The sequence below is a fragment of the Triturus cristatus genome, chromosome 2_2 (genome assembly GCF_964204655.1).
Source record: "Triturus cristatus chromosome 2_2, aTriCri1.1, whole genome shotgun sequence".
Lineage (NCBI taxonomy): Eukaryota > Metazoa > Chordata > Amphibia > Caudata > Salamandridae > Triturus > Triturus cristatus.
Window position 1 is genome coordinate 106,312,407 of NC_140582.1, and position 72,089 is coordinate 106,384,495.

Consider the following 72,089-nt stretch of genomic DNA (forward strand, 5'->3'; position numbering starts at 1 on the left):
TGACCTCCTCGGCGCTCCCAGGGAAACTCAGGTACAGGTACAGACACAGCCAGAGGGGGGGGGCCAGGATAAGGCTATGCAGTTGGGCCAGAATAAGACTATACAGGTGGTAATTGTGGAAAGTGAAAAGAATGATACTGGTCCACTCTCTGAGGTTGCAGAATTTGAGCCTGACCTCCAATCTGGGACAAAATTAGACATACAGCCCACTGCTATGGGAGATCCAGGTGATAGCCAATGTTCGGTTGAATTTCAGACTGAAACTGAAACTGTTCAAGCTATTACTAGCGGCAAGCTAATATTACAGCCCCTAAAAACAGGGCAGGGGGTAGCTATCCCAGGCTCGCCAACTGATGATTGTTTTTATTCAGTGGACGATGACGAGGAGGACCAGGCGGGTAAAAACAAGGGTAAGGGTAAGGACAAAGGCTCTTCCCATTTGGACTTTGCTACGGACTCAGCCTCGGGGTTAAGCAATAGATCTGATTCAGATTTGGACTCAGATTTGGATTCTGCCTCAGCTTTAGGGTCCTCCTCATTCTCATTATCTTCAGGACACCAGCCCAGAAAATCTGAGGTTGAAATCGAGACCTCAGAAGTAGAATCAAAAAGAACAATTGGGAGCAGAGACCTCAGAGGCCGTAGGTCGAAGAGCGTCAGAACGAGGTCATATGGAAAAGGACATGCCCTACCACAGAATCTAGAGAGCCCTACGCAGCAGGAGGTGGCTAAGAGGCTAGATTGGGATTATTCAGCTACATCACAGATTTATCAAGAGGGAACTGTACACCCTCAACCCCAGCAGCCCCAGCAATCTACTCAGCATGGTTACCCGGAGCATGCCACAGCTCAGAGCTCTAACTTTAATTTTGATTTACTACTTGGAACATTAAAACAAATGCAGAGTGAAGCAAGGGCAGAAGGCCGGAGAGCTAGACAGGCCAATAAAAAATAGAAGGATCCCTGCGCAAAGTAAATAAATTATATGCAGATATGGCTGGAAGAGTTACAGAGGTAGAGGAAAGGACTGGGAAGCTAGAGGATGTAGTCGCCAAGCTTCAGGAAGATAAATGTCTACAAGAGAAGACAGCGACTGATGTCCTCTGGAAGCTTGAGGAGTTTGAGAATAGACAAAGGCGGAATAATATAAGGCTTCTTGGTGTGGAAGAAGGTAAAGAGGGCCAGGATGTCCGGGCCTTTGTGGTGGACCTGTTTAAAGGGGCCTTTCCCGAAATCACTAAATGGAACTGGGATAATGAAATTCAGCGGGCCCACCGGTTCCCATTAAACCAGAGAAGAGGAGATACAGAGGGTAACCCAAGGGCGATCCTTGTCTATGTTGGAAACTTTTTGGCGAGAGAAGAGATTATGAGTAAGGCAAAGCCAGCGACAAAGAGGTCTTATAAAGATATACACTTCTTCGCTCGGCCAGACTTCTGCCACACTATCGTGGAAAGAAGATGGCGGATGAGACAATTAATAACTCCTTTTCAAAATGCTGGCTGCGAAGTGTACTTGATGTTCCCGTCTCGCTTAAAAGTGATAGCTAATGGGCAGCATAGGGTGTTCTCTTCTGAAATACTTGCTCAGGAATATCTGGTGGAATTGAAGGATAAAAGGGGTCAGAAGAGTTAATTAACTATTTCAGATATAATTTGATCAGTAAGAGGAATATGATGAATAACAGGAATTCTCATAATATAATTTCGGTGGCGAGTATAAGTACAAGAGGGGAGTACTGAGGGAATGAATCGGTAGTGTATGGGATAAAAGTAGAAAAGGATAATGTAGTAGTTGGGTGGGGGAGGGAGGAGATGGTCATCTCAGGGTTAAGGTAGCCATACATAGGTCAAGTTTGACCTATTTGCCAGTAAAGGGGGGTGGGGTTGCAGGGGGGACACTGGGTGGGGGGGGAGGTGGGGGGGGAGCTGGGGGGAGGGGGGACAGGGCACAACAAACTAAGAATCGCATAATTGAAGATAAGCGATTAATAGGAGGATTAGTATTAGTATTAGTATTGTTATGTATTTTAAATAAACAGGGAGAGCAGGTTGCACGAAAATCTGAAAATATTATTGGTAGCATGGTAGTGATACTTCAGAAGCAAAGTTCCCATGATTTCTGTTTTTCTTACTATTTTTTCTTTCAAGAATATTGTTTTCATTTGAGATACAATGGTGATTAGAATAGCGACGTGGAATGTTAGTGGTTTGAACGATCGCCAAAAAAGACAAAAAATTGCCATGTCACTAAAGCAAATGAATGCCGATTTTATATTTATCCAAGAAACGCATATTATGGTTTCACAGGTTTATCTTCTGGACCAGTTGGGTTTCCAAGTATTAGCATACTCAAAGCAAGGTTCTAAACATAGGGGGGTCGCAATACTATCAAAGTATAGAAACTTGAATATTAGAAGAAAATTGGAAGACCAATGGGGCAGGTGGGCACTAGTGGAATGTTTTATTGAGGGAGAGTGGTACACCCTCGGGGTCATCTATGGGTCAACGGAGGATGACCCAGAGAGCTTTAAATTCCTAGATGCAGAATTATCCTCTTGGTCACCTCAGATTATATTAGGAGGAGACTTTAACATAAATGGTGCAGATGGTTTAGGCGTAGAGACAGGCTCATACGGGAGGTATCAGGGAAGAAAGAAAAGAGTATATCGAGCGTTAGGAGAGCTTGTAAGGAATAATATGCTGTTTGATATTTGGGGGAAGTTAAGAAAAGGAGATAGCGGATTCACGTATTATTCTGCCCCTCACCAGATCTGTGTAAGGTTAGACTACTTTTTTGCTTCTAACACAATGCTGCCCTACACAAAGATAGAAAGACTCCCCCGCATATTTAGTGATCATAACCCTTTGATTATGAGTTTAAATATCCCTACTCGATCTAGGAAAGTCAGAACATGGACATTTGAGCGTGGGCTTCTCCAAGACCAGAATTATATCCAGCATATGACTCTTTGGATAAAAGAGTTTTTTGAAAATAATAGAGACAGCGCAGAGATAGGGATAGTCTGGGATGCCTTTAAGGCAGGGGTACGCGGGGAAACTCTTAGTTTTAATACTTTTAAACGCAAGCAGGAACAATCTAGAATGGGAGAGTTAACTGGGGCAGTCTTGGAGGCGGAGGAAGAATTGCAACACTGCGTTTTAGCAGGGGCTCCCCTAGACCAGTCCCTTGTAAAACTAACAAAGGCAAAGATGGATGCTGAAGAGGTTATTGCAAATAAGGCTGCTAAGATATATCTTACTAATAGAGAAAGGGCCCACGAATTTAGCGAAGCAGTTGGGAGGACATTAGCTATTCGCACAAGACAAAGGATCGCTTCAGGTGAGGTTAAAGAAATTATAGATTCAGAAGGTAATTTGTGCACGAGGCAAGATGGAATAAGAGAGGTATTTAGGAAATGTTATGCTTCCCTCTATGACGAGCAAAATGGGTGTGACCTGGATCAGATGGGGAAATATATGGAGGATATCCCAGTGGTGCGAATAGAAGAGGAAGTAGTAGAGGGGTTGGAAGATCCATTGAACCTACAAGAGATAAAGAACGCTATAGCGAATCTCCCTTCGGGTAAAGCATCAGGTCCTGATCAAATTCCAATCGAATTTTATAAGATATTTTGGGATGCTCTTTCACAAGACTTTTTTATAATGATACAGAAAGCACAATCTGGGGTCTCTGTACCAGAGTCATGGGGTGGTGCTGAAATAGTGGTAATTCTGAAGAAAGGAAAACCACCCACCATGCCATCATCATATAGGCCAATCACGCTCATGAATACTGACGCAAAAATTTTCTCTAAAATATTAGCTACAAGGTTTGCACAAATAATTGATTCGCTTGTGAGCACTAATCAACATGGATTTATCCCAGGGAGGGGTACGACTCACCACACTCGAAAGGTTATTACACTTTTTGATACCACGGAGGTTTCAGGAGACCCGATGGCCGTAATGTTATTAGATGCAGAAAAAGCATTTGATCGGGTCTCCTGGAACTATTTGTGGTATACCCTGAGAAGAGTAGGGCTCAAAGATGGTTATATAAAGGCAATTCAAATACTATACAGAGCCCCAAGTGCTGTGATCCGGATTAATTCAGGTTTAACTAAGTCTTTTCAAATTAAGAGAGGCACCAGGCAGGGCTGCCCTTGCTCTCCGCTTTTATTTGCGATGTATATTGACCCCCTGGTCCGAAGACTAGAGAGCTGTGATATGATTCGCCCAGTATGCACACCCATGGGATATAGTAAGGTCCTTGCATATGCAGATGACGTGGCAGTGATCACATCTAATCCCATAGAAGCTATAGCACAGGTTGAAACTGAGGCCACCAGATTTGGACAAATATCGGGTTACAAAATGAATGCCAATAAGACTCAGATAATTAAGAACAAGTACGTAGACTGCCCTGATCATCGGGTGGTGCAGGATGCGGTGTATTTGGGGGTAACTATTTCTTCTAATTTAGATACATTGGTAGAGAAAAATACAACTCCAGTTTTTCTTAAGGCAAAAAGGGATCTAGATAGGTTTGAGAATCTTCATCTTTCCCTTGTGGGGCGCACTAATATTATAAAGATGTTGATTTTACCAAAGTTTCTATATCTTTTTAGGGCAATACCATTATTATTCGAAACAAAATGGTTTAAGGAATGTGAACATATGATCAATAGATTTATCTGGGCAAAGGGAAAAACAAGGAGAGCACTTAGATTTATGGCACTGCCTCGCGATAGGGGAGGTTGGTCTCTTCCGGATTTAAAACTATATTATTGGGCAGCGGCCCTACAAAACATGTTGGGTCTGATAGGAGGGGCAGAGGTCGAAGGACAAGATAAGGCGGGTACATTGGCAATTTATGGCTTATGTTTGGGGGTTGAAGCTGAGAATATATTTTTAAAGCAAACCGATTTTTGTTACTTTAAAAGGACACGATTTAAGACGCTTCTAGCAGCTTATAATATTTGGAAAGCATTCTCAAAAAGTTTTGGCTTAGGCAAATATAATGCATACACTAGAATGAGTTTGAACCCTACTTTCCCAGTAGATATTTTTTCAGGTTGGGTTTTTGGAGAATGGGGAAGAAAGGGGATAAGGATGCTGGGAGACATCAGGACCGCACAAGGGGTCCTCCAATTTTCGGAGATACAATCAAACTATGGAATTGAGACGAGACATTTTTTTAAGTTTCTGCAAATAAGAAGTTATGTTGAAACAAAGCGGGGAGGCCCAGCTGGGTTTTCTAGGATTCCAATTATGGATTTAGCACAAGCAGGGTCAGACTGCACGATTCGGAGGTTTTACTCAGAATTGATAAAGGCCAAACAAGACGATAAAGATAGAATGGCGCAGAAATGGGGGAGGAAACTGGATATAATAGAAGAGTGTTTTCATGTGTCTTTAGAGTTGGGTCAGAATATTTTATGTTCGGCACCCCTACAGGCGCAACATTATAAAACTATTTATCATCTCTATCACACTCCAGCGAGAATTGCTCAGTGGGGAGGAATCTCGGGAATTAGATGCCCGAGATGTGGAAGCTTAGAGGCTGATTTGACTCACATGCTTGCAACATGTACCCATTTGCAGTCCATCCAAAAGAATATCGAGGAATTTTTATTTAGAGTATTAGCTGTAGAAATAACTTTATCTCCGTCGATAATTCTGCTTGGGGTTAATCATAATGATATACACATGAAGGGGGGATACTTCTTATTTGTTGCTATGGCAGTATTAAGACTATGCATAACTTCAGCCTGGCTAGATCCTATATCCCCATCGTATCATCAATGGTTTGCTCGATTATTGGCAATATATAATCTAGAGAATGCTATATATGCTAGAAAAGGGAAAAGAGGGAGAATATTAGGAAGGAAAATTTGGGACCCATTAAAGAAATGGAAAGAGGATCCTACCTGACTCCCTATTGAAGTTTTCAAGTAGTGAGAGTATTTTATAAAGATATTGTGTATTGCAATAATATTTTTTTTCTCCTGTGTATTGTTTTGTATATTATTTCATTTCAAATGTGTTGTGCCCTGTGTATAACTTCATAAACTTATAAATAAAATTTAAAAAAAAAAAAAAAAAGAAATCATAGTATAAATGACAGTGGCACACAGCCACCTTCCTTTCGCTAGTAAACTAATATTATTAGACTAGTAGAAGGTCTCTTAGGCTTGAATGGGGAACCCCATACCGTAAAGATCAGCTTTATGAGGATCACATCACAGGATCAGCTTTGCTCTGCGCCTGGAAATGTTCTTCTCCAGAATGTGTTTCAAACGCATGCAAACTGTAATATTAAAGGCTCTCGACATTCAGGTATTTGCAGCTGTGTGCATATTATGACTAGAGAGTGGGCCGATCAACCTGGATTCAAAAACATACATTGTCTGGCTGCTCAAAGTGTTTTGCACACAATGTTCAGACCAAGGTCGCAGTGCACGTCTAGGGAGGTGAACAACAGACAGTTCTTATGTGAAGCAAAGGCAAGCAAGCAGTTTCTCAAATAATAACATGTATCTGCAGTGTCACGTGCAAAAGCAGCAAAAGTGGCAAGATGGCTTTCTAAAAGCTAACGCGCTTATGTCAATGTATGTGGCTACCTTCACTACAGTACAATCTAAAACAAGCAGGCACACACAGCCCAGGGTTAGAAGGACACTCGGACCAGTACATACGAGTCTCCTTCCGGGTACCTCTTCGCCAACAGACTCTACATCTCCTAGTGGGAAAGTCTTTTGAGGGTGTGGGAGGAATGTGATCAGGAAAGTGATCTTTCAATCGAGCCACATCCTCTACCACTCCAACTCTAGGAACACTTGCCTGTTCCGCAACAGCAAGGCTGCCTATCACAGACTGCTGAAACTGAACAAAAGTCAACTTTAACGCAGGAGAACAATCCTTGAACACAACAAAAGCATTGAAAGGTGCTAAATTGAAGCGATGGATGGCCAACTTCTTATACCAAACGTAAGCCTTACGAATAGCAGTGTAAGGTTCCAACCTCTGATCTACTCTATCAACACCACCCATGTGCTTATTGTAGTCTAAAATGCACACAGGTCTCCGTACTTCAGCAATCTGACCCCAAACAGCCACAGGTGAAGTACTCTCATCATGGATGGTAGTCAGCATGTATACATCCCTCCTGTCTACACATTTCACAGCTAGTAGTTCATCACTAAGCAAGGAACTGCACTGTCCCCTCTGAAGTTTTTTGCAAACAAGTGCTTTTGGATAACCTTTACGGTTAGAGCGGATTGTGCCACAAGCAAAAGTGTCCACTTTGAACAATTCCTTAAACTATTGCACAGCAGTGTAGATGTTATCAAGGTACAAATGGTGGCTTCTGTTAAACAGTCCTCTAGCAAGATCCCACACAATTTTCTCTGAAACTCCAAAAGTGGTCCATAGTGGAATCCCTACCAGTGTACACACGGAACTAAAAAACATATCCTGTCCTACTCTCAGACATCATATACAGCTTAATTCCATAGCGTGCCCTCTTGCTAGGAATGTACTGCCTAAAAACCAAACGGCCCTTGAACAGAACCAAAGACTCATCAATAGATATTTCTTTCCCTGGAGTATAGATCTCTGAAAATCGATCTACAAAGTGATCAAGATCAGGCCCAATCTTAAAAAGACGGTCACAGTCAGGGTGATCTCGTGGCACGCCAAAACATTATCAACAAAATGCAGCATCCGAAGCAAAAGTAAATACCCATCACAAGTCATAACTGCAGGAAATATGGCCATTGCCATCAAGGGACTGGTAGACCAATATGAAGCCATGGACGGCTTCCTTATCAAACCCATCAATAAAGTCAAATCCAAAAACTTCTTCATCTCTTCCAGATTTGTGGGAGTCCACCGGGTAGCTCTAGAGTGGGGCCTAAGTCTGGCACTGTTGTCCCTCAAAAATTGTTCAGCATACAAATTAGTCTGCTCAACAATCTCACCCAAAAATACATCATCCATAAACAACTGAAAAAACTGTATAGGCAAAACATTTTCACAATCCACTCTACACCCTGCATCACCACTAAAGGCAGGCAACACCAGCTGCACCATGTTTGGATCAACCCAGAGTCCAGCACTTCCAGTAGGAAGCCTAACAGCCTCAGGATGCAATCCAGATGCCTCTTGCACCATCGGCAGAGCAGTATCCTCCTCTAAAACAGGCACTTCATCCGCACTTAGAGTAGCTTCATCCAAACCGAGAGTAGCTTCATCCGCACTGAGAGTACCTTCATCATCCGATGATTCCATGTGGAGAGAAAACTCACTGCCTGAATCCTCCCCACCCTCCTCTCCCTCAGATGCACTGTCAGTCTCATAATCATGGTCAGAGGAAGATTTAAGAAGCATACCAACCACCTGCTGAGCAGTCATTCTACGGCTAGCCAAAATTACTTACTACTAAAGGTAAGTTGTCAAACAAGTCAACAACAACAAACACTTTGTAAAATAAGTAATAAACAAAATGCGTCTTCTTTATCAGAAAGACCTATATACTCCAAAACGATACCACTCACTTGCCAGAAGCAGCTAGACTCACCACCACCTACTCTGCACAGACACAGTATGGATCAACAATATCCCACTAAAAAAGAAAGAGAAAAGAAAATTACACATAAGACAATGCAGAATACATCGCAAACAATTTCATGCTCAAAACACTAACTAAATATGATGCCATTATGACACCACTTACAAAAAAAATTCATTCATGCATGACAATAATACTCATTTGGAGCAAATACAACAAAAATGTTTTTCTTACCAAAAAAATGCAACTACACAAAACTGCAGAACAACCACTGCCGAAACCGCAAAGAGGAATCAAAAGATTTACACTAAAATAAAAAGGCGAAAAAACATTACAATCACATATGCAAATAGTGCACCAGTCCACACACAATCCACCAGCCAAGCTAAGGGGTAGGTGGGCCTAAGAGTATGAATAAAATATTCACCCCCGTAAAAGGGGAGCAGCCCTTGAGGCCACTCCCCAACACAAAAATTAAAAAAACCCTGGTGTCTAGTGGCTTCTGTCCCCCTTGGGGGCAGATGGGCCTAAAAACATACTGCTATTCTGCCACCCAAAGAGGGCAGAAATGGCCACAATCCTCCTCTCATAAAGAGGAGCGACCCTTGTCCAAGGGGCCGCTTCCCAACATAAAAACAAAAACCCTGGTGGCCTAGTGGCCCTAGAAAAAAACAAATCAGCCGATCTGCCCCTCGGGGTGGCAGAAACGGTCAAATTAATGCTCCCCAATGGGGAGCAACCCTTGCCCAAGGGGCCACTTCCCACAAACAAATCCCTGGTGGTCTAGTGGGCCCAATTTAAAAAAAACATTGCGAGATCTGCCCCCCCTATGGGGGCAGACAGCCACAAACAATGCCCAAAAGGGATGCGACCCTTGCCCAAGGGGCCACTCCCCACAAACAAATCTCTGGTGGTCTAGTGGGCCCAATTTTTTAAAAAAACATGGTGATCTGCCCCCCTGGGGGCAGACACAGCCACAAATATTGCCCCCAAAGGAGAGCGACCCTTGCCCAAGGGGTCACTCTCCACAAATAAATCCCTGGTGGTCTAGTGGGCACTATATCAACACAAAATGGTGAGATCTGTTCCCCCTATGGGGGCAGACAGCCACAAACAATGCCCAAAAGGGATGCGACCCTTGCCCAAGGGGCCACTCCCCACAAACAAATCTCTGGTGGTCTAGTGGGCCAAATTTTTTAAAAAAACATGGTGATCTGCCCCCCTGGGGGCAGACACAGCCACAAATATTGCCCCCAAAGGAGAGCGACCCTTGCCCAAGGGGTCACTCTCCACAAATAAATCCCTGGTGGTCTAGTGGGCACTATATCAACACAAAATGGTGAGATCTGTTCCCCCATGGGGGCAGATAGCCACAAACAATGCCCCCAAAGGGAGTGACCCTTGCCCAAGGGGCCACTCCCCACAAATTTCCCTGGTGTCCCAATGGGCCAATTATTTAAAATAAATGGCAAAATCTGCCCCCCAGGGGGGCAGGCCAAGCCATACAATATTGCCCCAAAAAGGGGAGCGACCCTTGCCTAAGGGGCCGCTCCCCCCAAACAGTAAAAACTTGGCCCTTTAAACAAAAACAAAAAAATCCCTGGCATCTAGTGGGCATTCCTGCTGCACGATTGCACGATCGTGCAGCAGGAATGCACAAAAGAGGCATCAGGGGAAAGGAAAACCCTTTCCTTTACCCCGATGCCTCTTTCGCTAAAATCCCCCCCTCCCCAGAGGTATAACTTACCTCTTTCTTACCAGACGCGCTGGAAGCAAATGGCTTCCTGCGCATCAGGAAAGAAAGGGAAACCTCCAATGATGTCAGAGCGCCTCGCACGCTGAAGTCATTGATGACGTGTATGGGGGGCGGGGGGAGGCAGGGGAAGGGCTTCCCCGATAAAAATACCAATATCGGCGTCCCACGGGGGGGTGCCAGCGCTTCTCCCGTGGGTGGGTGCCATGACGAGCTGGACTCGTCATGAGCACACGTCCACTGTGTGTCATGACGAGTCCAGCTCGTCATGAGCACCAAAGGGATTAACCTCTAATCTATTATAACAATACTTTCATATTGTTTGCTTTGTGGCTAAATCAAAGCGTTCTAGTGCAAATAGGTATGCACCAAAGTTCTGATACTCATCTCTGTTATCATTCTCAGTTTTAGAAAATACAACTGCATTATCAGTTTGGTGTTTGTAGTGCATGAGGCTATCTATTTTCCAAGTTTTCAATACTAATGTCTGTGTCCTGTTGCTCTAAACCTCCAGTCAATACATCCCCATTTTCCCTATACTCTTCATCAGGTCCAAAGAACCAGAACTGAATGTGTTTACAAACTTTCTCAACCTCTGCCACAGGACCATGTAATAAAGTTCTATTCATATCTCCTAAACATAAATCTGGAGTTTTTACATAATAAAGTCTCCTTACTAAATTTCGAGTTTTTGAATGAAGCACAGCTAACATTCTAAAGTGATGAAAAGTACTTTTACAGACTTTCTTTAAAAGACATGCCAGTGAATGACTTTGTAAGTTAGTGTATTTTCGAACTTTGCATGGATCAAATACTTGCAGCATTATACTTTTCTGTTTCACACTTCTCCATGAAAATTCTCTTAGTAAAGTTTTCAATTTATCAATTGATTCCTGACGGACACTGCAAATACTGCAACACTTCCACTTGTACATAGGAGCCTGTTTACGCCTTTCTTGTACATATTCAGCTATCGTTTGTTCTTCATTCCTAGGAACTATCTTTTCGTTTTCCATTGTAGTACCACATTTTACTTCATAGCAACTGCATGCACTAACGTATTCTCTTGCAAGTGCCTCTCTTCATTAAAAAACGGTTCTGTGCTAGATGTGTGAATCCATTCCCTTCCAAAGATTTGAAAAAAATTACTTTTGTTAATAACCCTTTTCCTTAATGTTCTTTTCCTTATGCATAGCACGATTTTGCCTAGTGTCTACATTGTGTTCAATATTAAGAGCAAACATTTTCTCTTCAGAACAAATGATTTGTCAATTATACCATCAATAAGCTGCTTTTGGTAAACTATAGCACTTCTCCTTTTTTACTTCTTCATACTCTTTTGTAAATTTTGTGTTACTCGAGTCCGAAATATTAAACTTATCTCCTTAAACTGTTTCTGCGTCCAGGTCAAATTCTGTCTTTCCTTATTACATTTTATACTTTTAGAAGCATATACAGCCTCATGCATCAACCCAAAATCCAGTCGGTAAAATACCGATTCGGTAATAGCTCCCGGTATTAAGTAAAAAATACCCAATCCCAATGCATCAACCCAAAAGCAGAAATCGCTATTTAAGGAATCCTTAAATAGCGATTCTTTAAATAGGGATTCCTTAAATACCGATTCCTTAAATAGCGATTGCATTTAAGGAATCCCAAAGTGAGATTCCTTAAATGCAATGCATCAAAGTTAAAAAATTAGCGATTTCGCTAATAGGGGGAGCAAATTACCATGAAGATGAACTGCATGGTAATTTGCAAAAACTTTGAAAAATGCACTTTTGTGCATTTTTCAAAGTTTCATGTTGCGCACACACATGCCCTTAGAGCATGTGTGTGTGCAACATATGTGCACATATCATTTTCAGGGGTGCAACAGGGTGTCCTTTTGACACCCTGGCACCCTTGAAAGTGCTCCCGCTATTAGCGATTCGGTAATACCGAATCGCTAATACAGACTGGCTTTACATTCATTCCTATGGGCCTCCAAGCCCATAGGAATGAATGGGTAGGTATTCCTTATTACCGATTCGGTATTACCGATTCGGTAATAAGGAATATTAAGGAATCGCTATTTGAATAGCGATTCCTACATGCATAGCCTTTTGCTATTCCTTATTAGCGATTCCTTATTTTTCGCTAATAAGGAATCGCAAATGGCATTGTTGATGCATAGGCCCCATAGTCCTTCCTGTTTATCATTTGATTTTAAACTCCTGTTTTTAGTTTGCAATTTTAGACATACTTTTTTTCAGAAACTTCTTAGGGGCATATTAGCAAGACCGGCGAGACAATTATCGCCGTTTTAGCGGCAGGAAACTGCCGCTAAAACGGCGATAATGGGCTTGCTAATATGCGTTATAGAATTCCAATAGAAGCCCAGGTTAGATGTGCAGGACATCTAACCTGGGCTTCTATTGGAATTCTCTAACGCATATTAGCAAGCCTATTATCGCCGTTTTAGCGGCAGTTTCCTGCCGCTAAAACGGCGATAATTGTATCGCCGGTCTTGCTAATATGCCCCTTAGTGCTCTTACCAGCTGTTCTTTTTTTCTTGCCCACATTCTCCACCTTTTCTGTCTTTTTACTGTCAGTTTGAATTATGTAGTATTATTTCCTCTGTGTCTTTCCTCTGTCTCTTTTCAGGCATTCTGATTCTTTTTCTCAATTCAAGTAGATAGCTAGAAATCAAATAAAAGAATACATTTACAGAAAATACTATTAATTACATTGTACAAACAAGTAGGTGTGTGAGTGTGTTCACTACCATAAATCATGGGTGTCACTGACTGCCTATGTGGCAGCTGAGTTATTATTTGTAGTTAACTAAAGTATAACATTTGGCAAACGCACTTTGAATAAGAAGCTGAGCTAGCAGTTAAACTGCATAATAAGGTTCTGTAGTAGTAGTCCTGACACATGTTTCAAGTAGTACTTCTGTACAGACATGAGTAGGCTGTGTCAGTATTTGACTACATAGCTGGCTAATTTTATCACAACCTCTATTAGTATCCCACTACATATTTAACTAAATATGTCGAGTGCACAGGTATGGAACTGAGGGGCTTATTATCAAGCACGGCGTTAACATTATCGCCGCTTTAGCGGCAGAAAACTGCCGCTAAAGCGGCGATAATGGGCTTGATAATATGCCACAGAGAATTCCCATAGAAGCCCATGTTGACACCAGAACATGGGCTTCTATGGGAATTCTCAAGGGCCTATTATCAAGCCCATTATCGCCGCTTTTGCGGCAGTTTTCTGCCTCTAAAGCGGCGATAATTTTAACGCCGTTTCTTGATAATATGCCCCTATGTGTCTAATTGCATCCAATACTGCTGAAATCATAACTGCTGTCTGGCTGGGTACATGAATATATAAACAACCCTCTCAGTGTCTCAGTGGGTGTGCTAATGACTCTTTCCATTTCTTAATAGCTATATGATTTACACTATGGACAGGACACTGCATAAATAAGTCAGCATAGCAGTCTGAAGTGCACGTGTAAGTGTGTCAGTCTATGAATAAGTGAGTTCAAGGGTGCCTCTGAGTATATATGAGTGAGTTTGTAAGTATGTTAGCAAATGAACCAGTATGTCCATGGGTGTATAAGTGTATGTGTCAAGGGGTGTTTCAGTTTATGCATGAGTAAATGACTGAGCGAGTCTGTCAATACATGAGTATGTGCATGGGTGTGTTAGTGTATCTAATGGTGTGTCCTGAGATGTCTGTGTATCTGCATGAGTGTGTACATGAGTGTGTCAGTGTATGCATCAGTCTCTCCTAGGGTGTGTCATAGTCTCCATGAGAGAGTGTGTGGATGTGAGACTGTATGGATTGGTATGTTTATTGGGTATGACAGCATATTTATCAGTGAGTCCATAGTGTCTCAGTGTGTGTATGAGTGAGTGGGTGAGTATGTGAGTGAATGCATCAGTGTGTTTGGGTATGTCAGTGTATGCTTTAATGAGTACTTTGTGTGTTGGTGTATGCATCAGAGTTTGCCTTGGTGTGTAAGTGTATACATTAGTGTGTGTCTGTGTATGCACCAGTTTTTTCCTGGGTATATCAGTGTACGTACCAGTGTGTACCTGGGTGTATCAGTGTATATATCGGTGTGTGCTTAGGTGTCTCACTGTGTGAATAAGCATGTCAGTATATGTATTAGTAAGTCTCTGAGTGTATCAGTGTGTATGAGTGAGTGGGTGCGTATGTGAATGAATGAATGCATCATTGTGCCCATGGGAGTGTCAGTGTATGCCTCAGTGTGTCCTGGGGGTTTCAAAGTGTGTATGAGTAAAGGTCATCTTTTAACTAGAAGCATCCTGCAGCCTTTCTAATGGCAACGTGGGCTAACACTAAAACTTCTCCATATTTACAAAGTGGTGTTGAGCCACTTATTTTGGCTTAACATTGCTTTGTAAATATGGTACCCTTTCACACAGGTATCTGCCTGAAAGGGACGTTCAATGGGTGTTGCTGTGGGCATTCCAATGCAACACCCATTGGTTTCTGAGGCTGCCCCAGATTGACAAGGATCTGGAAGTATGAGGCAGTGCCAAAAACTAACCCCATGCAAAAGCAAGCGTTAGTCTGGTGCAGCAAGGAGAAATATTTGTATTTCTCTTCATTTTAGCTTTTTCTATGTATGCTGCCTTCTGCAAAGAGCGAAATGCCATTAATTATTGTTTTTGTGCATGAAGGTGTCCCTTCATTCGCAAAATAATTCATTAAATAATGGTGATATTCTACTTCTATGTGTGCAGCAGATTGTTGATGTGCAGGAAAGGACACCTGCCTGCACATAAGCAATCATCCCCACAATGCAGGCAACCTTGAACTATGGCACAAGGGTATCTGTGTTGGCGCTAGGCAGCTATTTTTCACCCAAGCGCTATGGAAAACACAGGGGGTGCAGTATTCTTGTAAATGCGGTGCATCCTTTCATTTTGGAAATGGCGCAGCACTGCAAAATTGGCTGCACCATTTCCTTGTACATATGCCCCTAAGACTGTAGTAGTAGGTCTCAGCCATTTTTTAAAGTACTTCTGTAGATGGATACGTAGGTTGTCTCAGTCCTTGACTGCAATGCTGCCCCAACATACCAGGTCATCTATGAGTGTCCCAAAGCAAACACAAGAAGATGATGGACGGAGCACTGAAACTTTTCAGACACTCACCCCAATCACAGATTTGGGTTGAATCCATCATCATTCTTTAGCTCACTTCCGCATCTCAGTTCAGACCCAGCTATATGCAAATCAGTCTTGAACCTGTGCCTCATGGGAACAGCCCAGGCCAAACTGCGAAGCCAGGTGTTCCCTGAACTGGAAACAAGCATCCTGGGACTGGTTTCTGGGTAAACCCTTCATCAGCCAGGCTAGCTTGAATCCAGTGGCAAAGTGAGCAAGGGAGCCACGTCTGGCCATACCCTTCCAACTTAGGGAGAACAAAGCAAACACAAAGAGATGATGGAGGGAGCGCTAAAACTTTTCAGACTCTCACCCCTCGTCCCAGGTCTGGGTTGAATCAATTATCATTCTTTAGCTCACTTCGCCACCTCAGTTAAGATCCAGCTATATACAAATCAGTCTTGACCCTGTGCCTCATGGGAACAGTCCAGGCCGAACTGCCAAGTCAGGTCTTCCCTGAACCGCAAACAAGCATCCTGGGGAATGTTGATGGATTCAAACCAGATCTGTGACTGGGGGTGAGTGTCTGAAAAGTTTTAGTGCTCCGTCCTCCATCTTCTTGTGTTTGCTTTGGGACACTCATAGATGACCTGATATGTTGGGGCAGCATTGCAGTCAATGATTGAGACAACCTACTTATCCATCTACAGAAGTACTTTAAAAAATGGCTGAGACATCTCCTTGTGTTTTCTTCATCCATGAGTGTCCCACCAGATTCCTAAGTAAATACGGTGAGTACAGGGGTATGCAACTGTGTGTACAACTAGGTTAAATACTGCGGGAAACACAACTGCTGTCTGGGTGTGTGCATGAATGTATAAGCAACCCTCTCACTGTCTGACTGAATGTGTCATTAGCTCTATCCTTTAGTTAATACATATCTCACTTGCAGTATGGGTATATGTTTGAACTGAGGGTGTCTAGTTGGCAGAGGTAGGTACCTTTGACCAAATCGGGACACTTGCTTCTAGTCAGGGTAAGGGGGTACACTCCCAAAATAACCCCTGCTCACCCACTTGGTAGCTTGGCACGGGCAGACAGGCTAATCTCAGAGGCAGTTTGTAAAGCATTTGTGATCACATACAGTAACCCAGTGACAACACTATAGATGGACACCACACAAGTTGTAGTATAAAAATAAGTATTTTTATATAGACTTAACACAAGACCACAAACGACAAAAATCCACAATACTATACTTTAAAAATGGTAGAATTTGCTTAGTTGTATGTAAAATGCGACACTTTGAGTTCAATGTACCTTTGGATGCGTGACGCTATACAACAAAAGTGTTGCAGGTAAGGTGATGCGTCGGTTTCTTACATGCAAGAACGGTGATGAGTCGGTCCCTACTGATGCGTAGGGGATGCGTCGATTCTTCTCGACGTGGGGAGCTGATGCGTCAGTTTCTTACTGTGCTTCCGTGGTGATGCAGCCCGCAGCGCCGTGATGCGATGAAGATCCGGTGCAATGAAACAAAAATGGCATCTTCTCCTTGATGCGACACGATGCTTGCATGCCCGATGGCCGTGTGGCGACTCAACGATTCTTCTGAGCCGCGACAGGCCCTGCGACATGCTTCCCGGTGATGCGGCGGCGTCTGATGCGACATCGATCCTCTTCTCCGGCGATGCGAGGCTCTTCGGCAATGATGCGACAACTGCAGCAGCGACACGCTTTCCCAGCGATGCGACGACAGCGGCTGTGGAAGCAACATGCTTCTGTGATGATGCGGCGGCTTCTGGTGTGACGTCGATCCTCTTCTCCGGTGATGCGAGGCGCTTTCACGCTGTGAAGCGACAGCGGCAGTTCGGCGACACGCTTCTTCTTCGTGCGTCGTGCTTCCAGCTCCTTGCGACACGCAGTCCCTCAGAAAGCCCAACACATCTGCAGGCACTTCAAAATAACTCTTGGGGAGCTGGTGGGGGAAGTCCGTTGTCCCTGAGATGTCACTTCAGTAGGACGCAAGCTCTATCTCAAGCCCTTGGAGATACTTTACAAGTTGAATGAAAGTTGCACAAAGTTCTTTCTCCTCTCTTTGGCAGTCAGGCAACCACTGCAGGCCAATCCCTCACGCTTAGGGATAGTCTCTCCTCAGTCTCTCTGGTTCCTCTCCTCAGCAAAGGTTTCTTCTTGTTTCCCAGAAGTGATCTAAAGTTCTGGGGTCTGGGTCCCCCTTTTTCTACACAGTTTCTCTTTGTTCTCTGAAGCATTGTGGAGGGAAGGCACAGCCCTATTCAGGTCCTAGGTGCAACTACTCCCTCCCATTTGCATACAGATCTCTCAATTCAGCCAGGTTCTGACTCGCCATGTCTCCTGGAATCCCCCAGCCCCTGTCACTCAAACTCCAGACAAGGAATACACAACCTAGCAGAGGCAGGCTTTGGATAGTTAGGCAAGAAAATACCTACTTTCTAAAAGTGGTATTTTCAAACTCAGAATGTTAAAACCAACTTTACTAAAAGATGCATTTCATCATTCTGAGTTCAGGCATACTAAACTCAAATTTCTACCTAGTTTCCTGAGTCAGTTAGGATTATAAAACGCAATATTCAAACTGCCCATTCTGGCCTATGGGGAACAGGTAGCCTTGCAATAGTGAAAAACGAAAATGGCTGTAATTTACCATTAGGACATGCCACACACATCAGGGCTTGTTCTACCTTTTACCTACAATGCACCCTGCCCTTGGGTCTACCATAGGGGTGACTAATATGCAGCAAAGGGAAAGTTTAGGGACTGGCAAGTGGGTGCACTTGCCCAGTCAACATGACAGTACCAGACTGCACACAGGCCCTGCAATGGCAGGCCTGAGACACACTTTTACAGGCTGCTCCTGTGGGTGGCACAACCAGTGCTGCAAGCCCACCAGCAGCATTTGGTTTACAAGCCCTGGGCACATTCAGTACACTGTACTAGGGTCTGATAAGTAAACAAAACCAACGAATCACGGAATCACTAATCCATACATCAATTTACCATAGGGAGAGCATATGCACTTTAGCACTGATCAGCAGTGGAAAAGTGCCCAGAGTCATAAAACTAACAAAAAAAGGTCAGAGAAAATACAGGAGGAAGGCAAAAAGTTCAGGGATGACCCTGCAAAAAGGGCCAAGTCCAATACAACCCCCTTCCAGCCAAAACGCAAGGTAGACCAATCACTACCTTGATGGGCTTCCCTACTTTGGGCGATAGAACCTGGACCTGGCCTGCAGCAGCAGGGGCATATTCCAGTTCTACGCCAATCTGAACCCATTTCAATCCCTCTGTCCATACTCTCAGGGTCCACCAAACTAACCCATGTGGAACCCCTCTCCTCACCTGTGGACACCATCTGTGCAGCACCTAACCATAGCTTGCTCACAGGTGTGTCCCAACAGACAGACAGCAAGCCACAGTGGCCACTGACAGTGGTCAGGGATGAGACCCAGGCCTAATGCCTCTCTGGGCTCTCAAACCTCTGTGGCGTCAGAGAGCGAGGCCAGTAACCCCAGGTGCTTGGCACCCTTTGTCCATTCTCCCTCTTATCAGGTCAGGTATGACAAACTGGCTCTGACGCACCAGCCTCAGGCCTGTACAAGGCAGCTGGACAAGAGACTGGGGTGGGCTCCCCCACACCCGGTCCTCCTCTTAGGGGCTCTCTACCCTCCCACCTGGAGCAGTACCCCCTTTCAGAATTGTCAGGGTGGTTGTAGCATGTGTCCTGCACAATTCGTACATGTAAGAATGCATATATATGTGGGCATAAGTGTCTGCAAGTTCACACGTAACTCAGTTAAACTCGGAAGAACATATTTCATCTCTTAGTAACAAAGTTTCCTGCTCTAAGCCCTACCTATTGCCTACCTAAGGGTTAAGTTGTGTTTGCTGAAAGGGAACTCTAACCTTACTTTGCTGATTATTCTACTTTTCCTTATTGTAATCACATAGATATTATTTATATTCCTTTTAGTTGTTATAAACATGCTGCTGACTTTCATTCACCTTATATACAATGGGCCCGATTCACAGAATTAACTTAAGACTAAATCCTAAATTTACTGCTTTGTGGTATTCACAGAATGCACTTACTACTTTCGGTATTCACAGAATGGATTTACGACTACTAACTTTACGTCCGCACTCTTTACGGAAATTCCGGCCCGGAGGCGGAGCTTCCGGCCCAGAGGTGGGGCTTCTGGGCCGGAGGCGGGGCTTCTGGGGCGGAGGCAGAGCTTCCGGGCTGGAGGCGGAGCTTCCGGGCCAGAGGCGGAGCTTCCGGCCTGGAGGTGGAGATTTCGGCCATGGCTAAATCTCCGCCACCGGCCAGAATCCCCACCTCTGGGCCGGATGCTCCGCCTCCGGCCCGGAAGCCTGCCTCCGGGCCGGAAGCCCTGCCTCCGGGCCAGAATTTCCGGCCCGAGTGCGAACGTAAAGTTAGTAGTCGTAAATCCATTCTGTGAATACCAAAAGTAGTAAGTGCAGTCTGTGAATACCAAAAGTAGTAAGTGCATTCTGTGAATACCACAAAGTAGTAAGTTTAGGATTTAGTCTTAAGTTCATTCTGTGAATCGGGCCCAATGATCCCCATAACAATATTTTTTCAATTAAAGTACATTTTACGACACATACCTGGATGTTTATTGGTCTGTATATTTGTTTCACAGTATCAGTTAGAATTTCCTCTCACTGAAAATGCGCAAAGACCATGCACAAGAATGGTACACCACTCTCATACAAGGCAGCCATTAATGGCTACCTTTTCAACTTTACTTTCAAGGTTACTCTATCACAAAGCAAATCACAATCTCTCTTTCATATTTAACTTATGCTATACATTTTCTGACTGGTTCTTATACTTAACCCTTTTCAACACTCCTTAAAACATAGCCCAATTCCATATCAGCTTTTGCTGGATCCATGGATCCACCGTGGCACTCAGAATAGCACCCCGTGTAACTCCGCAGGCAGATCTGTGGATCCATGCAGGAGTAAGAAATTCATTTTTGCTATTTATTGTGGAACAATTCCATGTATACTCCTGTTTGAGTAAAAAAAGTCTTCACACCTAACCATATTTCCATTAAATTCGTCCACTAGATCTGCAACTGTAAAGTCACAGACTAGTCTTTTTTATTCCCTTTCCACTTCCCCCATGCTCCTGTAGCTCTGCTATCATGGCAATGTAATTTGCAACATTCTCCATGACCAGTAGGTCACAAGTTCATAATAGATTTTGGAAGCGCCATGCTCACTTGTAAAGCAAATATAGCAGGTGTGGTTGAACTTTTCTACTAATACACATATCCCAAACAGCAACACCTTTTCTCCTTTCTCAAAAGCCTATCAAAAATCTATTTACTTTTCTCACAAAATCACTACCTAGCTATTTGCGCCAACATATTGAGAAGAACCAATAGGTGTTCTTTAAAATTGTTCCTAGTACACTCCATTTTTAACTGCATTTCATTTCAAAGCTGCCTCATTCCACTGCAGCATTTTCCTCTGAGCTACTGATCCATCCTTCAAAATGGTTGGAGCATAGATAGTAGGTCTTAGCTTAGTGTTCTGGGCTGGCGATTGCTAGAAAGAGTAGCATTGACAGGGATTTGGGTGTGCCTAATGTGGATTGGCCAGAGAGGGTTAAAGTGGCAGTAATTGCTTACATTGGTTGAAAGCATTATGGATTACCAACATCCAGACCTTCTGATTGTGCACTATGGTTGCAATGACCTTGGCAAATTGACTGGGATAGGACTGGAAATCTTAATGAAGGATACGTTTGGACAATTAATGAAACTTTTCCCTCACATTGCCTTGGTGTTCTCTAGCATATGCCAGAGGCAGAAATGGAACTGGTCTTCTGAAATGTGTCCACACATAGACAAAGCCAGGAACAATATCAATAACACTGTTTAAGCATTCCCCAGAGACCCTAAGGGGGGCTCCATCTACAATAATAACCTGCACTACAACATGCATGGAATATATAGAAGAGTGTGTGTTCACTTCATGGACGAAGGCAACACAGTGTTTCTGAACATCTTAAAACTCTGCATCCACTTGTATACATGGTCATCATATAAACACAATAAACATAACAACTCTTCTCAGAGCCATCCGATTTCCCAAACACTTGTTAATTTCAAATGTAAATCATTCTTGAAAAAAAAAAATCAGATTTGCGGATTCACCGCAGATACGCAAACCAATGCAAAACAGTACATTTAATATTTCTAGTAGAGGGTTCCGAATGGCTTTCATACTGAGTATACGAGTGTCTCTATGGTTTTAATTTTACATGCGTAAGTGTATCTATGTATATCTGTGTGGGTGTAGGGGTGACTGTATGAGTATGTGAATAATTGTGAGAGTGTCTATATAGGCATGTGTGTGGTGTAAAAGTGACTGTATGGGTAGGTGAGTAGGTGTGAGAGTAGCTGTATATCTGTAAGTATGGGTGTCTTAGTCTCCGTATAGGTTTGCGAATGGTTATAACACTGTATGAGTTTGTGAATGGGTTTCACAGTGTCTCTATGGGTGCAAGAGTAGGTGTAAGAGAGTGGCTGGGTATCTAACTGAGTGTGAAAGTGTCTGTATTGATGTAAGTGTTGGTGTGAGAGTCTCTGAATGGGTTTGTGAATGGCTGTAACCATTTTTGTAGGGTACATAAATTGGTGTGACAGTGTCTGCATGGGTATGTGAGTGGGTGTGAGAGTATCTGTATAGGTATAACAGTGGGAGTGACAGTCTGTGTAGAGGCTTGTAAATGGGTGTGACAGTGTCTGTATGGGTCAATAAATGGATGTGACAGTGTCTGCATGGATGTAACAGAGGATGTGATAATGTCAGTGTAGATATGTGAGTGAGTGTGAAAGTATTTTGCCTAGGTATAAGTATGAGTGTTAGAGTCTCTGTATAGGTTTGTGAATGGTTATGACCATGTCTGTATGGGTTTGTAAATGGATGTGTCACTGTCTGTATTGGTGTACACTGAGTCTGGGAGGGTCTCCATGGGTTTGTGAGTGGATGTGAAAGTGTCTGTATGAGTGTAGGTAGGGGTGTGAAAGTCTCTGTATGGGTTCCTGAATAGGTGTAACAGTGTCTTTAGAGTATGTAAATGGGTGTAACAGTGCCTATATGAATATATGAGTGGGTGTGCGATTATGTCTATATGTGTAAGTTTAGGTGTGAGAATCTCTGTATAGGTTTGTGAACGGGTGTGATAGTGTCTGTATGGGATTGTGAATGTATGTGAGAGTGTCTGGATGGGTATGTCAGTGAGTATGAAAGTATCTGTATACGTATAAGTGGGGGAGTGAGAGACACTGTATATGTTTGTGAATGGGTGTGACAGTATCTGTATAGGTTTGTGAATGAGTATGACAGTGTTTGGGTGTAACAAGGGGTGTGTGAGGGTCAGTATGGGTTTGTGAATGGATGTAACAGTGTCTGTAAAGTTTTCAAATGGGTGTAACAAGGTCTGTATGCATATATGAGTGAGTGTGAGAGTATGTCTACACATGAGAGTCTCTGTATGGGTTTGTGAATGGGTGTGAGAGTTTCTGGATGGATTTTTGAATGAGTGTGAGTGTGTCTAGATGGATTTGTAAGTCAGTGGATGTCAGTGGATGTGCGATTGTCTGTGTAGGTTGTAAGTGTGAGTGTGAGAGTATCTGTATAGGTTTGAAAATGGGTGTGACAGTGTCTATATGGATTTGGGAATGGGTGTGACAGTGTCTGTAGGGGTGTGACAGTAGGAGTGAGATGTGTGCCTAGGTGCTAGTATAGGTGTGAGAGTGTAGGTGTGAGAGTGTGTGCCTGAGTGTAAAATTAAATGGGGGAGCATCTCTATGGATGTGGAAGTATCTGTCAAAGTCAGGGTGAGTGTGCCTGTCTGCATGTGACACTGGGTTTGATAGAGTGTCATTGGCTGTGACAGTGAATGTGAGGGTGTCTGACTGGCTGTGAGAATGGATGTAAGAGTGTTTCTCTAGCTTTGAGAGTGACTATGAAAGTGTTTGACTGCCTGTTTGAGTGGTTACTATATATTTATTTTTGTTGATGTTCACCGAACACCGCAGATCCACCCATGCATTTATACTGAGGGCGGTGCTGAGCCCCATGGATGACTCCACAAATCTCAGAAAATAACAGATAAAAAATGTACACACATTTTAACTTAACAATGTATGCTAAAAGCCCACTTATATCCCTCATGGGGTCAGGGAATCACTACCCGGCCCCCTTCATTAACATTACACCAAAATTCCAGCCCCAGAACTCTTTCCTGATAAACGAAAATGGTGGACACAACTTCTGTCAGGTTGAAGTCAGCCAATCAGATTCTCTCTTTGGCATGTGGATCCGCGGCTCGACCTGCTGTGGATCTGCGGCAGATCAGCGTTCCTATCTATGTATAATTTTTACCTTAAAATTTATCTAAAACTACTAAATGGATTTGCTCCAAATAACAAAAAGCACACTTTCAGGACCACCATCTAGCCTTCTGCCAAATTTGGTGTAATTCTGTTTAGCAGTTCGGGCTGAAGTCGTGTTCGAAATCCCCATGGGCAAACACATGGGGAAAACACATGTTGGCACCCCCTTTTTCTCAACCCCTGCTTGATGGATCAACTTTCAACACAGCAGCTGAGCTGACAAAATAATACGTTTTGAAATTTTCGTGAAGATTCATCAAGCGGTAACAAAATTATTGGAAAACCCTCATTCTCCCATACAGCCACTCCCACACTAACTCACTTTACTAAACACCCACTCAAATATGCACTCACTCACTCACTCACTCACCCATACAACCACTCATATACCCATTCACTCACCCATACAGCCATTCTGACATCTATTCACTCACCCATACAGTCACTGAAACACCCACTCACATTTACCTATGCAGCTACTCACACAGCCAATCAAATTTCCATATAGCCACTGACACACCCACTCACTCACCAATATAGCCACTCACACAGCCAATAAGTCACCCACATAGCTACTCAGAGACAAACTGATATAGCCATACAGCCATTGACACACCCACTCACACACCTGTATAGTCACTCAGACACCCATTCACACACAGATACACACACTCACATAAACTAAGTTGAAAAAGGAATCACTCAGCAGTACACAAAGTATACAAATTTAACTTTTGTGGTACCTTAGTATATACCTTTAACAGCAAAAACCTTTACAAAACACTTACATTAACTGGATGATGTCATCAGTGATTTCACTGACCGTGTCATGAGTGATATAATATGTAAGGTGCATTGTGGAGGTGTAAGTTATCGTTAGCTCAGGTATATAACTGCTGAATTTCACTGGTTTTGTACGAGTGAAGTCTGCGCCTAACTATAACATCCCTGTAACCTTTGGTTTTTACAGTAAAATACTTAGGAACTAGTTTCCATAAGAAAAGCATTTTTTGATTTGAAAATAACTTTGCCACCATTTGACGAATCTTCACAAAAGTTTAAAAACGAATGGCCCGCTCAGGTCAGCTGCTGTCTTTAAATGTTTTGGGGTGATTTGCCAAGCGGTGGCCGAGAAAAATGAGTGTCCCAAAACGTGTTTTTTCTCCATGTTAATTTCCATGGAAACTTTAGACACGGCTATACCCTGAACTGCTGAACGGAACTACACCAAATGTGGCACAAAGGTAGCTTTTGGTCCAGAAAGCACGCTTTTCTTTAAATGGTGTAAATCCGTTCAGTAGTTTTTGAGAAATTTAAAGATTTATAGATATCAATATTTGAGAATTGTGAGATCTGATTGGCTGAAAGCTCCTGATTAAAAGCTTGTTTCTGATTGGCTGCCAACACTTCAAACCAGGAAGTGTTGGTAGCCATCTTGTGATTCTGTACCAAGTCACAGGAAAAAAGGTGAAAAAAGCGATGAAAAACAAGAAAAGGGGGCAGAGTAAAAACACCCTGACCCCCTAGGCCTGGTAAGGGGGTTTCACGGGGACCCCAAGGGCCCCCAAAAACATTTTTTTATCATTTTTAGCCGGAGTTGCACTGGATGCGTGAATCCGGTAGAAATGTTTTTTTTTTAAACGAAGCGCAGTATCCCCCACGTTGTTTTTTTTAAGTCCCCGGATGGGCCAGATCCTGGGGGCAATCCCGATTTTATGTAGCAGTGGTTCACGGGAGCCCCCGCAGCCCCGGCGACCACCACCTCCCCAGGGCTTTGCTGATAATGTGCGGGGGCACGCAGCCCCCCTGAGCCCTGGGGACCGCCACCTCCCTGGGGCTTCTTTTAAAAATCTGCATGGGGCGCTCCTGGACCCCCACGCTGTCCTGAGGACCGCCACCTCCATGGGGCTTCAATTCAAATAAAAAGTGTGGGAGGGTCCTGCCCCTCCCCACACTGCCCTGGGGACCACCACCTCCCTGGGGCAATTTTAAATTAAGGGTGGGTGTCTGTTGCGGCATCCTGGCCCCGGGGACCACCACCTCCCCGGGGCTATGTTTACATTGGGAGGGGGCCATGCAGTGCTCCTACTCGAGCCCTCCATGTCCCTAAGGACTGCCAGCCCCCAGGGCCGGCTCCAGCAATGTCCCATGGTGTCCAACCCAGGGACATTGCAGTTTGGTATGCCAGGGTGATAGCACAGCTCCCGCTTCATCATAGCAAACTGTGCTTCACTTTATGGAAGCGAGAGCAGGAAAGCTGCTCTCGCTTCCATGAAGTGAAGCAGAATTGCTTTTTGGCAACGGAAGCTGCATGTCAGCAGCTCCCTTTGCCCAAAAGCAATGTAGACTCCCACAAGAGACGGGGAGTGGGCAGGGACCGTGGGGGTATTGGGGCCCCCCTCTCGAATAAATATATATATTTGTTTAAAACAAGGCCTGGCCCCAGTAGATGGGGTCCCCAGGGCCTAAAGTGGCCCAGGAAGGGAGGCCATGTGGCCCCCCCTCCTGTATAAATAAAAAAAATACACAAGGCCATACCCCGGGGGAAGGGGTCCCCGGGGATGAAATCGGCCTCGGAGGGGGCCCCCCTTCACATTTTTTAATTTATTTAAAAATTATTGAGTCAGGCCCTGGGGGATGGGGTCCCCAGGGCTCACAACATATGAAGAAAAGGGGGGACACACAGCCCCCTTCTAACAATAATTTAAAAAAGCAGAAGCCGGCATCTCGCTGGAGGCCCCGCCCCCTCCCTGCATCACTGTGCAAACAAACCTCTTGGTGCATTCTGGATTGGGCGATTAAGTTCCCTAGAATCTTAAGGGTCCTTAGGGGCCAACTAGTCTAAAAGGTAGCTCCAGTAAGCCCCACACAGTGGGATTGCTGGGAGGTGGTCCGAGGACACTCCCCTTCTTGGTGCATTGCTGGTGGGGCGATGAGGTCCTCTTGTGTCCTGAGGACCTCAAGAGTAAAGTGGACTTCATCCCATGAGCAGCAGTGTGCCAGGAGGCGTGTTTGCAGAGTGGTGTAAAAAGGGGGCATGGCCTTGGACAGTCACAGCAATCCAGCTGTGTGGGGCATACTGGAGGTACCTGGTGGGCTAGTTGGCACCCAGAGACCCTAAGGATTTGAGGGTACTTAATCCCCCAACCAAGAACGAGCAAGGAGGTGCCTTTGCAGAGTGGTGGAGAAAGGGGGCATGGCCTGTGTCTACCCGTCAGCAATCCCACTATCTGGTGCATACTGGAGGTATCAATTAGGCTAGTTGGCCCCTAAGGACCCCCAGCAGTGAAGGGGACTTTAATCCCCATCCAAGAGCGTGCCAGGGTTTGCAGAGTGGTGGAGAAAGGGGGCGTGGCCTGCTATGAGAACTTAGCAATCCTGCTGTGTGGAACTTACTGGAGGTAATAGGTGAGGTAGTTGGCCCCCAAGGTTGACCTTGGAGGCCAACTACCCCTCCTGTTACTCCAGTAGGTCCAATTCAGTGGGATTGCTAAGAGGTCTTTGGAGACCACGCTCACCTTTCTCCACCACTCTGAAAACGTGCCTTCTGGCACAGTACTGGTTGGGGGATGTAGTGCACTTTACTCTTGAGGGACTTTGGAGGCCAAGTAGCCCTCCTGGTGCCTTCTGTAAGTCCTACACAGTGGGATTCCTGAGCGCTGGTCGGAGGTCCAGGCTCCTTTCTGCACCACTCTGCAAACGTGGCTACTAAGTTTTTTTTTTTTTTTTTTTTTAAAAACCTTTATTGAGCATGAAGAAATCGTACACAGCTGTACGCCTACATCCTGAATGATCAGGCCGGCAGCGACAACATGCAGTGGGGGCATCGGTGAACATATTTTGAAAAGCAATCACTGGTTTACACAGCATGTCGCCTACAACCCAAACGGGCCGGCCGCGTAGCATAGGAACTAGAACTGTGTAGGCATGTAGTAGTGGACAATCAGAGCTGCATGAAGTGATCCAGCATGAGGAACATGAGGTTTCATTCAACTTTAATAACGGAACCAAACAAGTGCTACATAAACTGTGCCCTTCCAGCAGATATCCAGCACACCCAGCACAAGGCATTCATGGCAGTGTGGCGCCTGGCTGTGCGGGTCGCGTATCACGCTATGGTACGCAGGCATCAACCAGGGTGCCGACGTCCCGCGCCCCAAGGCACCGTCAAGTGAGCTGGGAGGGCAGGGCAATGGCCCTGGTAGAGAACATGACATGATGCTGCTTCCTGTAGTGTCGTGCATGCTATGCCGTAGTGGGGTGGGGGGGGGGGACAATAAGCTCGCAGCTCCCTCCACCCGCATAGCCTGTGAGTGTTAGGCGATTCCACGGGACGTGTGAAGCCCAGCCGAGTGTAGCGAGAGCGCTGGCGTAGCATGTATGGGGAACTAAAGTAGTGCGGGAGGGGAGGGGGCTAAATCAGTGTCAGATGGCAGTGGATTAGGTGCTGGAGCCGACGAGGTGGACCGACCCTCCACTGTCACATCCCCACTCGCGCCCGACGTGGGCTCGTCCGGGAACTGCATTTTTAGAAGATACGCAGTGAGAGGACCCCAAAGGTCCTTGGGGCGCGATTTGTGAGGTAAAAGGTCCGAATAGTTGTGCAGTTGTTCCTGCCAAGTTGTCATCGTATCCAGCCAAGTTTTGAATTTAGGCGCTCGTCCTCGCCCCCACCTGCATGCGACATGGTGCTTTGCCAACAGAAGGCCCATCGCGAAGAATTTCCGGTGCGCCTTAACAGCGGGGTTGGAGTGGCCCAGCAGGGCAATCTTAGGACAAGGAGCAATGCTTACCCCAATCATTTCAGTGAGAGCTGCAAACACCTCCCCCCAATAGGCGGCAACGGCCTGGCAGGACCACGCCAGATGCATGAAGTCCGCCCCTGGCCTTCTGCAGCGTAGGCAGCAATCGTTGTCCCGGAGTCCGAAGCGGTGTAGTTTAGCGGGTGTAAAGTAGAGGCGATGCAGAAATTTAAAATGAACCAGGCGAAGGCGGGCATTTCCCGTCACCGCGCTGGTATGGGAGCAACTCTCCTCCCACTGAGCGTCCGACAGTGGTTCCCCCAGATCGCAATCCCAGTCATTACGCGCTCGGAGAGGGGGGGGGACGGGGCTGCCTGCACGTGGGTATATAACATGGAGACCACATGTGTCAGAGTCCCCTTCTGCAGCAGGGCATGTAGGGGCGCCATGGTATCAGGCTCGCTCGGAAAGTCGGGGGTGACCGCCTTGATATTTTGCCGGAGCCGAATGTAGAGAAAGGTATCCGTAACGGAAGGAGTGGTATCCCTGAAGAAGTGTGTAGCCGTGCGGAAACTCCCCTGGTGGTACAGATCCCCCCAGGTGTGAACCGCAAGCTTTGCGAGCATTCTACGGCCAATTTCCTCACGGGCCACACTCACCCTTGGATCGTGGGCCAAGGCCATACGAGGGGAGTATAGGAATTTCACTTCCATGTGGTCCGCCAGTCGTTTCCAGGCACTGACAGTGCAGACAACCGTGGTGGGGTCTCTATGTTCGATTCGGGCTGACGTGTACAAATATCCGGAAGGTTGTTCCGGCCTCATATACCCATCTTCGACTGCCAAGTGAGCCATAAAGGGGGGGGGGGTGAAGCCAATAAGCGGCAAAGTGACCTTGTGCGCAATCATAGTATCGCTGGAAATTGGGGACATCAAACCCCCCTTGGTGGTAGGGTAGCATAAGGGTTCGCAGCCCGAGTCGGGCCTGCTTGCCTCCCCAGATAAGTCGAGATAGCTGGGAGTTGAGGGCGCGGAAGAAATATGCGCCAGGATTGTATGGTATGTTTGTAAAGAGATACAGCAGCTTGGGGAGGACCACCATTTTAATCAGTGAGATCCGACCCGCCATTGACAATGGGAGGCGAATCCATTGGGAAACTTTGTCCGTGATTTTATCCACAACAGTCCCGTAGTTGGCTCTAATCAGGGCTTCCCGATTTCTGGTCACCTGGATGCCCAGGTATTTGATCTCCTCTTGCTCCCACACCAGGGGATAATCCAGGGGGAACTGTGTAGTGTTGTCAGTCAAGGGGAACAAGGCAGACTTCGTCCAGTTTATCTGAATCCCCGAGATGGCACCGAATTTAGTGACTTCCCGCAGCAAAGGGTTCAAGTTTTCACGCGGCTTATGCACATAAAGAGTCATGTCATCCGCATATAGTGCAATGAGCAGTTGGCGCTCAGGGTAGATGAGAGATCGGTGATTATGATGCTGCCGAAGCTTGGCCGCTAAGGGCTCTATGGCAAGTGCGAACAGCACCGGGGAGAGGGGACAACCCTGTCGGGTCCCCCTGTGAATCGCGAAGGGGGGGGAGCGGGCACCATTAAGCAGCACCATTGCTTGAGGCCGGCAGTACAACAGTCGGATCCAGTCCAGGAAATTGAAGGGCATGCCCATCCGTTCCAGCAAGGCCAGGAGGTAATCCCACTCAAGGGAATCGAACGCCTTAGTGGCGTCGAGAAAGACCGCGGCTGCCTCGCTCTTCGGGTCAATATCCTGTATCACCGCCTGAAGAGTGCGCAAGTTATGAGAATTTGCACGGTTGGGAACAAACCCGGCCTGGTCTGGGAGCACGAGGCGCTCCATCAGGAGATTAAGGCGCGTAGCCAGGACCTTCGCTAATATTTTAACGTCTGTATTTAACAGCGAGAGGGGCCTGTAGGAGTCGCAATATTCCGGCGCCTTACCAGGTTTTAACAAAGACGTTATGAGGGCCTCTCGCATCGTGGCAGGCAGGGATCCCTCCTCTAATGAAGAGTAGTACACCTGCTGTAGAATGGGGGCTAGCACATGCTTGAAGGCTTTGTAGAAGTCGATCGGTAACCCGTCCGACCCTGGCGCCTTTCCCGACTTCATGGACATAATTGCATCCGTTATCTCATCTAGTTCCAGTGTATGGTGGAGGAACTGCTGCTGTGTGGGGCCCAGCCATGCAAGCGCGGTGTCATCAAGGTAATCATGCAACACAATCGGTGCGGTCCTGTGGGAGGTGTATAGCCTAGTGTAGTGATCCGTGAGGACCTTGAGTTGGTCAGCAAGATCCCGCTGCGGGGTGCCATGCTCATCCAGCAAGGTAGCAACGTAGTTACTATACATAGGGGAGCGAGTCGCGGTGGCTAATGCCCTGCCAGGTCTGTCGCCCTCACCATACACTCGGGAGACATAGGGTCTCCCCAGAAGCTTACTCTCCTTGGCTGCGGCTTCCGTGTACTCATTTAGCTTCTCTCGCATCTGCGCCGCTGTGCCAGGCTCTCGCCCATTTCGCTCCATTTCGTTCTCCAACTTACGGAGATCAGACTCGAGCCTGCATAAATCTCCGCGTAGGAACTTAAGGACCCCACCTCCCTTGGCTATGCACCAACCTCTCACGGTAACTTTGAACGCCTCCCAGACTGTAGTAAGGCTGGAAACGGAATCTATATTACGCTCAAAAAAGTCTTTTATGTCTTGCTCAAGTTCCGCTTGAAACACCGAGTCTGTGAGGTGTGCAGGATTCAGTCGCCAACTCAGGTATGGGGAGACCGTGAGGGGAATACGCAGGGACAGAAGGACCGGAGAGTGGTCAGAGAATGTGCGAGCCAGATGAAGCGCTCCACCCAACCAAGGGGAGAGGCCAGATGAAAGGAATACGTAGTCAATACGCGCCCAGGTGGAATGTACTGCGGAGTGGTGGGTGCCCTGCCGGAGCGTGGGGTGGAAGTGCCTCCAAGCATCAATTAAGCGGTGCTCGTCCACTATGTTCAAAACGCGCGCTGTGTGTGCGTGTAGTGCGACGCCTGCGTGTGTGACCTGTCCATCCCAGGTCTGAGTGCAGTGTTGAAGTCACCCCCCAGTATAATGTGGGAAATACCTAGGGACTGAATCTTACCCCACATAGTGAGGAGTGCAGAAGGGTCATCCGTGTTGGGGCCATAGTAACAGGCAAACAATATCGTATGCGGGTGTAGTGTCCCCCAAGCCATGCAGTACCGCCCCCCAGAGTCCACCTCAGTACCCGCCAGCGTAAACTCCATCCCCGTCTCACTAGAATGGTCACTCCTCTCGCGTAACTCGAGTATGACGAGAACACCCTGTTCGCAGCCCATCGTGACGCAAATGGGGGGGTCATCCCCGGTTGTAGGTGCGTTTCCTGGAGCATGGCAACGGACACTCCCTGCCGAGTCAGGTAGCTAAGGACTTGCCTCTTCTTCCTCGGGTTGTTTAACCCGCGCACATTCCATGAAAGCAACTGAAAGTTCTGCGCAGGGCGCTTATCAGTTAAGTCCCCCATTCCCCCGTGTAAAGGCATAAGTGGCATGTTATCACAGCTTGCAATTGCTCGTAGCACTCAGTAACTAACTCCATAACAAAACCCCATTGAACTACCCCCCCACCCGTCCTCCCGCATCTTGTACTGAGGAGACAGCTAACCCAGATGCGGAGCGAAGTATTCGACCACCCACGCCGGCTACCCCAACTGGCCGGGTACACATTACCCACCCATCCCCTCACCCTCCTATCAAACCCAACCCAACAAACAGAAAAAATACAGTAACTACTCCTGCCTTGATGAGGAAAGGGGTACTTTGGGGTGCGCCCATTGGGGGATTGTACTCTAGGGGCGCCAGACCTGCCAACCACCTCCCTACTTGCACCCACGGGGACCCAGAGTCACACTAGGCCCTCAAAGTGGGACGGAGGTGTGCGACCGGGCACAAAATATAACAACGACCAAGCCAAGTGATATTGACATGAAACAAAGAGAGGTACCTCACCAGGAGTGACGTTGATCCGTTCGGGCAAGTGCTGTCCCAACAGCAGCGTGAGTCAGAGGGGGGAACAGCCCCCCCGATATGTTCAGTCCTGCTGCTCCATCGGCGAGGGCGACCGAGAGGGCCGCGGCCCAGTAGCCCCCCCAGCCGAGTCTCCACGTTGCCGCCTGAGGAAGTCCTCCACCTGCTGCGGCTGCTGAAAAAACAATTGTTTGCCCTGATGTGAGACCTTCAGTTTAGCAGGGTATAGCATTGCATACGGAATCTCCCGGGCCTGCAGTTTCTTTTTTACCCCAGCAAATTTCCGACGGGCCTCCTGCACCGATGCAGTGAAATCGGGGAAGAAGGACAGCGTAGTGTTGCAGTAGAGCACTGTTCCCATCTCTCGCGCACGTCTGAGCACCACATCCCGGTCTCGATAGTTAAGGAAGCGTGCAATTATGGGCCGAGGCTGGCCGCCAGGGGGGGGGTGGGCAGCAAGGGACCTGTGGGCTCTCTCCACGATGAAGTGTGGGGAGAAGGATTCCCGCCCGAACAGGTCGGCCAACAGGTTCTCGACGAAGACCTCCATTTTTCCGGTGTTGGTGGTCTCCGCAAGGCCCAGGATGCGGACGTTGTTGCGACGGGACCTCGCTTCTAGGTCCTCATTCTTGTCCGCAATTATCTTAAGGAGACGATCCATTTGGGTAACATGTCGGCCTGTAGAGGTGGCGCCGTCTTCCAGTGCGGAGATCCTGTCCTCAGTCTCTTTGATGCGGGTATCGTGCCGCTCCAGTTTGGCCACTACACCATCCAGCCTGGAAGTGATGGTGTCAATTTTAGAATCTATGGTTGTTAGGCTTTGTTTTAATCCCAGCAGGAGAGATTTCCAGTCTTCGTCAGGAGGGACAGCGGCGGATGGGCCAGGCTCGGACGCCGGCGCGGGGGCCCTCTTGGCGTCGAACGGTAGCTTGGACTGTCACGCGTCGTTGCGCCCCATGACGCCCGGCAGTCGAACCCGCCTAGATCACCCCGCCAGCAGTCTAGGCGAGGCAGGGGGCTCCGTCCAAGCCAGGCCACAACCCCGCGAGTGGATAGGGGTGGTGCGGCTCCTCAAACCCGCCGCGAGGATCGCTGAAGCGAGGGAGGCGGCCAGTCCAGGGGCAGCCCCCAGGCGATCGAGCGACCAGGGAGCCGGTAAGCACGGGGGGGGTGGTAGCAGTCACAGGGCCCCGCAGGCCTCGGCCCACACTCACAGGATAGCAGAGAGTGGGCCACAATCCGCCCAATTCAGGCAGCCCCCAAGGGAGGCCAGCAGCAAGGAGTGGCCGGTAGTCCGACAAGCACGGGCGCGGCCTCTGTAGTATATGGCGGGTCAAGGACTCCAAGCAGCACCCGTCCTCGGAGCCACAAACCCCCCACGCCCGCAGCCACAGTCGCCGAGGCGGGGGCAGCAGTCGTCACGGCCTCCCAGACCGCACAGCCGGTCAATGCAGGACAGTGCGCGCCATCGAGACCACGCTCCGAAGCCTCACTCGGCGCGATCTGGCAGCCAGGCCCCGGGTAGGCGTCTCTCCTTGCGAAGATGCGTGAGGGGGAGGGGGAGGGACAGGATAGCCCCCAAGCCCGTGCTCGGATATCCAAGCGGGGTCAGCGGCAGCCTGCGAGCGTAAGCCTCGGGTGTAGGCCTCAGCCAGCGGAGGACGAGCGGGCGAATGGCCCCCCGGTTCGGCCCAGCCACGGAGATGTCGCCGCCCGCCTGCCGCGGCGCAACCGTCCCAGGTAGGAATGGCCGCCGATCCTCCGGCGTCGTTTGCAGCCCCACCAATCGGAGCCGTCCAGCGTCGTGAAGGCCTCGGAGCACCGGGCTCTCGTGGAGCGCGCCTCACGCAGCGCGCTGGCCGCAGACGAGCCCTCACTCTCGGCCGCGGGAACTCCAGCGAGTATCTCTGCACTCCGGCGGGCTCCAGAGACATGGCGGGTATCGGGGCGCAGCGTAGGTCACTGCGGATACAGCCGTGGAGGTGAGGCAGAGGATAGCCTGGTCAGGATGGCAGAAAGGATCTTGAAAGCGCCCGGTCTGGCGGGAGCCTCACTCTTGTGCGGCCATCTTGGTTCGGCGCCCTCTAGCGCCCCCAACGTGTCTACTAAATTATAGTTAGAAATTAGCATTTAAAAAAACCTTAGAAATTCACTGGAAAACTCATGGGTTTCAGGGACGTTATAGTTAGAAATTAGCATTTAAAAAACCTTAGAAATTCACTGAAAAAACTGTAGGTTTCAGGGACGCTATAGTTAGAAATTAGCATTTAAAAAACCTTAGAAATTCACTGAAAAAAAACATAGGTTTCAGGGAAGTTATAGTTAGAAATTAGCATTTAAAAAAACCTTAGAAATTTACTAAAAAAAGTAGGTTTTAAGCAAGTTATAGTTAGAAATTAGCATTTAAAAAACATTAGAAATTCACTGAAAAAAACCTAGGTTTCAGGGACATTAATATTAGAAATTAGCATTTTAAAAAACCTTAGAAATTCACTGAAAAAACTATAGGTTTCACGGACGTTATAGTAAGAAATTAGGGTTGAAGGGATTCTGCACATACACAGATCTATGCTCAGGAAAATAGGACTTTGTGTGTAGGGGCTGAGCCTTCATACCACCTCAGTACCCAAAATCCCAAAACCGACTAGCTATAGTGTCTCATTTGTTCTCCTACATAATCATGAAGCTACACATGATTAAACAACCCAGAACACAACACTCCCGACTCTCTCAGGAATCGCGGTAGCAAGACTTACACTTTCGCTCACTCATTCATACTTGTCCACAATAAGAATTGACTGAGTCACTGTTATAGTTCAAAATGTTTAATTTAACTATAATGCTCCATAATGCAGTATACAAACCAATATCAGCAGCAAAACGCATAAACCTACAACAGTTAGCATTGTTGCAATTCCATAGATTATAAAGGGGGATGTCATCATATACAGACAGTGGATAAAGGACTATAAGGCCTAACCACCCTCCCCTTGGCTAGAAGGAGTTTTATTATATAAAAGAAGATCTCTGGGCCTTGTCAGCAGACCCCATACTTTAGTGCCTAGATGGTATTTTTACATCATAGGAACAGCACAGCTCTTCTCTCTGGAAAGGTCCCTCTCCAAGTGTGTTTTAGAACAACAAGCATCCCCATAATATCAAAGCATGAGTTTCCAGCAGTAGCAGCTGTAGCTGTGTTAGTATGTTTTTTCTAGGTGCTAGGGACTGACCAGAACAGAATAACAAGGGGCATTGTTTATAGACCTTGCACATCTTGTTCAGTTTAATCTCCAGGAATAGGCAGAGAATGCTGAAAGCAGACGGTTCTCATGTGAAAGGCACAAACAGAGTCGTGCAAAATAAAGGAATTTAGTGATGTGCGCTAAAGCGGCATCATGGCAGCAGAACTCATGCTAATTTAGCAATGTCGACAATGACCCTAACGGCCATATGACACCCTCCCCTTGGTAAGGTCATAGTATATAGACACAACCAAAACAGAGTTCAAAGGTATGCAGAGTCTAGAAGCGCTCGATAAAACCAAATTGGAAAATGTCAACCAAAAAAAAAATTTCATTTAAAATTTTGTTCACGGAGAACATGATCCATTTTGAGGTAGACAATCTATCAAAGTATGTGAACTTAAGAATGCAATTTGTTCCAAAAGGTCATCCCTAACGTTAGTAGTAAAAAGGGATGGCATCCAATCAGGTAGGTTGAAGGAACAAACATGCTCCTCATAATCTGATGCTTCCAAGAGAAAATCCGGGCAACTTGTGTTATATTCGATGAAACTCTGTTCCAAGATGTTCTGCGCAGCATCAGATATCCCACTCAGCCAATACTCCAAGCGCAGCTGCACGCGCCATACGGCCATCCCGAGAACAGGCATGGTTGAGGGCCAGTAGCGGACCCACTAACAGATCATAATCTGGGTCCGTGCATGAAGTATTGGAGAGGCATAAATCCAAGGCCCAATAGGAAGGGCACCACCGGCAGTAAAACACAGGTTGCACACAAGTGAAGTAGGCAAAGTGAAAAGTTAGTCAATAACTTACGCTAAGCGTTGCTAATGGAAAGCATCCAAAATGTTGTTGCATTCGGTCACATACAGTTGCAACTGGCCGGGTCTGTGCATTACCACATGCTGGGCAGCCATTGCGGAACAGGAGCAGAAGAAACAGGATGCCACCCGCCAGCGCTAGAATTAAGGGTAACCCTCCAAGTGCGCTGGAAAAAATAGAATGAATAAAGGCCGGTATTACTCCAAAAATCGCCTGAAAAGAAGTCACAAGGCTGGATCCTACAAGTTTAAAAAAATGAGCAAGGCCTTCTGTGTCAGACGCATTAAATATTTGATGTATCAGTTCTTCAAAATAAAGTGGGAGATTCGTGTTCAGCAGTGACTGAATCTCACTAGGTGTTCTAGCCACCTGCAATTCGAAGGTCTCTCGAGCCAAAGTGAGAGCCACTTCTTGTTAAACAATAGTGCTTCAAGTCTGCCTTATTTATTGAAATCTGTTTTCAAAGTCAGAATGGAAGGCCAAACGGAACTATCTACATTCCCATGCGGGGGTGGAAAAAGCACATTGCTACAACCAGTGACATGTTGTGAAACTGTTACTATATACAGGATGTCTGCCTGTAAACCACCGCAGTTGTGGTTATTCAAAATATAACAACTGATGTTACAAAGCAATGTGAGAGCGGGAATTATTGCCGGAATGAGAGTTCCTTCAAAATAACAAGCAAGATGAGGTGCAGACACATCACAAGAGCCGTGCAACTTAACATGTTTACAAACTTGGGAATGTTCCACTGTGGAATCGCAGTCCTCCCCTGTTAGGAAAACTTCCTTATCCTCCCGTTTACATCTGTAGGTGAAAGGTAGAGACCATAATTCAAAGTGAAGCGTACTACCCAAGGGTTCAAAGTGGCCAATTGGGAAATTTTTCATGCAGAATTTAAATTGAAACAGCGAAAATGGGAGAGATAACGCCATGAATTAACTATACAGCTGAATCGGTCTCTGCCATAGAAAAAGGCAAGTGATGTAATTGTTCAATGTGTAACAGCATGTATGTAGCATCTTTCACGGACATAAATCTCTGTTTACCAGTTAGATTAAATGGTCAAAACAAAGCAGAAGCATTGAAATAATCCCATGGTACTTTTCCAATGTTGAGAATTTGTAACGTCCATGCAAATTGCTTCACTTATCGGAAGACTTGTAAGAGAAGCTTGTACGTTCCCCATAATAACCGTTTGCTCCCACGTTCATTAACAGTGGTAGCGCAGAATAAACTTGATGATGTACCGGAGTGTCCGGTACTACAATGTGCGACTCATCTGCAGGATTTGCATATTCGGTGTCTGCTTTGGAAGAGGAGAAAGGCACAACAGGCAAAAGGTCAATAGTAGTCTCCATCTCACCCTCAACAACAGGGGCATTAGTCGAAGAGGCTGAAGCCATCGGACTCAACGAAATAGCATTGCATGAAACACTAGGAGTGACAATGTTCAGAATCGGCCAGATGGTGTAGTTTGACATTGTCGACTGAAATGTATGTTTTCTTTGTGACCAGGCATGGGTGGTAGAATCACTGTATGAGTACCCTTCAATCCAAGAACTGGGACCGGTGCATAATAAGAGGGACCAAATTATTTTCTGTTCCCCAGCTTTTCTCGTACCAGATCTCAGCATTGCCGTGTCATTGGAAAAGGGTATATGTTCTGTTGCGTAGCTGTCACAGGTCTTTTGAAGGTCCTGTAACATAGTAGAGTGGTTATCTACGTCACATGTTGCAGCCACCGCAGCAACGTCTAGACCAAGAAGGTCTGGTACAAACATTTTAATGCCAAAGAGCATTTCGTATAGGGTCCACCCACCCAGAGATCTTCTTGGGAGATTATTAAGTGCACGTTGAACTCCATAAAAATGGGCCAATTCCTGCCAGTACCTAAGACTCTAGCTGTCAAGGATTGCTTTAAGTCACGGTTCATTCTTTCCACTATTGAATTGCCCTCAGGCTAATATGGAGACGAAAACTGCACCAGCACCCACATAGACTTCATTGTGTCCTTGTACGCCTTAGAGGCGAACATTGGGCCTTGGTCAGAATGAAAGGTGCCACAGGCAAATGTCCTGACAAAGACACGCAAATCTCTAATGACATTTCAAGCGTCAGTGCTGCATGGTGGACAAACCCATAGGAATCTAGTGCACAAATCAACTGCAACAAAAATATATGTATATGCATGTATATTCCAGATCCTCACCGACCCAAAGACGACCCTCAGAGGAACCCTCATCTACAGACCCCTGGGACCACGCACACAATTCAGCGAAGACATCACGGACTTCATCAGCCCACACGCCCTCCGCTCCGCCGACTACATCCTCCTAGGGGACCTCAACTTCCACCTGGAGAACAACAAGGACCGCAACACCGTCACCCTGCTGGACAATCTCGCCAACTTCGGACTCAAGCAACTGGTCAACACCCCCACCCACTATGCCGGCCACACACTTGACCCCGTCTTCTCATCCAGCAAGCACATCGCCTTCAGCCACTCCACCGAACTTCACTGGACCGACCACAGCTGCGTCCACTTCAGCTTCAGAAAAACCACCACCCACCACCACCCGCAACAGGTTCCTCACAGGAGCTGGAGCAAGATCACCGCCGACCAGCTCACCGCCTCCCTCAGCCAGAACCCACCTGCCAGCACACCGGACCCCAACGAAGCAGCCCGCAACTTCACGCAATGGCTGACCGCCTGCGCCGATGACCTCGCACCACTGAAAAACCCCCCCAGCAAACCCAGAAGCAAGAAGGCCCCCTGGTTCACCGAAGAACTCAAGGACTCCAAGAAGACCTGCCGCACCCTCGAGAAAGCCTGGCTCCTCGATAGGCCTGGGCGGTAAATTCCGTTCCGCTCGCGGAATTTGCGGAATTTGGGTAATTTCGCGTTCCGCGGAGAACACGAAATTGCCCAAAAATCTGCTTTCCGCGACTTTGCGAAATTTTTTGCTTGTTCGCGTTCTCAATATGCGTGTTCGCGAGATATTTCACCCCGAGCACGCAAACAGCGATCGCGAACAGGAAAAAAGTACAGCGAACAAGCAATTCTGCGTGTTCGCGGAATTTCTGCGTGTTCGCGGAGATTTTTACCGTTTCGCGGAGATTTGCGTAACACGATTACGCAAATTCCGCCCACCTCTACTCCTCGACCGGACCACTGACAACATGACTGCCCTCAAACACGCGACCCGCAAGCACCACCAACTCATCCGCACCACCAAGAAGAAATCACTGAAGGATCGACTGGACAACAACGCCCACGACAGCAAGGAACTCTTCAGCATCGTCAAGGAGTTCTCCAACCCCAGCACCGGCAACAACAACATCACCCCTTCACAAGATCTCTGCGACTCCCTCGCCTCGTTCTTCCACCGCAAGATTGCCGACATCCACAACAGCTTCGACACACCATCCTCGCACCCTACCGTCGAACCAACGCACCCCACTGCCACCCTCCGCACCTGGACCGCAGTGACCACCGAAGTGACAGCCCGCACGATGAACACCATCCACTCCGGATCTCCGACTGACCCCTGCCCCACCACATCTTCAACAAGGCCGACTCCACCATCGCACCCCAACTCCGAGACGTCATCAACACCTCCTTCGACACCGCCACCTTCCCGGAGAGCTGGAAGCATGCCGAGCTCAGCGCCCTACTGAAGAAACCAACAGCTGACCCCACCGACCTCAAGAACTTCTGCCCCATCTCGCTCCTCCCTTTTCCTGCCAAAGTCATCGAGAAGATCGCCAACAGACAGCTTGCCGCCTTCCTCGAGGCGAATGGATCCCTCGACCCCTCGCAGTCCGGTTTCAGAGCCAACCACAGCACCGAGACCGCCCTCATCGCAGCCACCGATGACATCCGAGCCCTTCTCGACAACGGGGAAACAGCGGCACTCACCCTCCTGGACCTCTCCGCCGCGTTCAACACTGTCTGCCACCGCACCCTAGTCCAACGCCTCAGCAACACCGGCATCCAAGAGAAGGCACTGAAGTGGATCATCTCGTACCTAGCTGGAAGAACACAGAGAGTCCGCCTCCCCCCGTTTCGTTCCGAGGCCACCGAAGTCATCTGCGGCATCCCGCAAGGATCATCACTCAGCCCCACCCTATTCAACGTCTACATGAGACCCCTCGCAGCCATCGCACGCCAACACAACCTCAACATCATCTCCTACGACGACGACACCCAGCTGATCCTCTCCCTCACCAGAGATCCCGACACCGCCAGAACCAGCCTCCACGAAGGGATGAAAGACGTCGCCGAGTGGATGAAGAACAGCCGCTTGAAACTGAACTCAGACAAGACGGAAGTCCTCATCCTTGAACCATCACCCTCCACCTGGGATGACTCCTGGTGGCCCCCTGCCCTGGGCACCGCCCCCATGCCGTCAGACCACGCACGCAACCTGGGCTTCATCCTGGACTCCTCCCTCTCCATGACCAGACAAGTCAACGCAGTCTCCTCTTCATGCTTTCACACCCTCCGCATGCTCCGCAAGATCTTCCGATGGATCCCGATCGAAACCAGGAAGACGGTCACCCAGGCCCTCGTCACCAGCCGGCTGGACTACAGAAACACCCTCTACGCCGGAACCACAGCCAAGCTACAGAAAAGACTACAACGCATCCAGAACGCCTCCGCCCGACTCATCCTAGACATCCCTCGACGCAGCCACATCTCCGGCCACCTGAGGAACCTGCACTGGCTCCCCGTCAACAAGAGGATCACGTTCAGGCTCCTCACCCACGCACACAAGTCTCTCCACAACCTGGGCCCCAAGTACCTCAACGACCGCCTGACCTTCCACACGCCCACCCGCCAGCTACGATCCGCTAGCCTCGCCCTCGCCGCTGTACCACGCATCCGAAGAGCCACCACCGGAGGCAGATCCTTCTCCTACCTGGCGGCCAAGACATGGAACTCCCTCCCCATCCACCTTCGGCTGACCCAGGACCACCTCGCCTTCAGGAGACAACTCAAGACCTGGCTGTTCGAGCAGTAGCGGCCCCCTTCCCCCAAGCGCCTTGAGACCCTTCCGGGTGAGTAGCGCGCTATACAAGTGATATGATATGATTGATTGATTGATTGAGTATCAGAAGTCACTGGACCGCAGTGATCAAGATATAAACAGCCCAATGGATGATTAGAACTATATAGCTTTGTTTGTGGTGGTGGGGAAACCATAGGTGGTTTGATTTGTTGACAAATGTCACAAGAAAGCACATAATTATGGGTTTGTTTATAGAAACCACTTCACCAATAACATTGCTGCAAAATAGAGATAGTCTCAGACACCCCGGCATGTGCAGAAGCCATGCCCTCGTGTGCGGCTGCAATCAAAGCAAGCCTGCGGTCCATGTTGGGAATCAGCCGATTCCCAACTGATGGAATTGTAGCATAAGGAACTTTTTCAGGAGATAAATGATAAGAATACTTTGAAGGGAAGCCCTGAGGGTAAGCAGTTCCATCCTTCATAGCAGCTATAGCTGCCAAAATGTCATTATCTATCTTAGTCATGGATCTTGTAACTGCTGCAACGGAACACGTGGCTACTGCAGATTGGGCCACCTCATCAGCCAAAGTATTACCAGCAGCATGTGCTCCCACACGCTGATGGCCAAGAGTATGTATAACCTGTGTGAGTGACAGACGTTCTTTAAGATCTGTCAGTCGAACACAAAGCATTTTATGCTTTATTGTGCTGCCTTTAGAGTCCAGATAATCATTCTGAGACCAAAAGAATATGTTGTCATTAAAAGGCTGGACACGGTAGTAAGAATCGCACACAAGAAGAGTATTCTCATTAGGATCAGCAAACTTGAGAGCTAGAACAAGAGCACGCAGCTCTGCCAATTGAACCGTACAGTCCCCAAGTGCCTGTATATGCACAATAGAAGACTTAAATTCACCATTTACAACTGAAGCAGCCACAATAGCGCAAGCTGCTAAATAAGCATGTTTAGAACCGATGGCCAGTTGAGCCTAACCATCGATATAAATGAAACATTTGTACTCATCTATCCAAAGGAAGTAACGACAACGGAGAAGGATGAACATGTTCATACTGTAAAAACTCCTGTGTCTGAAGAGCAGGGTCAAAGATAAACATGACATCAGCTGATGTCAAATAAGTGGCCCATTGTATCCAATGGGGATGTAAAGCTTTAGAGTTTGGTACACTCATCTTAGTCACTGCTTCTAGAGCAGGGACCGGCGATACCATAAGAATGCGTTTCCCCTGCGCCAGCGAGCGTTTTTTCAGAATCGCCATTTGGACTGCAGTCAAAATTTTTGGGGAACATTCGAAAATCCTATTTCTGCTGCTGTGTACAAATGTGATTTGTATGCTATAGGTACTGTGTCTCCTTCGTTGAACGTCAAGTAAGTGGAACCCACCGTCCCCGGTACAATACGTATGACCAGGTTCGTGGAATTATCACGCGTCAAAAAGTAGTTAGTCGCTAGCAGATCTGACTGCAAAGATTGTAGAATAGAGATATATTCTGGAAGCCAGGAGGCAGATGAATACGTAGGTTATATCAATGCATAGAGTGGTTTGATACGCTGAGAATAATTGGGGATGTATGTCAATCCCAGCAAAGACTGAAGCTTCTTCAGTGTAGACGGAGGTTGCAATTGTGCACATTACTCCAGAAAGTGGGGGGTAACCCCCTACCTTCATTATTGAGCTCATAGCCGAAGAAGAGCACCGCGTAACAAGCGATGTGTGATTTAGCAAAACTGAATTTGGATCCACAGTCAGCAACCAACAGAATAATTTGGTTGACTCAGACAAGATGCTGTATCAGTACGTCGTCCGTCGGATAAATATCATCTACGTACGAGAATGCATCTGGATCTATGCTGGAATGGTGTGGTGTGCAAAAAAACGATGGATTTAACCCATATCTGGGATTGAGGGTGAATGTTTGCTTGGCTCAGCATTCCATCCATCATCTGTTGTTTTTGCATTTGTCGCCCTAAGTGGGAAGGGTATACCCAGACGTGGGTCCCATGCTCACCACACCACCAGATTCAAGCTATCCTGGCTGAAGAGGGGTGAAACGCCAAAACCGGTCCTAGGATGCTTGTTTCTGGTCCAGGAAGGAACTGGACTGGCAGTTCGGGCTGGACTGTTCCCATAGGGAGCAGTGTCAAGACTGATTAGCATATGGCTGGGTCTAAACTGGAATGGTGTGGTGTGCAAAAAAAGATGTAACCCAGATCTGTGACTGGGGGTGAATGTTTGATTGACTCAGCATTCCATCCATCATCTGTTGTTTTTGCATTTGTCGCCCTATGTGGCAAGGGTATGCCCAGACGTGGTTCCCGTGCTCACCACACCACCAGATTCAAGCTATCCTGGCTGAAGAGGGGTGAAACCCCGAAACCCGTCCTAGTATGCTTGTTTCTGGTCCAGGAAGGACCTGGCCTGGCAGTTCGGACTGGACTGTTCCCATAGGGAGCAGGGCAAGACTGATTTGCATTCGGCTGGCTCTAAACTGGAATGGTGTGGTGTGCAAAAAAACGATGGATTTAACCCAGATCTGTGACTGTGGGTGAATGTTTGATTGGCTCAGCATTCCATCCATCATATGTTGGTTTTGCATTTGTCGCCCTAAGTGGGAAGGGTATGCCCAGAAGTGGGTCCTGTGCTCACCACACCACCAGATTCAAGCGATCCTGGCTGAAAAGGGGTGAAACCCCGATACCGGTCCTAGGATGCTTGTTTCTGGTCCAGGAAGCACTTGGCCTGGCAGTTCGGGCTGGACTGTTCCCATAGGGTGCAGGGTCAAGACTGATTTGCTTTTGACTGGGTCTAAACTGGAATGGTGTGGTGTGCAAAAAAAACAATGGATTTAACTCAGATCTGTGACTGTGGGTAAATATTTGATTGGCTCAGCATTCCATCCATCATCTGCTGCTTTTGCATTTGTCGCCCTAAATGGGAAGGGTATGCCCAGACATGGGTCCCGTGCTCACCACACCACCAGATTCAAGCTATCCTGGCTGAAGATGGGTGAAACCCTGAAACCGGTCCTAGGATGCTTGTTTCTGGCCCAGGAAGGACCTGGCCTGGCAGTTCGGGCTGGACTGTTCCTATAGGGAGCAGGGTCAAGACTGATTTGCATATGGCTGGGTCTAAACTGGAATGGTGTGGTGTACAAAAAACAATGGATTTAACCCAGATCTGTGACTGGGGGTGAATGTTTGATTGGCTCAGCATTCCATCCATCATCTGTTGTTTTTGCATTTGTCGACCTTAGTGGGAAGGGTATGCCCAGACGTGGGTCCCGTGCTCACCACACCACCAGATTCAAGCTATCCTGGCTGAAGAGGGGTGAAACCCCGAAACCGGTCGCAGGATGCTTGTTTCTGGTCCACAAAGGACCTGGCAGTTTGGGCTGGACTGTTCCCATAGGGAGCAGGGTCAAGACTGATTTGCATATGGCTGGGTCTAAACTGGAATGGTGTGGTGTGCAAAAAAACGATGGATTTAACCCATATCTGTGACTGGGGGTGAATGTGTGATTGGCTCAGCATTCGATCCATCATCTGTTGTTTTTGCATTTGTCGCCCTATGTGGGAAGGGTATGCCCAGACGTGGGTCCCGTGCTCACCACACCACCAGATTCAAGCTATCCTGGCTGAAGAGGGGTGAAACCCCAAAACCGGTCCTAGTATGCTTGTTTCTGGTCCAGGATGGACCTGGCCTGGCAGTTCGGGCAGGTGCAAAAAACGATGGATTTAACGCAGATCTGTGACTGGGGGTGAATGTTTGATTGGCTCAGCATTCCATCCATCATCTGTTGTTATTGCATTTGTCGCCCTAAGTGGGAAGGGTATGCCCAGACGTGGGTCCTGTGCTCACCACACCACCAGATTCAAGCTATCCTGGCTGAAGAGTGGTGAAACCCCGAAACCGGTCCTAGGATGCTTGTTTCTGGTCCAGGAAGCACCTGGCCTGGCAGTTCGGGCAGGACTGTTCCCATAGGGAGCAGGGTCAAGACTGATTTGCTTATGGCTGGGTCTAAACTGGAATGGTGTGGTGTGCAAAAAAAGATGGATTTAACTCAGATCTGTGACTGGGGGTGAATGTTTGATCGGCTCAGCATTCCATCCATCGTCTGTTGTTTTTGCATTTGTCACCCTAAGTGGGAAGGGTATACCCAGATGTGGGTCCCGTGCTCACCACACCACTAGATCCAAGCTATCCTGGCTGAAGAGGGGTGAAACCCTGAAACCGGTCCTAGGATGCTTGTTTCTGGTCCATGAAGGACCTGGCCTGGCAGTTCGGGCTGGACTGTTCCCATAGGGAGCAGGGTCAAGACTGATTTGCATATGGCTGGGTCTAAACTGGAATGGTGTTGTGTGCAAAAAAAGATGGATTTAACCCAGATCTGTGACTGGGGGTGAATGTTTGGTTGGCTCAGCATTCCATCCATCATCTGTTGTTTTTGCGTGCAACAAAGACACAACACGTGCTGCAAAAGCCCTGGGCCTGTTCTTATACCCCATAGGCAAGCGCATACATTTGTTTTGATTTCCGACGGCGCTACATGCTGTCAAGTCTCAGCTCTCAGGAGCCAAGTTATAACTGTAGAAACCATTCAATATATCCAATGTGCTTTTGTATTTTTTACGAATAAGGCTGTTCACCAACGCAGAGCTGTGTGTGTTCTGTACCGCAAATGTACGACAAGGACTATTCAAATTTCAATAATCTAATACAATACGATATGAACCATCGGGCTTCGATACCGGAAAAAGAGGATTATGCATCAGTGATACACAGGATTCAATTACTCCTTGATATTCCAATTGAGTCAGAATGTTACAAACGGGAGCCTTAGCTTCTTATCTGATTGGATATTGCGGTTGTGGCATAGACCGTAATGGTATATCATGCACCAGTGAATCTCTATCCCAGTCCACCTGATTACGGTACACCGCTGGGTCAAGGGCCAATGTCCACTCAGATGCTCAAGTACTCTTGAAAAGTGATATTAAAAGATATGTCCTACAACCATTTAAAAAAACATCCAAGTCAACTTAGGCTAAAGGTTGTTATTCGTGCACCTTTTTTATATATATATATAGAATGGTGAGAAAAAAATATATTTACAATATTGATGGGGATATCTTGTATAACTTCACAATTGTGGGGGGTGAAGATCTTTGTGAGTGTGTGCGCATTTTTGATGGTTGGCGATATGTGTGTGTGGATGTGTGACAGCTGCCTGTTCAGGTGGTGCAGAGTGGGTATACAGGTTGAGATGCCGGCAGCTGCACAGGCTGTGTTGCTAGTGGCTGTACAGGTAGGGATGCCAGTGGCGTGGTTTATCCCTGAATTTTTGCCTTAAGATCACCTGTTTTTGCTAACCGCTTTTACTGGCCTTAAAACTCTGCACACTTTACCACTGCTAACCAGAGCTAAAGGGTTTGTGTTCTTTCCCTAAAGCATGGTAGCATTGGCTTATACCCAATTAGCACATTTAATTTGCTTGTAAGATCCTAGTAAAGTGGCATTTCATGTGCCCAGGGCCTATGAAGTAGGTGCTGCTAATGGGCCTAAGGCACTGGTTGTGCCACCCAATTATGTGGCACTTAAAACATACCTTAAGCCTGCCATTGTAGCCTGTATGTGTGCAGTTTTAAACTGACATTTTGACCTGGCAAAAGAAACCTTTTGCAGGGCCCCAATCTTCTTTTTTAATACATGCATGTCACCCCTAAAATATGCCCTGAACATTTAAGAGGATAGGGTACAATGTATGTAAAAACTTGTAAGTTTGACATGCCAATGGTAGTGAAAAACTTTTAAATCAGTTTTTCACTAATGCAAGGCCTATCTTTCCCATAGGATAATATTGGAGTTGCCTTATTACATTTTATAAGCAGAATTCACAAATAAGAGGAGAGAACCAGTTTATGTTTGGTGTCTCTGAAATCACAATTTAAAGTCCTAACTTATGAGTGAAGTCAGATTTTAAATTGCAATTCTGAAAATGCCACTTTTATAAAGTTGGCTTTTTCTTGCCTTATCCATTTTGTGCCTGCATCCTATCTCTGGGTCACATGACTGGGTTTAATTGGCAGTTGGGCTTTGTGTATTCCTCCTAGATAGTCACACACAATATGGAGCTTAAATGTCACTGGATGGGCCATCACTGGCAGGATGGGAGGAGGAGCTGACAATAGCCCTACTCACACTTAAATAGGTTGTGTCCTGTCTCCACACAAACAGCTGCATGCCCCCTGTAGCTAGACTGGAGAGGGGAGGCAGGGCATCTGTGCACTTCAAATGCATGTCTCTAGAAGCTTCTCCCCATTTCAAAGGCAAAACTGTGTACGAGTACTTGACCTAAGACACCATCATTTCAGTACACTTCTGGACCTATGGATATTCTGCCAGGCATAAAGATTGCTGTGCTGTTACAAGGACTAGAAAAACAATGGGAGAGAAAGGGTTTCTGTATTAGGGGTACTCCTAGTCCCCTAGAACAAATTTTAACAAACAATGGAAGGAGTACACCCTCAAAGGTAATTCAATACCTCAGAGATATAGAGAGGTGCACTGAAAGGAGAAATTATAACCTTTCTTATAGAAGACCCCTCACTCACCAACCTGGTTGGTGACATGCTTCATCATCGTGGTCCCACCCGGAGAGCCGAGTGCCATCCGGGTGTGCTGCGACACCTGACTACAGTGGAGCTGGTATTTTTTGTGTATGGTGCAAGTGTTATAAGTGGATTAAAAATTGGTCAAATTTAACTCTCTATCAAAAAGATTTTTTAATCATGGAGCAATTGAACAATATTAAATTGGATTGGGGATACCATATAAGGTTAAATTGACCTGCGGTATCGAAAAATATGTGAAGTGAAATTAAAAGTGAAGTAGGTCTACATGTTTCAACCTTAAGGGAAAAATCTCCAGGTTTTCTTCAGGACCAGTGGTGCTAACCAGGGCGGTCTACACACGCTAAGGTGTATCCTACCCTTGGTTAGATTAAAAAAATCCCTTCCTGTATTTACAGTGGGAATGTACCTGTGGAAGAAAAAAGAAAGGACAAACGATATATACACAACTTATTATGTAAGCAGCTGTCGATTCAGGCTCCTCTCAGTCGTCAATCAATGATACTTATGGCGTGATTGTGAGTGACTAACTCAACAGTCATTCTACATAGCCAACTTGAGTGGATGTGCTTTGTTGTGAATTACAACACGCAAACAACAGAACGGGCTTCCATTCACCCGTTTATCACTCCATCCATCCACAAAGCAACAGACAGGTGATGAAGTGCACTCACAAGGAAGGTACGCGGGTGCATCTTTATAAGCGACGAGTGGTCATGTGACTAGCACGAGTGCCATTCGTCCCAAAAACACACCAATGCCAGTAATTAATTCATACCGACGTGTGCCTTTTTAAATTACAACTAACTGAAATAAACAACAAAATGGCACTCTGAAATCAATCGTGCGTGGGCGAAAACTGCAGTGAAATAGAAAAAAACTTAAGGACCAGCCTTACTATCAATGCGGGAAGAAGGTGCCTCGAGGATGCCGAGGTCACCTAATTGAGTTACACCACAATCTGTAAATAAACGAAATGCGGTGTGTAAATTAATGAGGCGGCGTCAAAAACAAAAGCTCCATGGTGCCCACCCACACAGAAACGGCGTTAACTTACTTCGTGGAAACTTGGGAAAAGCTCTTGTGCCTACAACCGTAACCCGCAACCGCGTCTCGAAAGTGATCGAGATAGAATGAGTGCCGGTGCAGGAAACAAATATTTCCTGGTTGAAGGTGATAGGACAACGGTGAGCCAATAGGGATGCGAGTGCTCCCAGAGGGGAACCAATAGCGAACGCTCACCCTGAAAGGAAAGGCATCTCACACATTAAAGGGAGCGTGATTGGTGTCTGGGGACGCTCAGGGTTGCCAAGCGAAAAGAGGAACGCCCATCTCGCGCTAAGTTTGTTAAGCAAATAGCATGCCCATCTCACAGTGGCGTGAGAGAAAAAATGGGGGAATAAAGGTGCACGCATGGTAAACAGCCGGCCCAATAAAACGTTAGGTCCCAGTAATGAGAATCCGAAAGTCAAAGGGCCAACAAGTCCATAGAGGCACTGTAGGGTCTGCCCAATAGGAAGCTAGGGGGATCCCAATAGCTATGATAAGTGCACAAATTATCCCAAACTGAGCCGGTATAATAATCGGAAAGGGATTAAGACCAAAGGTCAGAACACGGTAACATGATTCTCGTACTGGGACACCAAAGCACACAGACAATCAGACCAGTCATTCTCATGCCATGATAGCGGGAAAAAAAGGCAATATTTTAGTCAGCAATGCATCAGATAAGTGCTCATCTATTTGGGAAGGACAGAGTTCCATGGGATGTTATCATTCAGCCCGTTTTTGTGAGTGGAAAGTCTATACACCCAACATTGTTCCTTTTCAAACAGTCGTTCTTGCATTTTCTCTCCTGCCTTGACTTGCTCAATGATAGTCCATTTCAAATCATTGGTAGTGTGGCGATTAGCTAGGAAATGTTCAGTGAGCTTAGTCATTGATTTTCTGCACCTGATGGTGCTGCGGTGCTCGCAGATTCGTTGTTTTATTTTTCTGCTTGTCATGCCCACATACTGAAGTTTGCAGGGGCAAATGATTCTGTAAACTACATTAGTACTGTTGCAGTTAGTATGTGTTCTTAAGGTCCATACTTTACCAGTTTCTAGTTCCAAAGTTTTTGTGTTTTCTGTCAGGTGACAGACACTGCAATTGCCACATTTGTAGTGTCCAGTAATGTCTGGAAGACCCCATGGGTTGAGGACAGTAGTTTGTTGTGCTTGAACTACTATTTTGGGACGGGTATTCACTAAAGTGTCTTTTAAGCTTCTAGATTTTTTATAAGAGAACAATGGTTTCTCCCATTTGAAATTGCCAGTGTTAAGAATTGTCCAATATTTATTGATAGACTTGGTAACTAGGTTAGATATCGTGTTGTATGTAGTCACACAAGTCAATGGTGAAGTAACTTCTTTTGGGGGTCCATTTTCCAGTAATGCCATTCTTGGTTGGTTGCGTGCCCGTTTCTGGCACTTGTTGAGAATTCTTGTTACAAGGACTGCCACTCAGCTCTAAAGGAATTGCTGCCCTTCTGTGCTGACCTGCTTCCCTCTTGCCCTCTTGGGTTAAGAAGAACTGGACCTGCAACTTCATCTTGAATCGAGGATCCAGAGGTGACTCCAAGAGCTGGTATTCAGGCTACCTGATCTTAGCCTCAGGGACATTATGTTATGTTATGTTACGACTATTTATTGTGCGCACAGATACTCCAGCCAAGGAGCGTCCCGGCGCAGAGACAAGGTAGCACGTAACACAACCACAGGCTAAAAACAGATGCTAAGAGCCAGCTAAAACAAAAAGGTTTTTATGGCCCTCCGAAAAGTCAGAAGGTCCTCCAGCAAGCGGATTTCAACAGGCAAGGAGTTCCATGCTGACGCAGCCATTACCCTAAACGAGCGTCCTCCCATGCGGCTAAGCCTGAATCTGGGAACCACCGCAAGGGCCAGACCCTGAGAGCGAAGGCTACGGGCAGGGACATAGAAAGACAGACAACTCGATAGAATTTCCGGGCCTGTACCTCGCAAGATTTTAAAAGCAAGGCACAATACCTTGAAGAGGATGCGCTTCCTAACCGGAAGCCAGTGTAGGGAGCGAAGGACACCTGTAACTGAGCAAAATCTAGGCAAGCCAACGATCGCCCTCGCCGCAGCATTCTGAACCCGTTGTAAGCGGGTTAGTTCAGCCTGGTTAGCCCCAGCCAGGAGAGAGCTGGCATAATCCAGGCGGGAGATGATAGTAGCCTGGATCACCAGCTGCCTGGTCGGGGCGTCAAAGAACTTGAGAACAGGTCTCAAGCCCCTCAGGAGACCGAAACAACAGGCCGCGGTTCTTTTAGTATGGCCTACAAAGGAGAGGCCCGCATCCAGCCATACCCCCAGATTTTTCACTTCCGATACCGGGATCGGAGTAGGTCCCAACTCTGAGGGCCACCAGTGGTCACCCCACAGCTCCACTCCCTTCCCGACGACCATCACCTCTGTTTTAGTGGCGTTTAGCTGAAGGCAGTTGCCTGTCAGCCAACTAGCCACCGCCTTCAGTCCGGACTGAAACCTGGGGGCCTCAATCTCCGCATCCCCGCTGAGAGTAACCGCCAGCTGAGTGTCGTCAGCATATGAGACCAAAGTAAGGCCCCACTGCCTAGCGACATCCGCCAGCGGTCTCACGTAAAGATTAAACAACGTGGTTAGTGAGCCATTAAAGGCTCACTAACCAGCTGGACCCCACTATAGCAAGTTCCTGACCCCCAAGTGGTGCCCCTCAGGTCCTGGAACCTTGGTGTCTCTCAGCAAGCTTAAATCAAGCATTTGGGCTCTTTGCCACCACAATCGGGCACGTTTTTTCACCAAGTCCGCGATACTCACACCGGAAATCAGCATGAGCTCTTTGCAGCATCGACTACCCATGGAGTCGCCAATGCAAAGCTGCAGCCTGCTTATCCATGATGCCCAGTCTGCTCTTCTTGCCACGCTGACAGCCTCCCGCGACACTGTTCTTGCTCCTCACGGCCCTCTCCTATGCGAATGGGACTCTTGGCAATGATAAGCAGTAAGGATAAGGACTTGCCTTTGTGAAGTTCCATACAGTGATTTGGCATACACTACCATCCCATATCTAAGACTATTTATGTTATGTTATGTTATGTTATGTTATGTTATGTTATGTTATGTTATGTTATGTTATGTTATGTTAGGGAGACTTCTAGAGCGCACGACTCACCCTGGGGCATCTCGATGTGTACCTAGTAGCAGACTGAGGAGGATAAGAGAAACACGTGACAGAAGAGAGAATTCCCAAGTAATCAGAACAAAAAGGTTTTCAGTTGTTTTCTGAAAATACTAAGACAAGAACATCCACGAATGGAGATAGGTAGCATATTCCAATAGCGAGGGGCAAGATATGAAAAGGCCTTTCCACCGGAGTGGGAGAGACGAATTCGGGGGATCTTCAGGAACCCAAGAGAGTCTGATCTAAGGTTGCGGGTCGAAGTCTGTTTAGTGAGCCTACTTAACAGGTATTGGGGACCTTTGCCGTTTATGGCCTTGTATGTAAGACAGCAGGTCTTGAAGTATGATCGTTTCCCAATCGAGAGCCAATGAAGGTCTCGCAACAGAGGGGCTGAAGGTGAACCTGCAGGGCGGTTCAGAATCATTCGCGCGGCGGTATTTTGAATGACCTGCAGTTTTTTTAACAGCGTCGGGCCTAATTCTGCCAGTAGGGCATTCCCGTAGTCGAGGCAACTGATCACCATGGCCTGGACTACGGTTCTGCGATGCTTGGTAGGAAGGTAGGGAAGAATCTTCCGTAAAAGCCGAAGGCTGAAATAGCAGGAACTGAAGATTGCTGCTATATGTTCCTTCATAGATAGAACCCGGTCAAGTTTAAACCCCAAATTTTTCACTACTTGTTTGAGGGTTTGAGTTTAACCCCTCCCCTGCTCATGACGGAGCCATTCCGTCATGAGCCACGGTTGCCGTGTGCTCATGACGGAGTGGTTCCGTCATGCCGCGGCCGTTGGCGGCCGCTCCGCCCACGCGGCGCTAATTCCCCGCCTGTGCGGGCGATTAGCGCCGTGGGCGGAGTCATGACGGAACCACTCCGTCATGAGCACAGCTCAACCGTGGCTCATGACGGAGTGGCTCCGTCATGGGCACAGCGCCACCGCGCTGCCCCCCCCACCCCCCCAGCGCTGCGGCGGAATTCCCGCCGCAGCGAAGGGGTTAAAGTCTCCTCGATTGGCTTCTTCTTGTTATTTTCTTCCAAATTCTTCCCCTGACTGTTGTGAGTGAAACTACACCTGCAAGGATAGAATTTGCACTGGCCAACATGGATGACTACACTATGGCCCAGCTCAAGGAGTTCTGCAAGGAGGGGAGACTTCCTGCAAAGAGCACCACCAGGAAGGTGGAGTTGGAAAAGGAGCTGAGGGCCTGGGCAGAAGTCAGTCAGTCAGTAGTTGAAATCACGGAAGAGGATGAAGTGATTGAAGGACAATGAGAGGTCATCCCTGAGAACCAGCCTGCAGCTGAGAGGGATAGCTTGGCCCCTTAAGGGGAGCCATCTGCCAGGGCAGGGAGCAGTGTCTCTTCCTGCAGCTGGCCCCCAGTGGAGCTTTTATCTGGTCTGACTGTAGTGATGTTCAGGTATCAGTAATTGATTTCAGTTGTTTTTTATTACTATTTAGTTTGACATGTGTAGTTCTCACTTTCTCTGCCATACGGAGTTCTCAGCCCTAAATTTGGACTGTCGGTCCGAATGCAAGAGCAGATACTCCACAGTCGTATAGATACTACTCACAAATGCATTTTTGAATAGCAAGAATTATAAACTCACACAATAGTATACATTTAGTTTTGTAAAGCAGGCCCTGTGTTTGGTTCCTGGCTACAAGTTCTACTTTACAGAGGGCTAAGGAGGTGGGCCCATCAGAAATGGGTGTCATCAGAGCTATAAACTGCACTACACGATCACATAACTGCTAATTAGGCCTGGTCGGAGTTTCACTACGTGGAATTCCACAAAGTTACAGAAAAACTCTGTGAGAGTCAACGGAGTTCCACAAGTATGCAGAGTTATTATTAAAAATGATAAAACATAAAAAGTAGCGAACACAGTAATTCCAAAACTGCTATGGTCACGGTGTGGGCTCACTATCAGAACAAACAGAAACAAATTGTTGTTAAGAATGGGTAAACAGTATACATCAAAAATCAAGGCCAACTGTGAACACACAGCTGGAATGAATTGAACACCTGTAGGTGCTGGCTCAAGATGACTTGGAAACCCACAGGGCCCTCAGGGCAAAGTAAATACCTGTTGTAAACAGAAAACTGAAATCACGTGACGAGCGGAGCATGCGTCAGAAAACTAGAGCATATGGAGTAAATGGTAATAGAAACAACCTCTATTGGAATTTCAGGATAAAAAAAAAGGAACGGAGAGAACACTACAAAAACACTTGTCTGCCATCCTCTTTGCTGTTTCGTGCCATGGTTTTACTTCTTGCATGCTGTGCTCCAGAAAAAAGATGCAATTTAAGGCTCGTTGTGTGCTGTCCTTGGGCATTCTCAGTGTGGGAAGTTGTCTGAAGTTACCCACCCGGCCACTCCTACCCCGGTAGCCAGCTAGGCATTGCAGTTGCAGGACTACTCTCACTTGACATCATTCTTGACTATAGTACTATTACTAGTAGTATGCGGCGGTCACTGACAGAGAAGGCCTCTTTTAAGTAAAGTACCTAGGCACAGCCCTGCCGGAGAAACAGAACACATCACCACACTTAAGGCCTTTGTCTCAGCTCTAGTACCAACTTCACACTTTATCAAGGAGAGTATTCAGCTCCTGGGTGAAAGTTGGTAGCAGAATAAAATGGGCTTCTGGTGGTTCTGGGAAGGTAACAGGCAACTTTATAAAAGTAAACACAAGGAGATGATGGACGGAGTGCTGAAATATTTCAAACACTCACCCCAGTCACAGATCTGGGTTTGAATACATCATCATTCTTTAGCTCACTTTGCCACCCCATTTCAGACATAGCTTTATGCATCTCAGCCTTGACCCTGTGCCTCATGGGAACAGTCCATCCCGAACTGCCAAGCCATGTCTTCCCTGGACCGGAAACAAGCATCCTGGGACTGATTTCAGGCTAACAGCCCTCTTCAGCCAGGCTAGCTTGAATCCAGTGGCAAAGTGAGCAAGAGACCCACGTCTGGGCACACCCTATCAACTTAGGGCGAACAAAGCAAACACAAGGGGATGATGGACAGAGTGCAGAAACTTTTCAAACACTCACCCACAGTCACAGATCGGGGTTTGAATCCATCATCATTCTTTAGCTCACTTTGCCACCCCAGTTCAGACACAGCTATATGCAAATCAGTCTTGACCCTGTGCCTCATGGGAACAGTCCAGCTCAAACTGCCAAGTCATGTATTCCCTGGACCGGAAACAACCATCCTAGGACCGGTTTCGGGCTAACTGCCCTCTTTAGCCAGGCTAGCTTGAATACAGTGACAAAGTGAGCAAGCGACCCACATCTGGGCATACCCTGTCAACTTACGGCAAACAAAGCAAACTCAAGGAGATGATGGACAGAGTGCTGAAATATTTCAAACACTAACCTCAGTCACAGATCTGGGTTTGAATACATCATCATTCTTTAGCTCACTTTCCCACCCCAGTTCAGACACAGCTATATGCAAATCAGTCTTGACCCTGTGCCTCATGGGAACAGTCCAGCCTGAACTGCCAAGCAATGTCTTCCCTGGACCAGAAACAAGCATCCTGGGACTAGTTTCAGGCTAACAGCCCTCTTCAGCCAGGCTAGCTTGAATTCAGTGGCAAAGTGAGCAAGGGACCCGCGTCTGGGCATACCCTGCCAACATAGGGCGAACAAAACAAACACAAGGAGATGACGGACGGAGTGCTGAAACTTTTCAAACACTCACCTCCAGTCGAAGATCTGGGTTGAATTCATCATCATTCTTTAGCTCACTTTGCCACCACAGTTCAGACACAGCTATATGCAAATCAGTTTTGCCCGAACTGCCAAGCCATGTCTTCTCTGGACCCGAAACAAGCATCCTGAGACCGATTTCGGGCTAACAGTCCTCTTTAGCCAGGCTGGCTTGAATCCAGTGGCAAAGTGAGCAACGGACCCATTTCCCTTGGTAAAAGTACCTGTTCTAAAGTATTTATTACAAATCTGACTTTATTGATCAATAGGGCTTGTAATAAATACTTTAAAACAACCAAAAATGAACCCTATTGCTGTTTCCTTTGGGGAGAGATCAATATTACATTTAATGTTGCGCCTCAATGCTTTTCTATGCAACAGCTAACCCTTTTACAATGAAAATAGCTTTTAGGGCTTTTGTCACAGTAAGGACACATTTATCACTAAACTTTTGCATGTCCTACTTTAAAATACTTATAGGCCTCGGGTATACTGTGGTACCATGTACTAGGGACTTATAGGTAAGTTAAATATGCCTATCAGGGGTATGCTAATTTCATCAAGTTGACATGGATAGCACAAAGCGCTTTACTGATGGTCAACAGTGGTAAAGTGCAGAAAGTTCTACAGCCAGCAAAATCAATCAAGGCAAAAACTTGGGATGGTTGCACATAAAATATGGTAATTTCCAACAATATGAGATTGTACTCTGAATTAGTGGACTATATGTGCTCCTTACTTTATAACCTGAAAGCTTCTGTAAGATTTCGGGAGCAAGGTGATAGCACCAATTCATTTAAGCTTTCCCGTAGTGTGTGGCAGGGATATCAATCAATAAATCTATTGATCAGGATTAATAAAGTGTTGCTAATCACCCGATAGAGTATCCAGCGGCTTGCTGGCCCAGAGGCTTATTCAAACAGCAAGGTCTTGAGGGCCATTCACAATTCCAGAAGTGAGGTGATGGTCCAGATGTGCATGGGGAGGCTGCTCCAGGTCTTTGCTGCGATGTGAGAGAAGGAGCTTCCTCCACTTCTGCTTTTGTAGATTGTGTGGAGTATGGGCAAGTGAAAGGGAGGCAGAGCGTAGTCTTTTCGATGGTTGGTGGAAGTTCAGACGGTGGTTAAAGTAGGCAGGAACTTGCTTGTGTAGAACCTTATGCGCATGGGTCAGCAGCTTTTATTGGCATGTCTTCTGTACGAGGATCCACTGAAGTTTCCTGAGGTGGGGTGTGATGTGGGTTTGTCAGGAAAGACCTAGGATGAGCCTGGCTGTGATGTTCTGTATGGTCTGTAGTCTCTATGAAGGTGTGTGGCAATTCCTACATTGAGGAAATTACCGTAGTCCAGTCGGCTGGTGATGAGGGCTTGTGTCATGGTGCGGCTCGTGTGTAGGGGCTGCCACTTCTTACATAGCATGCGCAGAGATGAGGAAGCAAGCGGAGGAGACAGCGGTGATCTGTGATTTCATGGTGAGCTTGTTGCAGTCGTGGCAGGTACAACTTGTGGGTCGGAAAGTGTGCGCGCTGGGGAGCAGGGGGGCATAGACTGCATTTAAAAATAATAAATAATAACACTTACCTTGCCGCCGCCAGGTCCCGCATCTTCTCTCCTGCTCGCCAGGCTCTCACACCTAAGCAAATCACAATGCAGCATTGTGATTGGTCTGAGTGCCGTGACACGCACTCATCCAAGGACTGGAGGGGTGGGCATGTTCTCCACACAGGCTTTAATGCAGCCTGCATGGAGAACAGGGAAGTGCACATGACTGTTTTGGGCGTCCCGAGAGGGCCGATCAAACAGTCAATGCGCCCAGGAGTGTTCTAACACTCCTCCCTTAGTCTGCAGCCCCAACCCACCATCTTACATACGCTGCCGCAGCACAAGGATAAAATAAAATGATAAAAACATTCCGCTATTATCATTTTATTTTTTTCTTTCTTTTTCTGGTAGTGGGATGACTCTCCTCTGCCTTAGCGGAGGAGCGGCCACTGGCTTGTTGTCAATGATGATTCAATATTTTGTGGTGTGGTTGAGGGAGTGAGTGCGGGCCCGTGTTCTGATGGCCACCAGGAGTCATTTGACGTGTTGCTGCTGTTGACAAAGTTCAGTATTTCTGTCTTGCCTGTGTTCAGCTGCAGCCAGTTGTTCTTCATCCAGTCGAAGTTAGTTCTGGTAGTAGTAGGGTCATCGGTGAGTGAGAGGATGACTTGGGTGTTGTCAGCGCAGAAAAATATCTTGAGACCGCGGGGTCTGATGATATTGGCCAGCAGGGTCATATATGCGTTGAAGAGCATGGGGCTGGGGGCATGGCCAAGATGGCGGAAAATGCACATGCAGAGTGATCAGCACCGCAACAGGTCCGCCAAACAATCCTGCAAATTACTCGCTCTAACCTGCTATACGTATCAACAAATGCTGCACGACACCTCCAAGCATCGTGCCGACCTCCGACACCAGAGCCCAGCCACATTGGAATGTGCTAGGCACAACTAGTGGACAGACCTAAGCCTTGGTGTCTGTTGAGAGTGCCACGGCCCTCCACACTCACTGACAGGAGCGTCGGACTCCACTTATCCCCAGAGGTAGATGTTCGTCAAGGGAGGAACCCTGTACCAACTGTGGCGCATTCCCAGTGAGTGGGCTGAGCTGTCTACCCAATTATAATCGTATTGTCACTGCCATGACGGGAACTGGACCATGCTGGGTCCAGAGACACGCTGGATCCACAGGCGCCTCTGACTATAGAAATCCGGGGCCTGGCGGCCTCATAGAACTCTGGCGCACGATTGATCACTTGTTGGGCTTCTAGGATCCTCGCCCGCTAATGCCATACCTTCAAGCAGGCTTGTTGTGGAGCACTAGCGGGGCACAAAGAGGACCCCCCAGGCACAGTGTTAAGCATGGAGGGCTGGAAGTACCGGGTTCGCACAGCCGAGGGAACAGAGAACAGTGGGGCACATGAATAGGGCACCCACATTGGGGTGCCTTCCGAGGCTGCCCTTCCTCCCATAGAGACAATTTCTGGAGCAAACTAACCAGGCCCCCTTTGTGAAGAGCACCTAGAAATCCAGTGCCGGTGTACTCAGGACAGTCCCATCACACAATCGCTAGCCGCCCTGGGGAAGCATAGAGGTGGGTGAATCCTGGTCAGTCCTAAATTGAGGAAAATGAGGGCGGGATCAGGGAAAGACGGACACTGGATCTCTGTGGGAGGCCTCTCTTGGGTTGTAGATCTGCAGAGGTTACCAATCTTACAACTTATGCGTGTGACCTCCCCCAAACCCTTTTCTTCCATCCATCGCCCTAAGGAAAATGAAATGTGGCGGATCTACCATAGACACCCTGTGGCCAGTCCTACTGGGGAACGTCTGGGGGGCCAAGACGATGCTGTCAGATCCAGGAGTGGCTTGGAGCGTCCGGTGCCTGAGCACTATGGCCCTCCACACGTATTACCACTATGGATTGTGCCCTATAGAAAATTGTTTTGTAATCCCAGCCCTTTGTGATTCTGTTGAGCAGAACACACATACCTTGCTAAGGAAACCACCCTCTTAAGGGGCCACACTTAAGCTGCCAGAGATAAAATATAGGACAGAGTTCCTGGTGCTCCACTGGATAATGCACACCCAAACTTTAACGATTTATTTCACTGTCTCAAAGGAATCATATTCCTCCCAGCGAGAGCCTGTTGACCGGGGTCAGCCTGCATATACCTCTATAACTGAACGATATTTTTGGTTTTCTCGCGGGAGCCATCATTATTATCACCATTATTCATCCACACGGCGTCGCAATACAAGCTGCGAAATGCGAGAGTCTAAAGCAGATAAGACGCAGTCTCTGCCACTGACACAACATCTCAGACATCTGGCACAGAAAGTACTATGCAGCCAGCGGCCCTGAAATCTACGGAACACTCAGACACTCACATCGGTTCGACAAACTAATGGCAGCGATACTGGACATTAAATCCAAATTAGGCCACAAATTAGACTCGCTCTGTGTCAAAATGGGGTTCTTAACGGAGGATCACAAAAAAAAAACAGAGTGGAAGAATCTGAGTCAGCACTGGCATCTTTGCGACCCACTGTGTCTACGGCAACTGCCCAGATCAAAGCTCTCCAGAAAGAGGTGGAAAACTGAGTGGAAGACCAGGAGGGCCGCTCCCGAAGGAACAACGTACGCATAATGGGCCGACCGGAACAAATAGAAGGCTCAAGCATGGAGCTATATCTTGAGAACTGGTTCTCCACGGACATCCTGAATGGCAAGTTCTCAAAATTCTTCTCAGTCGAATGGGCAAACAGAGTGCTGGGTGGCCCCCCTTGACCGGGCAACCTCCAGAAGCCTGTGGTCACAAGGCTGTTTAACCACTGAGATAGGGACCACATCCTTCAAGTAACCAGGGCCCATGGTCCATTGCACATCGAAAATACAGTGGTAACCATTTATCCGGATTACACGCTATCAGTACAACAAAGCAAATCCTCCTATTTGGATGTTAAAAAATGCCTCCGGGATCATGAAATACAATACTCACTGCAATATACTGCCAAGCTGCGCATTCAACATAAGGAAAGAACCATATTTTGTTCTACTCCTGAGGAAGCCTGGTCCTGGATAGATCAGAATGCATTCAAGCATGCCTCACCTACAACCTTGAGAGACCCCCAGCAGGCATGGCAAACTGCAGGCACGCGCAGAAATTGAGGGAAGGGGCAGGTGTATCGAACGTCCTAAGCTCAGGTGGCAAGAGAAAGGGAGCAAGCCATCAAACAGGCGGAACATCTTGATAATCTTACATGCCCTAAAAGATCCGAATCTGACACGGACACGACTCTGGACCCAGTACTCCAAATAACAGACTCACAACACGCAGCACTGTGGGAGGGAGGCCCGATAGACACCCCACAAACTGCAGAGGAGCTCGGGTGACCTCCCATGCAACAATCAAAAGACCCATGTAGGGTGCTGCTCGTGCATCACCAACAAGGGCCCAGCATAACACAACTTGGGAGACAAATACAAGAATGAAGCATGGTTAGAGCAGGCATGAACTGTCATGGAGGCCATCGTGTGGCTGAATATGCAGAACTGCTATACCCTCATGCATGATAAGTGGCTGATAGCACCCTTATACTTCTGTCTCTCTCTTTTCTCTCTGCTCATTTATTGCCTAATTTTTTACATATTATACGGTTGATCATACTTCCTTTCCCTGTTATTTATAGCGTTGTTTAATTGGATTTTAGTTCAGATGGCCTATTGCCCATTGGCAAGCCAGCCTGGGTGGGAATGGGGTTTTACAAATGTTCATTACAGTCTGTCTGCTGCGCTATGCCAAATATGATGCAAAGCATGTGTACTATTGCCGTAGCAAGGTTCAGGGGGTAGGTGCTGGTGAGGGAACCTGGTGAGTAAGGAAAGAAATTTGGATGCAGTAATATGTCTTCACTTGTAATAATGGATGGTGTGGAATAATTACCTTTTATTAACTTGGAATGTAAGGGGATTAGCTGGATGTATTAAACTTCATAAGGTTTATCAATATTCACGCAGTCATAAGATCTAAATTGCATTGATACAGGAAATAAATCTCACTACACAAGCTCTATCGTCACTCCGGATGCGATGGAGGGGCACAGTGACAGGAACCATGTATTCAGGTTACGCTAGGGGCACCCTGAAATGGGTAGCGCCTGGAACCCCCTACAGATACTACATACCCGAGTAGACCCCCAGGGACACTATACAATTCTGGAGGGACTTCTGGACGGCTCCCCAATTATGTTAGTATCCTTATATTCTTACAATTCCACCATAATTTCTTAGCGATCCAACAGAGCCAACATACTGGTATGGACACTATAACATGCATATATGATCTTATCTTAGACCGCTTACACCCGCCACTACCGGGAGCGCAATCCATTAGCCTAGCACAACACATGAAAGATTGGGCTGGCAACATGCAATTACGGGAAGCCTGGCGCAGCAAACATCCCACAATACATATTTATTCACACTATTCCATTATTCATGATTTGCATACGAGGATAGACGCTGTGTACTGTTCTGAGGCCGCCATAACTAGGGTGTCACATGGGCAGTACTTAGCCCTACAATATCAGATCATAGCCCACTGCAACTGCGGCTCTCATAGGGGGCATATAGAGCCAGTAACCTGACCTGGCGCCTCCCCTTGGCTGCACTCAAAGATGTAACATTCCGAGCATCTGTAACGCAATCCATCAACTAATATGGCCTGGTACTCCCCCAAGTACCCTCTTTACCTTTGGTACCCACAGCCCTTGTCCAGATGAGGTCTCCCTCCCTCCTTCAAGGCAAGTATTGAGACCACACCAGTTTTTTGTTTTTTTGGATTAGGGGGTGTAACCCCCGGCCGTATTTATTGCAAAATTAAAAAACATTATTTATTAACATTATGTACAATTACGCAGAAAGGCCAAATACATTGTTAGACCGATGATGTCACATGGCTATCCTTAACTTCTAATACACACGACACTCCTACCGTAAATCTAACAAGGCATATATTCACTTTCTGCGTGTCCCCTCTAGAGCCTACGGCACGGTCAATGACTGGCAGCCTCCAGATCCCAGCAAACTAGCAAACTACGCGAAATTACTTCGCCGGAGTTGGCTTGCGCAGGGGGCACAGCTTATCGGACAGACGATTGATTGATATTCTGTTCCGCAGTGGTGTGAGCACATCATTCATTACACTAAAGCCCCGTTCACGTTCAGCAGTTGAGGTACAAAAGGTGTTTATAATGTGCATTAATGGTTTCAGGCTTTCAGAGATGCAATTTTTATTTTGTTTGTACTCTCTGAAACCAAGGATGTACTGCCTGGTATCAAATACATGCAACCTGCTACAAAGGTTTTGTAATTCTCCCTCACCGTATAAGATGTCTACTGGATCTGGCCAATAAACTGGTTGTAGGAGTTTCATTCTATGTACTAACTCTTTGTATTCTATTTCATCATTGTTTGTGGTTGTGCATCTAGAAACATTTGATGCATTAGACATTGTCATCCTTTTTCGCAGGTTATTTGCTAAGCTCCTAAAGAACTGTGCCCTATTGATGCTAACACAGCCTTTGTTCTGTTGCAGTCCTACACCAGCAAACTCCATCCGTTCAGCAGCATCTAATGCAGTTGTAGCAAACAAAGGGCCCAGGTGCATCAGCCATTGATTCAAACACTAAAATCTGCATCTGTATTGAACGATCGGCCTCATATATGGTCATATCACGCCGCTGCAGCCTTCTGGATAGGTCACCCAATTATGTGAGAGCATCATATAAAATGCCCATATTTTCAACAAACACCAGGGAGGTTAATAAACGGTTTAAACCAGCATATTTCCTCTGCTCAATGTCACTCCTCGTTGAGTCTTCGGAAGATTCCATGAAATGTTTAATAAGTCCTTTGTAGTTATTCCAAACAGCTCTCACAGATCTTTCACTTGAGGACACCCAACGTACATCTAGCACCTTTCCAATTGCCAGAAGTCTTACTTCTACCTCCAGAGCACATTCCCCAAGCTCTCTGATTTTTCGGAGAGGCATGGTAGGTGGTATATAGTTTATCCAAAAAAAAATGTGAGCAGATTAATGCCTGCGACTACTTTACAAACATCACCCACAGCAAGCTTCAGCTTGTGGTTAGCACAGTGCTATACACTCAACTGTGGATATTTCAGTTTCAGAAGAGTTGCCACACCGGATTTCCTACCTATCATATTGGAAGCACCATCTGTTACAAGCTGAACCAAATGACTTTTTAAATACTCATCAGTAAAACCGTGTCTCTCTAAGCATGCAAGTAAGGTATCTAAGATTAGATCTGCTGCTGTGCTTGGCAACTCAACAAGGTCCAAGAAAAAGGTCAGTGGCTCATTGTGTTTATCAATACATGCTCTTACACAGATAATTAGTGTGGTCAATTTACTATTTGTGAGCTTAGGGACATATTTATGGGAATGGTGGCGCAGGGCAGCACAGCAAGTTACTTTGCTGCGCTGCCCTGCGTCACAGGGAAAGTGCGGGAATGTGCCGTATTTATCCAATATGGTGCATTCCGGTCTTTTCCCCCTGCACTGGTGCCATTTCGACAGCCTAGCTTCAACGCAGGCACACTTGCCCCATGGTGCAAGGGTGCCTCCTTTGCATGCAGGATTGTTTTTGTGCAGGAAGGAGCACTTTCCTGTACAAAAACAATCTTGAGAGGCTTTTTCATCTTTCTATGTGGGCTGCAGAATAAAGCACAGTTTGAAAGAGGAAAAAGCAAGGAGAAATAAAGATATTTCTCCTAGTTATGCCTCCTCTGGGGCAGCGCAAGATTTTGCCGCATTCCCAGGATTACAAGTCCTTGTAAATCTATGAATGCATCAAAAACCGTGGGGGTTGTGTGGGAGACTTTTATTATTGCAGGAAAACTACTGCGTGACAAAACCACTGCTGCTCTAGGGTGTGCTGCTTTGTAGACCTAGAGTAAGTACAGTGGACAACCCAAAATACCCTTGAGGGCTCGGGCAAATGTGAATGAACAGGTAGAATGGTGCCTTCAAGGGATTTATTTGACAATTAATTTATATAATTTCAATTATTATTTGAAAGTAGGTTGGTTATATACCTACAGTTATCACTTGTTGTATTCTTGAATCAACTTAGTTTATCAGAGTCAAAGTTAAATCAAATACGAATGATTCATCACATATTAAACTCAATGTAATAGAGACAATCAATCAGAAGGAGGAGATAAAGTCGGGTGAATATATAAAAATTGAATTTATATTCAAAGTTCAAAAGGGTACTTCAACTAACAACAATTATTGATACAGTGAAAGGAAATGTTTCAATTATTGATGCCTTCACTTTCAAATTGATCAAACCCTTTTTCACAATGGTATACTTTTCTCTGGAAAACAGTGTGAGAGTTGACGTTTCGGTCTTTCGATTTTCTTTAACAAGACCATCTTCAGGACAAATTTATTTACAAGGTTGACCCCTCAAAAAGCTGTTGGTTCTTTTATCGAAGGTAGAAATCAAAGGGCGTCAAGTCGCAAATGCGTAACTGCCCCAATATATCGCGGTTCATAGGATTCTAGCGATTATATAGATGCCCACGTTTCAGTCTGAAAGCTGTTTTTTAAATCACGCATGCACGTCTGTATTGCGAGCCAACTAACGCGTTTATTTACCGGCTCCGTTTAAGACTCAGAAGGTTGTGAAGGTACCCACGAATTGATCTGTAGGCTAATCTGACGATTTGACACATCCATACACGTCTGGACGGCGAAATTTTATATATACACCGACTTTATCTCCTCCTTCTGACTGGTGGTGAACCTGGGTATGAATTGTGGTGGACAGGGCTTCAAGTTTACCCAACTGGCCACCGGTAGGGTTCACCTGCTGGTGCTAAGAGACCAGGGCTTGTAAGGTCTAGTGGGGCCTTCTAAAGTCTATCATGGGTGCTCCCTCAGGAGTGGTCTGATGGACAAGGCATGAAGGCTGAACCAGGTTCCCCAGTTCCAAATTTGTTAGCTCTGGCCATAATGCCACATCCTATCCCCACCGAACACCCTTCTGCCCCACTGAGTGAAACTCGCACTGTCTTCACCTACAACCCAATTCTGCCCCATTATAAGCACCTGGATGTGACTCATTTCAAATTATGCAGTGCCTGAAAAAAAGTAACAACATTCTGGGAAAAGCAAATACTCATAGGGAATGCAGGATTATGTAAAGCATGCAAAATATAAGCAGGAATGACATGTTACCTTAACGCTTTTACTCTCGTTCAGAAATCAATGAGTATTTTTTGTCTCAATCATTGAGGACATGAATATAGGGCTCCTCCTGTACACATGTGTTAAGCAGGGCTCAGAGACAAAGGAACTCTTCAAGAGAATCTGATCTGACTCACGGAAACCCACAAGGGCTCCTTCTTATCCACAAATTGTGCACTCTTGATTGTCAGCGCCAAGATGCCTGTTAGGTGAGAGTGCGCTTTACAAGAGAGATAAATAAATAAATAATTATTATTCATGTCAGCCAGCTAGCTGCTCAAACATAGTATAGCACATATGTATTCAAGTGTCCTGCAAAGAAGAATGAGTGCGAGTAAGTAAATGTGGGTGTGAATGATTGAGTGCCTGAATGTAACTGAGCATGAGTGAAAGAGTGTATGTCGATGAAAGTGAGAGAAAGTGAGTGAGAAGGAGTCACGTAGAGTAAGTGAAACTGTAAGTTAGAATGAGGTAATCAGAGTAGGAAAAAGTGGTGAGACTGAGTGAGTGAGAATGTGATACCGAATGTTGAAGAGTGAGTGCAAGTGAGCAATTTTGAGTAAAAGGGAAAGTGAATGAGAATGAATAATGGGGGTAGTGAGCCTGAGTGAGATAACATGTGAGCAAGCAGGACAAAACACAGGCCTTGGCAAAGTGGAGGTAAATATTTACTTATGGGAGGAACATATTGTGCATCTCGAAAAAAAATGTGGTCAACTCCTGGGGATGTTGTCTTGGCACAGCAATGGCTTTTGAGAGAATTTGTGTAAAAATTATCTTGGGAGTAGCAACACCCAGACTGCAAATCCTCCGGGCCCTCCTTTATCTCTTCTTAGTCTTACAAGGCCCAGTAAATCTCACTCTTTTCCAAATGTCTTTCTAAATATTATCACTCTCAAAAACTGTTTTTTCTATGTAATTTTCCTTTGATGGGAAGAGGAGGTTTCTGAGGTGGTAGTATCAGGCAAGTGACACTACTTGGGCTCCCTCTGTTCGAGCCTTCATGGAGGATCCCTCTTCATTGCTACCTCCACCTGACCCCAGACTCCGCAACGCACTCCCTTACAGGCTTGATTATCCACTACTCCTCTCCAGTGCACCTTATCTCACAGCTGACCTTGGGCCCCAGCCCCATATCAGGCACCATCGGCCTCCACTTTCATTTTTCCCGGTAAAAACATTAGTAAAATCACCTTCAAACTTAAAACACTGAATATAGCAGTAAATATAATTAGCACACACTTTAAAGTATGTTCCACAGTAGCCCTTATGACCCGACTGCTAATTAAATAAACAAAAACAGAAAGGCCATGACAAGGCCGGCTTTAGCGCTGATGCGAAAGTCTTTTTTGGCGCCACACCAATAATCACTGCCATACGCCACAAATGCTCCTCATCTCCCCATAGCCCCTCCCCCTCATGACCTCTTCCTCGGATTCCCTCACTGCCACCCTCCACCAGTGCCCCTCATTTCGCTGTAGCCCCTCCCCCTCATGACCTTCTCCTCAGAATCCCTCACTACCATCCTCCAGCAGTGCCCCTCATCTCTCCCTAGCTCCCCCCTCCCCCCATGACCTCTTCCTCGGATTCCCTCACTGCCACCCTCCAACAGTGCCCCTCATCGCTCCATAGCCACTCCCACTACCTCCTCCTCGGATTCCCTCACTGCCACCCTCCAACAGTGCCCCTCATCTTTATGTAGCCCCTCTCTCATATGCATTTCATTTGTTGTGTAGCACTACTCATATCAGTGTAGTGTGTGTCAGTACTTTACACCACGCACACATTATACAGAGACAACGAATCATACAAGTATGTAAATCAGCCTACAGGGAATGTCACATAAGCCAATGAGGATTACAAGGTGTATGAATCACATGTCATCCATACTGGTGGGCAGTTATTTTAAGAAGGTTTGGTCTGGAGAAGCACAAACTCAGGATTTAAAGAGTACTCCAGTGGTTAGGGGTTGGCTTTACTGATAAAAATGTATATCTGCCCAAAGATACTCATTTTAGCAACATTAGAATAATGAAAGACTGGGAAGTTCTAACTATATCACAAAACAAAAAACGCGAAGTTCTAACTATATCATTCAGGTTTGCATACAGCTCTTTGATGACAGTTCATTGGTCACTGTCCTATGTTAGGATTGTAACTTCTGAACTGCAAGTAACACAAGGATCTCTGTCACAATGACAGTAACCCACTGAGCTTCCACATAAAATACAGTTCATCTGCACTTAACTACTAACAGAGAAATGATTGCTCTCCAGCTGGATCATTAATCCCCAGCGTTATCTGGGCATTTTTTTATTGTCCTATTGTTGTCCTGCATCAGCCATGATAATGATAAAAACTGATTAAATAAAGCACACACAAAGTACATGTCCTGCTGTGCCTGAATTTAAAAAGTAAAACAAATAGTGACACATTCTCCTACCTACTCCATTAGTCAATCTTAGTGTCGCAGCCTGAAGTGATAAGCAGCTGCAGGGGTTGGGAAAGGTGAATCAAAATAAACAAACTTATTTTCTCCTGCGCTGCATAGAAAAAGAATATCCATGCAGCAGGACAGTAGGCGAAGGTTACCGCGGTCAAAGAAAGGATTTGTCGCCTTTCGCCATGCCCCAGTTGGAGATGAAGGGGTGAAAAAATAAACAAAGCCTCGTTAACATGTAAATGGTCTTATAAAGACCTGTGAAGTACTCAGGTACGGCTGCGATAATCTCAAAAACTGTCTGTGTGTGTGCGCGCCCGGGCGCACACACACGACGGGGGAGGTGGGGGGGGGCTTTGAAGCACTTTGAGCCCCATGGCGTTTCGCGCCTGCCTTCAAGCCCTTACTAGAACCGGGCCTGAATTAGGGCAGTCCCGGGACGCTTTTTTTAAGTCAAGAAGTAGGGGAACGGACTAGCATAATTTTTAAAAGTAGGGGCACGCCGTGCCCTTCCGTTCCCCCCCACTTCTTACACTGGTGAGGATACTATATTCAAAGCCACTTGTCAGAGTCAAGACCGGCCGTATCATCTCTCCATCTTTTGTGATAGAATGTGGAACGAGACAGCCCGTTATCGCCTATTATTTCTGCGTGAGCTATGAAGCCCTTGTCATGTAAGCTACTCCACCGTGCCTTAAACAGGGGCATACATGCGTACAGACACTGGCATGTAGTTTCTCTATTTGCAGACGATGCATTAATTAACCTGCTCTACCAGATTGCAGTTGTGCAAGACCTAATTGAATTACTGAATGAGCGCGCCCAGGTCTCTGGCCTATGGGTCAATTGGTCCAAATCAGTAGTATTCCCGATGAAACCCCTGTTAATAGATCAGAGACACATTTTACCCTGCACTCCACTGACATGGGCCTTCGATACATTAAAATATTTGGGAGTACAAATTTATCATTCTCAGGCAGATCTGATAGACGGTAATTTGGGAAGGGCGATCACCAGTGCCCCTGCCGCTCTCCCATTTTGGAAAAGTCTGCCTCTGTCCCCCATGGGTCGTGTTGTCATCTCCAAGATGCTCTTACTTCCTCTACTCTTATAATTCTTCTCTACTCTTCCCTATTAACTAACCCCGCGGATCTTTCAAAGAATTAGAATCAATCATCATCTCTCTGATTTGGGGTGGCTCTAGACCTAGAGTGGCACTCCAGAAACTATACCTTCTCCTATCTGAAGGGTGCCTGGGAGCGCCAAACGATGAACACTACTATGCAGCTGCACAACTGCAGTGGCCTATGATGTGGATTGCGAAAAGCAATCTAACCGAGTTAAACCCTTGGGCGTTAACACTGAGACGACCAGCCATGATAGAATGGCTAACAGGCTCTAAAACATTATTGCAAAAAACACAGGGCAACCTCCTAATGTTGGCACCAAGACACAGCTGGTTGAAGTATGCTCTGCCCAGTGGTCAGTCCATACCATACACCCCCAATTTGCCTCTTGAAGTGGTTCCGGGGCCATACATCTGCCACAAATGTCCGGAGCTTGAAGCGTGGTTGGCAGTGGGATTGGACACATGGGGAGACCTAGTTGTAGACTAGAAACTATGTGACTTCAAGAGCCTGATTGATGATTATGGGATACCACGAGAACATTCTGCTTTTCGCAACACTGTCACAGCAATTTCTCCAGATATCGGGTAACACCCACACGGAACCCACCATCTCTCAGGTCTTACAAACTCTACTAACACACACGGACGGGGCAAAAAGGCGACCGCAATGATTTATAATTTCCTCAGGCCCGACTCGACACACCTGTTGGCAACATTACGGGAATAATGGGAATCAGTGTTGGAGCTCAACATCACTGACAAGCAATGGACACAATGCATAAACTATCCTAAACTTATATCTACGAACACCAGGCTGAAATACACTCAATTTAACTACCTCCACCACATGTATCAAACAACGCATAGGTTGGCACACATGTACCCTACCTCTACTGACATTTTCCCCCAGATGCCTAGATACGGATGCAACATTCTCTCATATGAGCTGGTCGTGCCCTCGACTCAGGACCTTCTGGAACAAGGTAGCTTAGACATTAACAGACACCGCAGGCACCCTGATAGTAGCCCAGGTCTCACTTTTTCTGCTTGGTATAACGAAGCGCAATGCCAAAAGCAAGAACCTCGATAAATTCCTAGATCTGGCACTGAGATTGGCAAAACGCCAAATAGCCATGGCTTGGAAGTCACCGGTGGGCCCAAACATAAAAACATGGCTTTTAGACCTTCGAAAGGAACTTGTCGGAGAACACGAGACTCAACTGACTAACGCACCACAGATGCCCCCACTGACCAACCCTGTAAAATGGCGAGAATATCTAACTACCATAGAATCAAAATTAAATACAATAAACCCACCTGCAACATAAAACACATCATTACCCTGCACACTCAGTATGACATGTCATAATAACGAATAACACAACGTGAACCCCTATCGATTGCATATGCAAACCCTGGATTAGGGTTGTTGACACCACAAACACAATTACACGAAACGCAGAGCTCCCTCCACCAGCGCCTATAAGCATACACCCAGAAACTCATATTCGATTACACACAGCTGGACACAAAACTTTAGATATATGACAGGCAAGCACGGATAAATCTGGATAGATATCAGTACTGATGATATCAGATAACTTAGGATTTACGGTATAAAATGTTTCTATTGGTTTAAGATCATTGTCACTGTAACGGCTTGGCACATCACCAAAGCTGCTTCTGTATCCAATTGTGTGACGAAACATACATAATATTGTCAATAGAATTTATCTGTATAATCTGTTGAAAACCAATAAAGATTATAACAAAAAAAAGAAGAGCATGGGGCTGAGGGGCAGCGCAGCTGATCTCCTTGGGTTCAGAGATGAAAGGTGGGTGGTGGATCCTCTGAGTTCTTTCAATGAGGAAAGAGGCAATCCATTTGAGCGCTTCCCCTTGGACTTTGATCAGTGTGTGGTGGGACTTGTAGTTGAAGTTTGCCGGGAGGTGTAGGTGGATCAAAGTTGCTGTTAATCCTTGGTCAAGGAGGATTCGGTTTTTGTCGGTGGCTGTCCCACAATGTCTCCCAGTCGAATGGAAGTTCAGGTAGTCAGGTGGATACTTACATAGGACAACAAGGAAGAAGATAAGAGATGTGTAGTCAGGTCTAAATTGATAAATAGATGGTGTCGAGGAAGTCCGCAGGTGTGGTTGGGGTTTGAAGTTTCTGTATATGGTTGCAATCTTGTCGTGGAAGAAGTGGGCAAGGTTATCACACAGCTCCTGTGAGGGTGTGATGTTGTTTTCACTGGTAGACACGTTGGAAAATTCCTTAA